The 69937-nt window shown below is 44.9% G+C and overlaps 4 protein-coding genes across 6 annotated transcripts; 2 read left to right on the forward strand and 2 right to left on the reverse strand.

The window, feature by feature from the left end:
* Window positions 1-2265: 2265 nt before the first annotated feature.
* Window positions 2266-35523, reverse strand: ADAM19 (ADAM metallopeptidase domain 19). The gene is made up of 23 exons (XM_068408824.1): window positions 35448-35523; window positions 35123-35208; window positions 32292-32362; window positions 22314-22392; window positions 21185-21261; window positions 19104-19296; window positions 18561-18626; window positions 17084-17155; window positions 16084-16250; window positions 14844-14928; window positions 14468-14607; window positions 12636-12813; window positions 11862-11951; window positions 10411-10606; window positions 10021-10129; window positions 9293-9497; window positions 8635-8715; window positions 7423-7531; window positions 7185-7320; window positions 6888-6954; window positions 6123-6332; window positions 3557-3703; window positions 2266-2755 (listed from the first exon to the last, which is right to left on the reverse strand). Exons 1-23 carry the CDS (start codon window positions 35506-35508, stop codon window positions 2696-2698), a joined length of 2685 nt encoding a protein of 894 aa, XP_068264925.1. The 5' UTR covers window positions 35509-35523; the 3' UTR covers window positions 2266-2695.
* A 6726-nt stretch (window positions 35524-42249) lies between these two features.
* On the reverse strand, window positions 42250-51466 carry SOX30 (SRY-box transcription factor 30). The gene is made up of 6 exons (XM_068409261.1): window positions 50452-51466; window positions 48967-49206; window positions 47436-47615; window positions 45381-45472; window positions 44644-45062; window positions 42250-42622 (listed from the first exon to the last, which is right to left on the reverse strand). The coding sequence occupies exons 1-6, from the start codon at window positions 51464-51466 to the stop codon at window positions 42250-42252; spliced, it is 2319 nt and encodes a 772-aa protein (XP_068265362.1).
* Window positions 51465-58423, forward strand: THG1L (tRNA-histidine guanylyltransferase 1 like). Of its 3 annotated transcripts, XM_068409023.1 has the most exons (6): window positions 51465-51655; window positions 52168-52344; window positions 52811-52980; window positions 53694-53782; window positions 54400-54507; window positions 55833-58423. In XM_068409023.1, the coding sequence occupies exons 1-6, from the start codon at window positions 51465-51467 to the stop codon at window positions 55992-55994; spliced, it is 897 nt and encodes a 298-aa protein (XP_068265124.1). In that variant the 3' UTR covers window positions 55995-58423. The 3 variants fall into 3 exon arrangements, with proteins under 3 accessions (XP_068265124.1, XP_068265126.1, XP_068265125.1); XM_068409025.1 differs by lacking the exon at window positions 51465-51655 and having other exon boundaries at window positions 52185-52344; window positions 52906-52980; XM_068409024.1 differs by lacking the exon at window positions 51465-51655 and having other exon boundaries at window positions 52275-52344; window positions 52815-52980.
* A 373-nt stretch (window positions 58424-58796) lies between these two features.
* Window positions 58797-69266, forward strand: LSM11 (LSM11, U7 small nuclear RNA associated). Its single transcript, XM_068409371.1, has 4 exons — window positions 58797-59227; window positions 63037-63176; window positions 63943-64026; window positions 65564-69266. The coding sequence occupies exons 1-4, from the start codon at window positions 58798-58800 to the stop codon at window positions 65966-65968; spliced, it is 1059 nt and encodes a 352-aa protein (XP_068265472.1). The 5' UTR covers window position 58797; the 3' UTR covers window positions 65969-69266.
* The last annotated feature ends 671 nt before the right edge of the window (window positions 69267-69937 follow it).

Here is a 69937-nt window from a genome sequence, read left to right on the forward strand (position 1 = left end):
ATCTGGGGCAGAGAGTAAAACAGCAGCGACCTCCTTTGGTAGCAGAAAATAATCCAGGTAATTCACTCGAGCTTTGTTTTTGGCATCCTTACTGGTATAATGCTTTATGCATTTTATTTTAGAAACAGATTGTAAACGGGACTTCTTGTTCTCACTGCCTGGAGCTGCATTTCATAAAAGCCATTCCTCCAGCTATGCTGCCATCTCAGGACAAATGCCACATAGAAAATGAAGATTTGAACCAAAATAGTACACAGTGATGGAATATTTGTTCATGACAACTGACCAATTTATTAAAACTAGGCAAAAGGCACAATGAATTGCATTCTTCAAGTATTTGCATAGATGCACAGAGAGCATTATTGTAAACCATTAATATGCGGACACGGGAGAAGGTGAGATGTATTTTGGTATATGTTCTCCCACGTAACATGATCTTTCAAAAGAATCACGTTTTACCATCTTTTACTCCTCCTGCAGTTCCCCTATTCTTATTCACTCAGCTTGCACCATACAAAAAATTAAAAGGACTTACTTAAAACTACCTTTTGGAGAATTTATGATATTCCAGCAGCTCAGTTTTCCATTAGGGTTTGGGCACGTCCAGTTGTTCTCTGAGCTTTTGTGTGTCCGGGGGAATTTTTTAAAAGCTTGATCCCATCTTCACATGAAATGCAATGAAAATATTCTTAGTGATTTGTGGTGGCCATTTGATAAAGATCAGGGGCTGTAGCAGAAGTATGCGTCTGTCTTCAGTGAGGGCTCAGATGTAAGATCAAGTTCTTGTGGTTGAACCTGTACTACTGCAGCGTGTGTACAGTATGTGCCCAGCCCACTGCTCCACCCGTGAGCAGTAAAACATGCCATTACATAGCCATGTTACCTGCACCCCAAGAAACAACAGATTTGGGGGTTGTTTGAGTATAGGTTATTAATATGTAATATAATCCAACTACAGAAAAAGACATACAAAGATTAGAAAACTGACATCTTTCACTTGCCATCCCTTATTTCAGAGAGAAGTCTTTTAAGTTGGTTTGTTTTCCAGGCATATAGAAGGTAAAAAAAGGCCCAAAATTATCAAGATAAGGAATAATCAACCAGAAATTCAAGACACACCCTGTGTACTGTTTCCTTGTGGAGAAAGAGGTAGTAAAGTTGCAAAAATTAGTGTGGTTTAAGTCATCCTACAGGTATACCGCTACCTATAACTACAAATTTAATGAATGCTCAGGGTTTATCTGGGTTTTTTTTTTCAATCAGTAGAGCTTAGGGAAAGAGAACTATCAGACAAGACATTTTTTTTTCTTTATGCCAATAATACAGTTTCTCACATGTGCAGCAGCAATCACACTGTTTGAGGATTTGTCCATAATAAATCAGACACAACAGAATTGTTGTTGTAACCATAGCTCCAGAATTCCCTGTGTTCTCCTAGGAAATAATTTCAAGGGAAAAAAAAAGAAAAAAATTTGGCATAACAAAAGGTCGTCATTTAAAATCCTGAGAAAAAACGTACAAAAGCTCAAACCATTAGGAGAAAAAACAAATTCATAAGGGAGGGTCCTTGGGGTCAGAACCATCAGCTGCTTAAAGTGCACATGGACAGCTCTCTCTATCCCCATTGTGGAGAAAAAACCTGAAGGAAATGAGCTGCCCTACAAAAGCACCACGTGTTGCATTAATATTTCTGCTGTTTTACCACCTGGGCAATTTTAAGGTAGGTTTCTCACTGGTCTGGGGAGCAGACAGCTCATGCTGAATTACTGCTCAGCACAGACCGAAGCCTGAGGAGACACGTGCAAAAGTGTCTATTGATTATCCACGGTACCGTACGCTGGAGAGAAGGTTTCAGCACTGGCTTTTGCTGGGCTTCCTCCTGGCCACTTCCTCTGTATCTTGGCCAGAGAGTTTCCCTGTCGTACCTTGACTGTGTCCCAATGACATGGATGAGAGTGCACAGGCCACGCTGGGGATGCCGTCGGGTCTTACAGCACTGAGGCAAGACAAGCGAGTGCTGGAGGACAGACAGGTTGCAACACTCTTGCTGAAGATGGTTATATGGGGAAAATAATTAATCTGCTCTATTAAAGCTAATCAAAATCCATGGTGACCCACAAATTATTTTAACCAGGAACATTTCCATGGTTTGCTCCCTGTTGTGGCCCCACTTGCCACCCACTGTAAACTGAGAATAAGCTGAAGAAAGTTATCAACGGCTGCCTTCTGCTCCCCCAGGAGGCAGCAGTTTCTGTATAGCACCAATGTACGCTCCTGCAGCTGCGTGGATGGGCTGAGGAAGCCAACAGGGCTGGGTCTCACATGAAAGCCCATCAGGGCCAGCACCTGCACTCACAGCTTGTTCTCCCTGGTAACACTTAAATAACTGATTAAAACCACGTGAAACCGCCATCACCCCATCCCTGCATTGTATATTGCACAATAATAATTAAATACCGTATAAACAAGTCATCCCTATATGGAAAAGGCTATCGGCAGAGAGGGTCAAGTTCAGCTTGGCATGTACCTGGGGGCACTCCTGCCAAGCCTGGCTGCAGCTTGGTGAGTCCCATAGGAAACAGATGAAGCTAGAGGAGAGGAACCGAGACACTTTCTGTGGCTGTGAATGTTTTTTTGGGTGATGAAGGCCATCCAGTCCCCTGTGGAGGTCAGAGCCAGCTGGGAACAGACTGCTTCATGAGTGCCCACGGGAGCCTGGCTGTCCCACTTCCAAGACATTCGCTGCTCCAGTATTCTGGGTGAGATGGAAAATGGGGAAAAGAGAGAGGGGTGAGCATTGATGAAAGAGCAAACGCTCCCCTCTCCCTCTCCCGGAGCTGATGTTACAGCCGGCCAGGGGAAGCCTGTCTTGGTTCACATGCATCCACACCCTAACGCATCACGCAGGAAACTCCTCCACCAGTACCACAATGAAGTTCATGCAGTTTTTTCCATTTTTTACAGCTGGCCTCAAGTATGTTGATGGCTGCAGGCAGCACCTGTGGTGTGTGGAGTGGAGGTGTTTTGTGTTAAGGGGCCCAGCTTGCAGGGAGCTAAGCTCAGCCACTCAAAGTCCCTTATTAACTGTCCTTATTAAGGACACTTCTGGGGAACACTCCCTGCAGAGAAAGCATCTCCTTAGCCATGGCTAGAGAAGATGTAGAGGGTTTCTCTTCCTTACTGGGATCCTTAAGTCTTGTGTGGACCTTCCTGTTTTGCTGCTCTTCACTAACCATTCTAGGTCACACACACACCTTGACCCCCATATCGCTCAGCCCTACTCACACAAATATTTTATCTGAGGAAGTGCTCAGGGATGCAGAGGGCTGAATTAACTGCTTTGCTTAACCTAGTAAATGCTTAACAAGGAACAGGTAAAAAGAATGGCCCGTGCAATAAATGCAACCAACCCAACTGCCTTTCCGTTTCCACCCATCAGGGCTGTGCATGAAGGTGTTTTGCCATATGATAGCAAGGTTACTCCCTTCAGAGTAGTTTTATTCGCCAGTGGTGAGGGGATGCTGCTCTGCTTCCCATCACCGCACTCAGTGCCTACCTCCAGCGCAGGCTGCAGTCGTCCTGGGGTCCTGGGGTGCGCAGGAGGCAGCGAGATGGCAGGGCTGTTCGCTGGCCAGGCTCTGGGTCTGGCTGGGACGGGATTAGCTGGCAAAGCTCTTTGGGGTGGCCGGGGCCTAGAAATATCCTACACAAGAAAGAAACAGTTTTGAATTCTCAGCCTGGAGAGATGCCTGGCCTGAAAACAGAGATAATATTTTACATTTTTTGTAAGTCTGAGACAGCAGATTGGGTATGCAGCTGCACCCCTCAATGTCTCTGGTTTGGAGTTAGCCCCAGGGATATTACAATCTAATGGCTGCATGATGAAAAACGAGAAACCTTACAGACTGGGCAGGAGTCCCCATCATGACTCAGCCTGCAGCATCCCCACCTGAGACAAAGGACTGAAGGGATACAGGTAAAACTGTGCTGGCAAAGACTTCTCCCTCTCTGAAGCAAGCAGGGAGCACAGGTGGCTGCTGCTGTTGCTTATTGTATTATGCAGGTGATTAGTGGTTTTCAACATGTATGAGTTTTTCACCTATCAAGTTTCATGAAGACCTTCCATGGCCTCAGGCTGCTGGGCAGCTGGCTTCAGACTGAGGACAACCCAACAGGGTAACCTTGCTCTGTCTCCCAAATGGAGCTGCACATCATACTCTGGCTACTAGAGGATCCAGAAGTTTTAAGCCTTGAATTTTGCAAGTAATAGGGAAGTTATGTTCCAGAGCCTTTTAGCCTCATTATTGATGCACTTAAGGTTGGAAGCAAGTTTCACTCACTATATGATTGCCCATATAATGCCTGTAAACCCTATATACATGTATATACGTGTGCCCACACAAACACACGCAGCCCTGCACCCACCTACAATCAGTTATTACTTTGTTTGTGCACACAGCTGTCCCTAATAGGATACTCAGAGCATTATATTTTCCATTCGTCTAATGACTTTGTGTAAAGCACGCCCCTGGGGAGAAGTTACCCACACAAGAACTAACCGCCTGCTGTTGCTTAGTCTCTGTGCTAAGTCGCTGACTTACAGGTGTTGATTTAATAAACACAGCTGCACTCACAACTTGGAGGGCACCCAAAAACCCTGCAGTCTCCTTAGACTGTGCATAAATGTAATGCTCAGCGGCTGCATCAGCCAGTGCTTGGGGATCTATTGCTCTCCAAGGACCTTGCCCTGTGACCGCAGGAAGGACAAGGCAGACTAAATCCCACCGACCGCCGGGTCCAAAGAGCTCCTATAGGAATAGCAAGAGAGCAAATCTGGCAGACACTGCAAACATCTAGGAAGGACACTGACACTAGCAAACAGTGAAATTAATGACTTCCCCTGTACCTTCTACATCTTGTGGCTCTCCTCCAACCCAGAAATGGCAAGGTTTCTTTTGGAAATCCTAGGAAAAGTGTTCCATCTAGTAGGTCTGACTGAGATAAAGAGACTGGATGCATTGGGGAGGGAACACAATGGAGATTGGGGGGAACTTGTCAACAACCAGCTGGGAAGGATACCTATTCCTTATTGACTACAGTCACCTTCCTGCTTTTGTTTAAGTTTTCTTTCCTGCTGATGTGCCAGCTGTTCACAGGAACAATGAAGCTAGAAACAAATCCCATTCACTAAAATATTCTGGGTTTGTTTTCCTCTATATCCTTCAGAGAGAGACTGCCTGGGAGCCAGCCTCCTTCTACTCCCTGTAACTGAGCCCGTTGCTTCTTTGCTGGCCCTAACCTAATAAAGCTATTAGGGAAATATTTTGGTTAAATGGGCTTAAGTCAATCTGAGTGATTTGCCATCTTTTCCATAAGAATATGGAATCTATATCGAGCTTAGAATAAAATTGCCAGCAAAAGAAGTAAATCAATACCCTTTCCTTATAACCCTCAAAATAACCTCATGGCTAGGATGCTCACATAAGACAGGGTAGGTCTGGGTTAAGTCTAATGTTTCCTATGCAACATGCTAAAGGTCCCATTTCTGCTCGACATCAAAATTTGTCTGAGGCTCCCAAGGCTTTAGTCCAGGAATGGCCAAATGAAAGATACCCAGGGGATCATCCCAAGGAATGGAGATCCTTGGGATCTCCAGTACTGAACCTCAGACTTACCACTGACTGGTAATCTCAGAAGGGCTTGTTTCCAGGAGATAAAATACATGCAAATGGTAAGACGAGCCATGCTAGGCTTGCTTACAGAAAAATCTATACAGTTCTTTTGTTCCTGACAAATTATCTGTTAGATTTGCAACTAAAAAATGTTGAGATTACCCTGGTAAAGCAAATGCTACTTTATGATCCAAGCTACCTGACTCCAGGTCCAGCTCAGAGGTATCAGGGGACCTGAATGAAGGGTAATTGTGCATGCTAGCATCCAGCACAGTCATTGTCAGCTACACTACAAAGCAAGGAGGACCCCTGGGAATTGTCCTGGGGTGAGACAGAGCACGCACCCGTGAGCACGGTAACTCCTACACCCCCACCAAGGGCTTCACCAGCCTCACTCAGAACAAACCTCCCATCAAACCGCATCTGCAGGACAGCGGCACAACTCCGTACCTGAGAGACGGGGGGTTTGGGAGCTGGAGGCGCTGGCCTGCTCGGGGGTGTCCGACGGGCAACGTTCTTCACAGGTGCCGGCCGCACTGGCCCGGTGGGCTGCCCCACACCATAGCCAGGGGAGAAGGCAGATGGCTGCTGTGTGTTTATTTGGAGCCCTGGAGCTTGCTGGGGAGGAGGTTTCGATGGGATTTCAGGGAAGCCAATCACCTGTGCAGAAGATCCACAAATTGCAGGAGTTAGGTACGTCCGCTTCAAACCACCTTTTTACTCTCTGCTACACTTTTGAGGATCTGCATGACATCTTTGAGCCACACAGTAGAAAATATTGCTTGCAATGCCGGTGTGTGTTGTGTATGTCTAGTAGGCGTTGATTAGTTAGACTGGGATGATTTGGGATGATGAGGCAGAAATGGGAATCAAGAGAACAGGGTAACTCAGGCATTATCATTATAAGCGACGCAAATAAATCCAGTGTTTGCAATTTCTACAGTTTTGAGAGGGGGATGTGACAGAAATGGATCTATCAGGAGAAAAAGCGGCCACACCGGCCTGGTCAAACCCCAGCTCCTGCCTTTGAGGAAATGGCTAGAGATAGATGCGACATTCATCTCCCACCGACTTTCGGCCATGGGGGATGTCTGTCTGTTTTTCCCACCCTTTGATAAATCCACTTCCTAATCGCAGTGTGAGAGGGAACCACATCCCACACCTCAGGGCAGCTGCTTCCCTCCCCGGGGAGGTGAAAGGTGACTTTGCCCCTACCTTTCTCTGCTCCTGTGGGGTTTTCAACTTGAAGGCAGGGTTTGCATGCCCAGTTCCAGAGGTGTCACTGACAACGAGAGAAAGAAAAGTGTGTTATTTCCTTTATAAGTTTTCTCCTTTTTCTTTGCTGTATTTTCCATTATATTTTAACTGAAGTAAAAAAAAATGAGAAGCAAATACTGACTATACTCAGAAACCAATTTAGTTATATTCCTCACAGCCTTTGCAATTTCTCTTCTGTCCTGACACTGAAAGGGGGTGGATGCAAGCAGACAAGACACAGCACTGACAATTTACCTGAACGGCGGGGTCTTCTTTAGAGAACAGATGGCAAATTTATTCCAGCATTTCAGATAATAGAATAAAAACATGATTCCAATGAGGAGGAGAATGGGAGCCAGGATTGCGAGAGTTATGACGACTGCTGAAGGGCCTGAAGGCAGGAAAGTAGAGTTAGTTAAATGGAAAACTCTCCGCTCCCCATCTAACTCAAGTCCTTCTGAAGTGCCACCACAGCAGAGTTGTTCCCACTCACCTTCAGGCATGGGGGGACCACTGTCCAAGCTTCCTCCCCTCCCCTGCTTGTTGCAAAACGGGGGGGCCCACCCCTGGTTGCAGTGGCAGTTCTTGTTGTTATTGCAGACCTGGAGCGGGAAGACTCAGAGATTTTAGTGCCGGCTCCTAAACAATCTGCAAGCTAAAAAATATTAAGCCCTTGCTGGATAAGACACTACAGAAGAAGCTCTTCTTGCATAGATAGGGAGTTAAGTGCCTGGAAACATTTTCTTTTCAGGGAGTGAAAGCGCCTTTTATTTCCTCAGAAATTCTCCCTTTCTCCAAAAGACAAGGGTTCTTCAGCTGAAGTGCCACTGACATGGATTCAGGAGAAGAGTAGCATTTAGAAACGCCTTTCTTTTGTTCTTATCTCCAGACTGAAGGACACGAGTCTTCCCTTCCATCCAGCGAAGATTTCTTATTGTTTAGGTTTATTGCTTGGCCCATTGCTATTTGTTTTATCATCAGGCAGCCCCAGGAGGGAGGGCCTGATCCCTCTGATTAGAGATGTCCTGTGCTAATTGTAGCGTTTAATTTGAGTCTGTGGAAGAGCTGACAATCAATTCCTACAGCTTCATGGATCGTAAGAAATGAAGCAGACTGGGAATGAAAGAGAGGGGTGAGTCCCTCTCCTTGTTCGGTACATCATGGGGCCTCCCAAGCTGCTCAGGAAGGCTCACGCTGCTGCACGCTGCTGTATTTATCACTCCTCTCCATTGCTTAACTGGACCATGGGGATGGAGAGATGCTGATGTTTTGTGCCAGATACATCAGCAAAAGCTTTAAAAAATTCTCATCAGCCTTTTTTTTTCCATCCCCTGCGGGCACAGCAGAGCACAGTTTGGGATAAACTGTTCTAAAGGTGACTTTTTGCTATGTTTTTCCCTCACCAAGTCTGATTTTTTTTTTAATTCAATCTAAACAAGGCCCACAAGATTCTTCTGTACGATTACCCTTTCTTGTTTTTCACTCATTGCAATTCCTTAGACCTCCTTAAATCCTATATCAAAGGGACACTCACAGACCAGAAAATGAATCAAACGTGAAAGGAATGTGCAAATTAATAACCAAGAAGCAGAAGTCCAGAGCGAACCTAAGCGTGGTATCAGAACTGAGCTGAATAACCATCCACAGATGAATGGCAGCCCATCCTGCTTCAGTCTGAAATGGAGATGAAAAGGAAGACACCTACTCCATGTCCATGGCACTTCTTGCTACAGCTTTCAGAATCAAAGATGATGGATGTGTTCTGGCAGCGTCCCTCAAAGCAAACCTGCAGAGAAAGGATCCAAAAACTCAGCCTTAGTTCTTGGGTTTATGTACCATATTAATGCCTTGTATTATTTTGTTACTTGCGGGGTCCCAGACACCTTGGCAACACAAGTAATACCCTGGGCAGAACAACAGGCCATGAAGTTAACCTGGTTCCCAAGCAAACATTTAATCACTACCCTAAATCCCAGCTAACACGCATCAGAGAGAGGAGTGGCAGCTCTGAAGTTGGCAGCTTGGCTATGCCCATGTGACAAGTCTCTGAAGGAGCTTGCAGGTGTCTTGATGTCTAATTGTGTGTTTCACCTCTAAGCAAGCCAACCTCAACCAACTAGCAAATCACAACTTTAGCACTGGTTCTGGACTTCATCTGGCAAAGACTTAAGGTATGGCCTTTGGTTTGTATTCTTCAACTGCTTCTCAGAAGCCTCTAATAAATTATTTTTCTAACAAACATAAAAATCCCCCAGAAAGGCATTAGACATAAATGAACAGCTTGATAAACACAAAGCACTTTCCAGATGGAAAAGTGATGCCCTGAACCTCCCCCAGGCCATTACAGGCAGGACTGTACCTACATGATGACTCCCACATTTTGTTCCCGTCAACACCAAGCCAGGATCCAGCATCTCCTTTTCTTCACTCTCAGATCTGTACACATGGGTCCCTCGGCACCTCAGCTGCGTCCTCTGTGTGCGAATAGTTGTGTCTATGGCCACCGCATTGGACTGCAGGGGTTTGGAAGCAGAGCTCTGGCACTGGATCTTCCCACATTTAGCATCTCTGATTTCAAAGGAAAGGCTAAAGTGATTATTTCTGGCTTGCTGGATGTTTTGCAGGCATCAGCTCTACATGTAAATTAAAGCAGCAGTGTTGAGTCATTGTTCAATGGCAAAAGAGCAAGCACTTCCCAAGAGCTAGCCCAAGGAACTGATGGGTACTGATGGTACCATTTCGCTGTCCCCATGGGTAGGCCAGCCTCAACAAAATCACAGATAAGACTAAGAAGTTTTTGTCTCAGTTAAAAAGCTACATTTAACTTACGGATTGGAAAATCCCCTCTTCTGTTGCATTGCAAAAAATATCAACTAGATGTTTTAAAATGCAAAAGGCAAGGAAAATGGTAAACTTAAAGCTTCAGTCGTAAGGGCTCTAAGTCTGACAAGGATGCAGCTGGTTTCCCAGGAGGCAGAAGGAGGGAGTGAAAGCAAAGCAGGGATCAGTTTTATCTACTGGCCCATAATTTTGTAATATATAAAAACATCATCTTCAAAGAGCAACTCTTGGCTGCCACTCTGCTTTCTACCTCATCTCACACTTCCTGTAGTTGCCATAAATGTCCTTCCCACAGTTCCCGTAGATGTCTCCAGCGGCATTAACCTTCTCAAAGCAGGCATCTGGTGCTGGCCTTGCTCCTGCATGGAAGAGACTCATGTGGCTGATTCCTGTGCAGCCTGGCAGCCCATCTCACCCCATGCCAGCCACTCAGTTGTTCTTTCTCTGGGATGGCTTGAGCATGGGAAACTTTTGCTGCCTCCTCCAAGCCAGCAAGGCAGGAGAAGAGGCTCCTCAGGCTTTGCCACTGATAACAGGTATGGAAGGTTCTATTGCGTTACACAGGGTGAATAATAGTAGGATGCCACATAATATTGCATGTTCAAAGGACAACGTATTTCATTGCAAGTAGTGTCCTTACCAGGCCCCCACAGCTGCAAGCACTGGTCTTTGTACGTGAGACACATGCCACTGTAGCAATAGGCCTTTCCTCCATCACAGGAAGCCCCATCAATTTGGTAAGAGTTGGGGGGACAAAACGGTGACTCGCCAGTGCAGTATTCTGGGAGGTCACAGAGTCCTGATCTTTCCCTGCAGAGCGTTCCTGGAGACACCAGCTAAAAAGATACAAAGGGAAAAAAACTGAATTGTTGCTTGGCTCCTTTGTGGTTTAATGTCTGCACAATGTCTCCCTGTAGATAAGAAAAAATCTTGCATGCATCTCCTCATCCACCTTATCTTAGGTTTTTTGAGGTCAGCAGTGATCCAAATGACTCTGTAACTTCATTAACTGGGTGAGCTGTGTAGAATCAAATTAATGACTGGATCCCTTCCCTAGGTAGCGATGAGATCATGCACAGAAAATAAGGCTGTCAGATCTCAAGGGGACACCGATCCATCTCTCTCTACCCTAGGGTAGGATCTGATTTACCTAAACCATTTCTGACAGATGTTTGTGTAATCTATCCTCAAAACCCTCCCTGCTTGGGGAGTTTCTTTCAGTGGTTGCCTGTCATTTCTGCTGGAGACATTTTCCTAACACGTAACTTAGGTCTCCCTTCCTTACGAGTTTACCCAGTTCATTCTTGTCCTGTCCACCATGGACATGGAGAACGGAAGGGCATAGAGAGTTACATCTAGGAGGTTTTTTCAAGTCTCTTGTGAAAGGAGTGAGTCCAGGTGGACTCCTGGAAAGTTATTTTCCACATGCTCAGGACAGGTCAGTAAGAGCACGCAGTCAACGTGCACACACAAAAATGAGCTTAAGAGAAATGTTTGCCTATGTTTATTTTTGAGTTAATTTGTTGTCAGTTTGAGGTCTTTGGCTCCAAAATCAGAAACACATTTTAACCAGCCTTTATAAGGAAATCTGAGATTTAAAATTATGATGGTCACACATATACAATCCTCTTTGCTAGCATTTCTTCAGCAAGCACCTGGGCTAAAGGAATTCAACTGCATCCCAGGAAAGAGGGTTCAGAGCAAAGATAGCATCCAGCCTAATCCCCAGAGGAAGTGTTTGCTCTAAGAGCTCTGTCTAGATTTCTTCTAGAGCCAAAGGAAATAAATATTCATTCTGATTCGTCCCGTCCCTATGTGTTTAAGAGGCAGTGTGACTTCATTCCAGCAGCATTCACAGCTCGGCTTAAGTTATCACAGGAGTCAACTAAATTAGTCAGCTAGAAGAAAGGTCCCCACTAGTCTGATTGCATTCGCAGCTGTTGTACCTAAAAATCAGACCATGTTTCTTGCAGGTGAGGAGCTGAACTCTGCGTTTGGCTGTGTTTGCACCCCTTTCCCCTCCATTTTTCGGCCTCACACTTCCACCACCATTAGCCCCTCTCCTCTCTTAGGAAAACCCAGAGATCCCACCTTGCACTGATGACAGCAGCTGCCGTGGGCACATTCAGCACCCAGCTTCAGGGAGCAGGTGCTGGCGTCGCAGCAGGGGTTATTGCACTCCTGGAAGACAGCGAGATGCAGCAAAGTTTACAAGGCAGATGTTCAAGACAAGAACGTGCCAGAGCATCAAAGTGTGAGGCTGATGCTAACCTGTTCTTGTACATGATGAATTACATGCAAAGTAACAGCCTTCCTTCCACAGTATGTTTACGATACCCAGCATGTGCTGAATTGCAGTACTGCATAATTGTATTCTCTGTTGGACTGACAAGATGCTATAGGTTGTGCTCGTTACATCTGATGAGTCTGGGCTGCTTATTCCAGCTCTTTTTTGTCTTATTAGTCAAAGTCTGAATTTGGAGAAGTGAGATGCAGTGCTAAGAGAAGCTCCATCCTTATCAAGAATGGAGCTGTAGGTAAAGTGAACTTATATATGAAACTGAAACATCTAAGATCACTTTCTTTTTTCTTTTTAAAGAAAGTTTTCATCACCTCTGTTCAACCATGGATTACACCATCCCTGAGTTCTGGGATGCATTGTACTACGCACTGTAAATTTAGTAAGACATGATACATTACAACCTTGATTTACATTGTGTATACATTTACATACAGGGAAGGTATGCGTATCATCTCCTACACCAAAAAAAAAAAGCTGTTCACATATCACCATACTTGCAAAATACATAATAAAATCATTGTGTCCCACTAAACCCAAAATGGTTGGATCTGAACAATTGTTACCTCCACCTCTCCACAGTCACACTCCTCTCCCTCTTCCAAGTAGCCATTTCCACATTTCTTCCCACCATACATGTTTTTGGTATCCGGCATATTGGAGAGACACATCCCTCCACCAGACTGCAGATACTTCTCCAGCTCTTTTCTATTGCACTGGTTGAACACCTTGGGGAATGGGTGCCTGAATATGGACAGTGTAGAAAAACATCATGACAGATCTGGGCAAAGGTTTAGAGAACCAAAAATGAGCACATGCAAATCCTGACAAGTGCCAAAGGGCACAGGTCTCTCTCTGAAGTCTATGAAATTGTGCCAAAGCAGATCCTGATTTTGTGTGCCTGTTCAAAATCAGATCAATCTGGATTACATTTGAAGATAAGGTGAGATTGCACTGTAAGACTGTCTAGTAATATAATGGTCTCAAAAAATAAACTTTATTGAAACAAAATATGTTGAGTTAGGTTTGCTTTGATAGCTGACAAGTATGGCCATCCTTACCTGCTCAATACTGAAGCTGTGGCTTATTCCTAACTCTGCTTGAACAAGCCTGAGAAACCAACTCTGAGAATCACTTGGACTGTGAATAACTGCTTGTGAATTTAACTGATAAAAACGATGTTTCCTTTTTCCTATCTACTGCCTCATTGCAAAGGATTTGAATATTTTCTCTTACATGAATTATTCATTTTTGCTGCTACAATGCCTGAACCTATGCACTCTATATGTGACAGTGCATGTGTGTGTACATGTTGTGTGTTGGATGTCCTACCTACATGTTAGTACGTTTTCACTTGTCATCTAAATGTTCTTCCTTATTTGGAGAAAATCACTCACATAAAAGAAGGTATCTAATAGAGACAATTTTTTTAAAACCTGCTAAACCCCAAGGAGGAAGGCTTGAGGAAACAGGGAATGTGGTTTTAACTGAATGGGTTTGGCTGATGTTTTTGCGTGACTAAAATATGGAAGCTATCATGGTTCCTCATCCAAAATGAGCTCTGGAATCCCTGTGGGTTTCCAGAGTCACTCTCAATTCTCTTTTCTCTCAAAGCCAGCTATTTCTTCCCTTTTAAACACAGGCTTTCTGTGGCTCACTGAAACCAAGCAGCATTCTTAAGACAACATGCAGTCGATCTGTTTTCATGTCTTCTGACTTAGAAATATAGCCCTGTCATTGTGCCTGTTTATAAAATCAGTTCTTCCCTGAAGCAATCCTTTTTCCTCTCATTACTACATTATAAGGCACATCATTTTTTGCACAAGATGCTTTAGAAACCCTATCAACTATCTGTCTATGCATCTCTTGTGCAACACAGACATGAAACCATGTAAACCTCTACATGCCAAAGTCATACATGTTCTGGTCACCTCTTGTTCCTCTGTACTTGCTGGCAACAGGCAATCTAGGTTTTGCAGAAGGATCTGTGTGTATACGCATTGAACTTGCTTTGGGGTGATGGATCATTTGGTAGGACACAGTGGGAAGCACAGACTCAGAGACGAGGGGTTAGAGGGTCCTGAGACAGTCTCTCAGGACAGAAGATAGGAAAATTTTCCTTTTTACCAGACAATTTATCGCTCCACTTCTAAATGCTGCCAGGTCCCTACATTACCTAAGGCCTATCTCAGGCAGGAATAAGTTCATTGGGAGTTTAGCAAATTGCTACTGATACATGAGCCAGTGTTTGCCCAGCAGTATTTTCTCTATAAACACACTGGCTCGAACAGGCAGCAACAGACCCACCTTCAGTCTGCATTTCTAGCTCTTACTCCACCAAGGCTCTTGAAATTAAGCCCTTTGCATTTCTCCGTGAGACCCTCCAAGATGAACTCACCCAGTTGCAGAAGCCATGATGCAGCCTCCATCTTCTGCAGGGGTAGTACAGCAGCCAGCTGAATCATGATTCATACCAAAATTGTGTCCCATCTCATGGGCAATGGTAGCAGCAACACCAATGGCATTATCAGAGTGATCCTGTGCAAAGTCAAAGAGACATGTCAGCATTTTACCTGTGCACCTCTGAGTCAATGGGTTAAGAGGCACTTCTCATTACTACATGTAGAAAACATCTACTGAAGGTATTCCTGTCTATGAGCAGGTGAGCTAGAGGCCTTCATGGGAAATATTTTCTTCTTGGGCTTTAGGAGGCATCTATCCTATGTATTCACTGCTGGCAAGAAACATCATGTTAGGTATTAGCAATTACTTACCATGTTTACTCCTCCTGACTGCAAGTCTGAGCACATGGACATCACGGGAGCCAAGCCTACTGTGGTACCTTGGAAGGGCACACCCCTAAAATCAACCCAGAAAGACCATGAAATGGCACCAAGGCACTTGAGAAGGCAAGGCAGAGAAATGCATCCTGCAGTCCACAGCTTTATACATATACACAGTGTCAGGTGAATACATTTTCTTTAGCAATATCTTCTAGTACAGGACATTATAGCAGAGCTACAAAGCCTGAAGACCTGTTTTTCTTGGACTGCTACTTTACTTTATGGGCCAGACAGCCAATCCTATTTTTTATAATGGTCTGGTGCCAAAAAATGCTCCCCCTGAGCTTTGCAACAAGCGCAGAAAAGACTATTTCTGGATCCTTAATTGGGTAGTGGTTTGCATACTTAATTTACCTTAAGCCTGCTATTTTCTGGCTTGGGATTCAGGGACTTGACAGAGTACTAGATAACACCTGTGAGGTGCAGCCATACTCGGCTCCTGGCGGGCTGGAATTCTGCACCGTCCCTGCCAGCATGTCTGAAATGGGAGCCTTGGAAATTGTTCTCAGGACGTGACTAGGTGAAGGTGAAACACAGTAATGTTAAAGGGAAAAAACAAACAAACAAATAAAACAAGGGAAAAGGCATTGCATCTCTGCATTTCAGTCCTACAGTTTTCTCTTCTGACCCACCACTATTTACTGGTGGATGAATTACCATGGGAGAGGTAAGGAGGTCTAAGAGTTGCTGCAAATTTTTCTTCCAGTGACATCTGCATTGCTGGCCATAGCTACTGGCCCTAATGAGATCAGTAGGATGAGTCACAGACCATCAGGTAGCTCCCAGCACCGCGTCCCCCGTGTCTCAGTGAGGTGAGTTAGGAACGAATGCCTTCCACGAAGGGCTTAGCTCCCCTTTACAGGTCTTGTTTATGGCTCAGATTTTCTTGAAATTGTACATGCAGCTGTGACAGATCACGTGCAGCTGCTTGTGATACGCACACGCAATAAAGCTGATGCACTTTGATGCACACATATTGAGACTGCTGCGTAGTCTGGGACCTCCACTTTTCTTAGTGTGGTTGTGCTCTGGGTGCCAGAGCTTAACGCTGGCTGAGTAGCCACTACATAAATCTACCCCTCTGAATCTTAGAGTATAATCTTACATACTGATTTCCCACCCACCCAAGCCACTTGTCAAAAACAGGTCATTTCAGGAGAAATAAACCTACGTGATTAGTTGGGCATTATCGTGTTTTCTGTGCACCCGCTCCTTGCTACTCCAGGCCAGAAAGGACTTCAGGGTGGAGTAAGGATTCTCAGTTACATCACATTTATTCCAGTTACTCCAGATCTCCAGTCCCACCAAGGCAATCCGGATATTCAGGGATCTGTAAAACTAAGTTACAGGAAGGAAAAAAGATGACAAAATGAGCACCACTGATTTATTTTCCTGTGTTTTTAATCTTGTGTACAAACTCTGCTAAATGCCACTACAGATACACATGTCCAGAGAAGATGCTCTCTCTGGAAACACTTTGCAACTTAGCACCGCAGCTCTGCAGAAAGAAATGTGCACTGCCCGCAGACCTGAACTCAAGTGAACTAGAGATGCTGAACTTGATTTTAAATCAATGACAGAGAGATAGTCTAGAAAAAAAGAGACTGGAAACTGAGATCATGTTTATCTTTAGATATGTCAAAATTCCTGAAAAGAGGAAGGAAATAATCTGCTACTCATGTCAAGTTCATTTGTACTTGGTAAGTCTTCATTGCCGGGGAGTGAAGGGAGAGTTGGAAGGAGTTTAAGGGGAGTATGAAGCGAGTAGATCTGAAAAGCTGTGACATTTACTTCAGCAGCACTGGGTACCATGTGCAGGGATGACCTCTGAAGGTTCCTTCCAGCCCTACTTGCCAAGATTTCTACTGAAGTGAATGCCTTAGTCCCTTGTCAAAAAGCAGTATTCGGGTAACACAGTTAATACAGACACGTATTAAAACACAGAGATGTTCATGCTGGTTCCAAGGTAAGGAATGGAGATTCCCCCACCCCGTCCCTGATGTCCAACAACAGAATTGTTTGTCAGATGCTCTACACTCCCCAAGTCACTAGGGAGAACTGTGGAAACATTATTTTCTCTCCCAAGAAGGCAGTCTTACTCTGTCACAATTAATTCTCATAATTCATTATTTGGACTTTGCTTTCCTCAGTTCATGCACACCTGATCTTACCTTATCTACGTAATTAGCAGCCTCCACTAATTTAAGCCTTGTTGCTTCGATGTTGAAGTGATGCTTCTGAAACTGAACAAAATGAACATGTCAGGCAGCACAAAGGCAACTAGAAAGAGCTGAAATGTGTTAAAACAAGCCACGTTACTCTGGGCATAAGAAGGTAACTGTCAGGTGAAGCCCAAAAGCCTCCTTTCACTGCACATCTGACTATAAGCCCATCCATACATGTATATTCAGAATTCATCCTCAGCATCCCACGGCAGCGACGTTACTCAAGCGGTGGTAGTAACTCAGTGGAGCAACCCAAAATTATCAGAGGCCCCAGAGCCAGGGGCTGACAAAGAACTGACAAATTTGCCAGGTAAAATATATGGTAACATGACTTCATGTCTGAGGTCAAGGCTGCCATAGTGCTCATCACATCTCATTCATCCAACGAACAGGGGATGCATCTCACTCATCCGACAAATTTGCCTATTTAAACCACCTGGCAATTAATGAGTTAACTTTAGCAAACTGTTTGAGTCACAGAATTAAAGTTGCAAAATGTTTAGATTTTTGTTTTAACAGACAACAAAACCTGGGACTTTTCTTCCAGCGAGGGAGACAGTAAAGTAAGGGCAGTTAATGACTACACTACAAGGGTGTCTACCCCAGGTGGTCTAATGAAATGGTGAACAACATATGGCAGTTCCTGGGTATAACGTGTTTTCTCATAGTTTCCCTGGTATCCCGCTGCCTAATAGAGAAACCAAAATAGGTTTTGCCTCTTTACTTTTGTTCAGAATAAATTACAGCCTGGAGCGCTATGTGGCTTTCCCTATTGGAGTTTCAAGTTGTAAATTATGAACAGGACCAGCCTGACTCCTGTCTGTGCTGGAGATTAAATGATCAGCAAAACACTGTGCGGTTTGCACTGTCAGTAAGTATGTCTGGCGTGCCGGCCAGGCTGGGGACAGGGGAGGGACTGCTGACTTCACTGGGTCTCTTCCAGCCCTATTCTATGATCTGGAGACTTGAAAATGTCTATTTATGTATCTGCTGCCGGCTCAGAGCAGAGGATAATCACAGTTATCTTCTCTAGAGATTAAGTGTACTGCAGAGTTATAAGCACGTCGTTCCTGGAAACCCTCAAGTCACCCTAGGCTGAAGACAGCCTCTCCCACCGATAACCAGGGCTGACCACTTGGGAGGCAAGAACTGACCCCCAGCCCAAGTCCTTCAACCAAATCGCAACCTCCATCTCTCCCCTGGCCAACAGCGACTGACAGTGGCAGCAGAGGAGTCATGGCTGCTAGGACAAAAGTGACCAAGACACAGGTCTCCCTGTCTGCTGGTGGGGGTAGGACCGTTGGGATGGCAAGAGGAAACCTGTTGAGCTCCACCTGCCCTTCCCGCCCCGGGAGATGATGCAGGTGGGATGCTCGCTCTGGGCCCGGTGCTCAATTGGTATAAACATGATCCCTTTTCTTACCTCTGCATAATCAGCCACAAGGAGAAGCTCCACGTACTTTGTAGCCTGCAGAGTCTCCCGTTTCACCTGTGGCAGCAGCAACACAGATTATTTCACCAATATCCCCCAAGAAGCTCTTCGCAAAACATACGTACAGGCCATTTTTCACAGTTTGTTTTTCGCTGGCCATGCACCCCAGCCCATCACATACAGGGACCTCCAGATGTGATTGACTTATAGCAACCAAGTATCACAAGTCAGTTTAGCTACAGCAAGTGCCCATGTGCCTGTCCTCAGCCCATCCGTTTGTTCATGTATGGGATGCACAAATCTGTGCACGAACAGCTACAGCTCAGATTCCTCACGCTACGCAATGGTCCCCCACACTCATTTATTTCCCTGCTGGAGCCACTATTTGGTAACCAGCTTGCTACAAACCCTCTTAAATATTCTCCTTTATTTCACTTTCTGAGCTATGCTCCCGGAAAACAGCAAGCTCCTCGGGCTTGGAACAGGTGGGAAATCTGGAGAGTCATGCATGGATCCGATTTGAGCCCTGCTTACCCTTTGGCGACGTGGTTTCATCCCAGTTGTGAAGTCCCTGAGCCAGTCTTCAGCTGTGTCCCCAGTGCCCTGGTAGCCACAGGCTCCTCTCTGCAGTCTCAGGTTGTCCAACCTGTAGATCAAGTGCTGGTTTGGGCTGTCGGAAACAGGCTCTAAGATATAGCTGGAATTGCTGCTCAATACAATCAGTCCTCTGTTGAAATGGGAAGCAATAAGAGGGGAAGTTAATTACTATCACAGCAAGCGGAGACAAACCCTTCTGCTGCTGCTGAGTTTCTGTCTGACCCTGGCAAGGCACTTATCCTTACTAGGCCATTCAGTTCATTAATAAAAAGGATGGGGGTATTTTGAGTTCAGAGCAGGATATCCCTGAGCTTGCATATATTAAAATCTATGCAATGGGCCTCAGACATTCAATTAAGGGGCTACTGGAGCATAGCCAGGAGAGCTGGAAATCTCCTGTGCTTGATGCCCACTGGAAGATGTGTGGTTTGATGGGCGGCATGCTGCCCTGCGAGGGCTCAGAGTGACAACAGCTATGTGTGCTCAGCTCCTGTGCCTTCCTGGCAATTAGAAAACAATGTCAGGGAGCTGCCAGCCCACTGCTGACAGCTCAGGGACACAGGAACGCTCCCACATAGAATCACAGAATCATTTTGGTTGGTAATGACCTTTAAGATCATCAAGTCCATCCATTAACCCAGCACTGCCAAGGCCACCACTAAACCATGTCCCCAAGCACCACATCTACTCATCTTTTAAATACCTCCAGGGATGGTGACTCCACCACTTTCCTGGGCAGCCCGTTCCAATGTTTGATAACCCTTTCGGTGAAGAAATTTTTCCTGATATCCAATCTAAACCTCCCCTGGCACAACTTGAGGCCATTTCCTCTCGTCCTATCATTTATTACATTTGACACCCACCTCCCTACACCCTCCTTTCAGGTAGTTGTAGAGAGCGATAAGGTCTCCCCTCAGCCTCCTTTTCTCCAGACTAAACAACCCCAGTTCCCTCAGACACTTGTCATAAGACTTGTGCTCCAGACCCTTCACCAGCTCCGTTTCCCTTCTCTGGACTCGCTTTGGACATGTGCACACCAAGGAGACATCTCTATCTCCTCTGCAGCTAGGAAGGCAGAGCCTAGGAAAATGCAGGCTGACAGACGCAAGGCACACCTGTGTCTGCTTTTGCTTTTGGATTATTTATTGCAAACCACAGGTGGCTGCACTGTCCTGTTTATCTCACTGGTCTCTTTGGCCTGTGCTACGTTCACTTAAGATGTCTCGGGTTTGCTTTGGCACGGGCTGTTTCCTGGCTGGAGCCGGTCCCACCAGCACAGCTTCCAATCAGCGCTCAAGAGCAGATGACCACTAATATCAATAAAGCCCATGTGGTGTTTCAGAAACAAACTCTGAGCTGGTGTAAATGAATGCAGCTCCTTGGTCGCAACGAGCTGTTTCATCTACTTCTGCTGAGGATACAGACTGTCTTTTTCTGCCAAAGACTCCATTAATACCAAAGTGAAGGTTTTAAATGTGTAACACACAACCCCAGCACCACCCAGGGAGAAAGCAGAGAGCGGGGCTGACACCCCAGGAGGAAGTTCAGACCTGAAGACATTGCCTCAAAATGCACACAAATACTCGCCAGTTGTGAGAGGCTGGGAGAAGGGGCTGGTTTCTGCTTTAGTGTAGAGTATTGGGCTGGGACATGGCGAGTCCTGCCCCTGTCTCTGTAAGGGATGCAGCCCTGAGTCACTAACAAGAGAGTCTTTTGCTCCAGTGGACTCTGGAGTTAAATTCATTTATTGCACAAGTCCCCATTGCCAGCACAAAGGAGGAAGAAGTCTTGGAGCTGGCTAGGAGGCCATGGTTACTAATGACACCCAAATTTCTGCATTTCCCCTGACACACTCCCTTGTATGCCCAAGACTCTTGACAGGGTGGCATTTGAGAACAGATCTATCTGCCCAGAAAGAAATAGGGCAACCAGGTTGCTGAGGAGCAGAGCTCGCGGGGCAGCACGCTGAGGAGTCGAGCAGAGGCGTTCCCGCAGCTCCGGCATCACCAGGCACTTACCGCAGCCCTCGGCACATGCTGAGCGTGACACTGGAGCGCTCCTGGCCCCTCACGACCCCGTGGTAAAAGCAGTGGTCCTGGAAGGCAGAGGGGAGCAGGGTTGGCAAGGGGGTTTCGGGATGGATGTGTGCTATATTTAGGCATCATCGAGTCCCATGTGAGTACTGCTGATACCCCAGTAATTGTTCTCTGTCCACTGCATTCAGCACTTGACTGTCATAACTCAGTCTCTGAGTCTGCATCGAAATTTGGCCTTTTGGCCGCCATGCGTGGCCTGCACGAGTGCATCAAACGGCTCCTTGTTGCCAGTAAAAATTAAGAGCTTTGAATCCCCAAGGAAGCAACTCAGATGGCTGCAGCATTAAGGCTGACCCAAAGCTTTCTGCCTGTAACGGGAGCTGCCTATCGATGGCAGCTGGCCCTGGGTCAGGCCCCACAGGACGTGCCTTCAGCCCCAGAGAGAGGGTGACGCCACGGACAGTGGGGAAGTTCCCGTCCGGGGGCTCCTGGCAAGACAAAGGCAGCCTCTGGCAGGGACAAGGAGGCTTTGGGGCAGAAACGCCAACTTATTCATCAATCCCTTCCCCTCGCCCCGGGGCAGTATCAGTAAAGATGATCTCATGGGGTTTTTATCTCTTATTTTTGCATCACAACCAATGCACATCTTTGTGCCACTGCAGCAGAGAGTCAGCCAAGGCCTGTGTGAGATCAGTAGTTCATGGGATTTTTACTGAACAGGAGCCAGATTACATGGGCTGGTTTTCCCAAAGGCTGGGAACGTCCCCAGCGTGGAGTACCCGGTGGCAAAACTAAAAGCAAGAGGACGAGCAACGGGAGGAATAAACGATTGCCCAGCACCCACAGAGAGGGGAGCGATGCTGGAGGCTGACCTGGGCTCTCATATCAGAGCTCGGGCAAAACAGTAAGATGTTTTTACCATTGCTGGGGGATGGAGACAATTTCTTGCTGGAACTCCCCAGGTCAGAAAGTCAGACTGCCCTCCCCTTCAGCTTAAAGCAGACCCATGGCCTCGAAGAAAGGCTCTGGAGAAAGAAGGTCACCTGCTTCTGCAGCCCCCTGTCTGGTCTCCCCTGCATGCTGCGGGAGGGAAAGCACTCTCTGCACTCACCGTGTGGGTCAGAGGGGTGGTCTGGGCTTGTCCAGTCTGGCTGTAATGAGTCTCAGTGTAGCTTGGTGCAAAGAGGTTTCTGCAGATACAGGAAAGGCGAAAGAGAAGAAAAAAAAATTTAAAAGAAGACAATAAGACCTTTCTTTAGACCTGAATTTCTGTTTCTTAGGCATGTTAGAAAATCGGATAGATGCAGCTCTTTCTGAAGTCAGTGTAAATATTCCTGTTGCTGTGAACCACTGCTGTGGACTTGGGGCGGTTGCTGTTTGCTACCTGCAGCGCAAAGCCAACTGCAATGCACAGCGGGCAGGCAGGAGATGGGTGTTTGGGGGACACCAGCAGAGAGCCATGCTGTGCCTCTGCACTCTGCTCTGGATCAGCACTTCCCGCCTGTGAGGCACTTGTTAACATGCTGTCCCCAGGGAGGCGGTGGCTAATGGCTTCTGGCTAATGGCTAAGTGGCACAGGAGCCATCTGAGCCACTGCAGGACTGGTGCCGCAGGCTGTGCTGCCCTGTGCAGGGCACGGTCTGATAGCAGAGGGTCAGAAGGTGGAAGTATATTTGACCTTGCTACATCCATCTACCTGCTGCCCTGGCAGGAGTGGAGCAGTTCTCATGGAGCACATCCGCTTCTGAAAGGACACAGTGAGCCATCTTCCTAAGTGCTCTTTCAAGCCATTTATTAAATTAAAATAATAAAGAAGAGCCTGTCCCTGAGTTCAAATCAGCACCGAGATCCACTTCCAGCAGCTGCAAGTGAACAATTCAATTTTTATGTGAGGACTTAAAAAAAACTTGGAAACTCAACATCATCATCCTCCCTTAACCGGTGCAAGTCTCTGAGCAGAGTTTCCTTTACTACTGCAAAGTCATGCCCCAGGTATACTGGGATTAGATTCAGTGCACCAAGTCCAGTGTACCAAGCACACCACAGGCCAGTCCAGGACACATCTGGGCACTGGAGCGAGTTCTCAGCTTAAATCCAGACTCTCTCCAGTGCCCCAATCTGACCACAATTACAAACCAATCTGCATTCCAACTTCTGCTCAGAAGCCAATTCGCATCTGCATCCTAGGAAAATGCTGATTCCCCAATCTGGATTTGTTCGTGTCATTCTCATATAGACAATATTCTCCCTGTCTTCAGCCCAGGATCAGACCAAAAGTCTATAAAAGGCACTCCTGTGCACTGAATAGTAAGCGTTTTGATTTGGTTCCAGAGGAAACAGCCTTCCCCTTCTTTTTAAACATCTGCATTTGCTAAACAGTGATGTAAAAAAGTACAGCAAGTCAAAATCTGGGCCAAACCAAGGTCATATCCTGTGTCCATCTCAGCAGCAGTAAAATGTACGTTTAAAACAGTTTTTTAAAACAATGGCCTCACTTCCAAAAATTTGGAGAAGGATCAGAGAACATGCCCCATCTATGAAACATGTTTCTGCAGAAACCCCCGGTGCTGTCAGGCCACCGAAGCACCACACTTGTCGCACCACGAGGATGCCACGTGCACCCCAGGCAGCGCGATGCCAGCAATGCTGCGGCTGCAGTTCAGTCCTCCTGCATCCCTGTTTAATGCATTTTATGCACCACATTTTTGAACTATGACCTGGAAGAAAGCAAGAAAGAAAAAGTTTTCTTCTTTTCTTTGCTTGATTTCTGTAGGCTGGATGAAGAAAACTGTATCAGAAGAAAAACCAAAGATTTTTCCACCTGTCTGGGTTTTTTGGTACATGGCAGTCAGGTCTAATCTACCTTGAAAGCCTCTGTTTGAATAAGAGATTGGGTGTTTGTGATATCTAATTAAATTAGGGCAGAGCAACAGGAAACGCAACCTTTTATCAGACTGTTTGAAAGTGCCTCCCCCATCCAGAGGCTCAGACACCTGAACAAGTACTGATGGCTTAGTGTCAGGCAAACCCATGTGTGCTGCTGTATTTGACAGCATTTGATGTCGGGAATACAACAGCTTTTATCTCTACATTCAAAGTTCACTGCAGCCCAGGAAAGCTCGTTTTGTTTCTTTCTGATGTGTTAATTCGCATCACTAGATCCTGTCAGCGATCAGAAGGCAAGATTGCTGCGTTCAGCTATCTCGGCTCTGTAAACTGAAGATAAGCACAGAAGCACCATCCTCTGGAAAATAACTCCCTTCATCTCCCTGACTGCAGTAGCTTGCTCAGCGTAAGGCTGCAAGAAACAAATGTTTAATCAACAGATTGCATTAACTTGCAGGAAATTGCCTTGAGCAATGTGCTCTGGCAGGTATCTGGTCTGTGTTAGAGACTGTCATGTCGAGAGCAGACAGTAAACCAGTGTGCGTCTGCCTAGTGCTACTAAAGCCAGAATTAGACACCAGCCCATGGATTTCCAGTAGCTGAGGCTTGCACAGCCTACTTGTTTCATTCCCAAACAAGCACGCTTATGTTTTCTTCCTGCTCCTTTATTCTTGGAAAGCATTCACTATGAATAGCTGTTTTATCTCTCCTCCAGCATCTACCATAAAACTCCTCAGTGCTTTGACTCCTGCCCAGCCCCACGGCACTGCTGCCCAGCGCCGATGCTGAGCCGGGCCATGCTAAGCACCAGAGCCTGGCACACCATGTTTCAGGGCACAGGATGATGCCACACAACAGAAGGGGTGTGCACATCTCTTCCTACCTGCAGGATCAGGCTCTAGCCCCTTCTAGCGTGCATCAAGGAGCTGAGAGGTCTGCCTGAATTTTTAGCAGCTGTGGAGCTAAAAGCAGGCATCATCTGGCTGAGCGGTGCCAAGTTACGACTTAGAAGCCTCTCTCCACCAGTTGACTCCTATCCTACATCGTAGGCTCCCTATGAATGGTCCAGCTTCTTATTCTGAGCTGAAACAGGTGGTTTTTTTTTTGAAGACCCTTCCCTGCCTTAACACAGGGGAGCCTTGGGGCTCTTGCAGCACTGGTGAGCAGGGCTAGCACAGCGCATTGCACAGTGTGCCATGTGGAGGGCAGTGAGGAAAGAGGAAAAACAACAGGACATCTTGCAACACCCTTGGGGTGCTATCTCACTTCGGAGCCTGTGAAAGCTCATTCCCAGCCCAGCTTACTTCCTCAGCTAGCATCAAGCTTTCCACCAAACCGTAAATAAATGGAAAAGAAACCTTCTTTCCATCTCCGAGTGCACCAAAGTTATCGGCCAGTCTTGACCCTCTTCTCCAGGTGTACTAGTTGCTGGATAAACAGGTGAGATTAGTGAGACACACATACCCCAAAACCTTAGCAGTGGACTTTATCTGCCATCATTTCAGGACAGCATCACTGCCAGGCTGAACGGCTGATTGCAGGGGAGCTCAGCCCTGCAGAGTGTTGATGGACCTGATTCCCTGTTTCCAGAGGAGCACAGAGCTCACCTCCTTGCTGGAGAAGGAATGCCTGGAGAAAACAGCACTATTTGATCCTTTCTTCTCTGTTATATTATATGTCTCAGTGACTACCTCTCCAGCAGCTCAAGATGAAGCTGCAAAAGTTTGGATGCAAAATAACATCATTTAAAGGCTTCTGAGACCCAGTCAGGCAGCTGGCAGATTGCTAGCACACATCATCTTTCTAAAAGGCAGCATGGAGTCTCTCATTAGAGGAGTTATCAGCATGAAGAATTGATGAAGTCAGAGGAAAAGCTGGTTTTGGATGAGAGCACTCTCCTTTGCTGAACCTTGATCACAGCAGCAGCCATGTGGGGCTGTTTAAGGCCAGGGTAAGCTACACAAGAGTACTCAAGATGTTCTAGAGAAGCCCTCACACCTTTCCAACAGCAACCAGCTTTCGGCAAGATCAGTCATTCCCCAAGATCCATCTCAGCATCCAGCTCAGGGTGGAATAGCCTGCTCTTGGCAGGATTTGTTCCCCAGAAAGCCTTGGGAGCCGGGTTAAACACAAGCGAGGAAGCCAAACGAAGGAAGAGTGGCTCAGTGCCATAATGTACAGATGGCTTGAGACTGTTTCTGTTGATGACCGATGTGAAGCGATCTTGGTCCTGCTCCAGCCTGTCAATGATATCATTGTTTGAAACAAAACCCTCCTCCTCCCCGTGCCGCGGTGCTACTCCCTGGAAGGGCCGTGCCATGCGGAGCTGACGTGATAGGGCAGCGTGGCTCCCTTTTGCCACATCGAGATGCCGTGGCAGGGAGGTTACGTACTTTGCACATGAGCCCATGGCATTCAATGCTGGCTGAGGGCATGGGGCAAAACCCAGCTTTCTCGGTGGGCAGCGGCCCCTGTGGCACTTGGGGACAGCGCAAGAGCGTGACCTCCAGCTCATCCAGCCACCGCAGAGGCGCAGAGAAACAGCTGTGGGGAGAGGGGCTGCACGGCACACCCAAACGCTCCCAAAAACAGCAGAAGGAAAGCTGAGGCCTTTCTCGCATGACCACGTTCACTTGAGGGAGTGCACATTTCCCAGCTGCTCTGGTGAACCTCACCCCTATTTTCCTGATAAATGGGAGCAGTTTTCTCTCACCTGTGAAACATCTCTTGTTAGCACAAGTCTCGGAGGGGCTCAGAGCCCCTCCATCCCAGGGGACCACTGTGAATGTGCTCAGCTCCACCAGCCAGAGATCACCCGTGGGCACTGGGAGGGCCCTGACAGCACACTAGTGCTCTTGCTAATTGGAGCAAGAAGGATTTTTTATAATTTGGTCCCATAAGCAACATTGTTTGGGTTCATTTTACAGAGGGGCTAGTCTGCATGAACAGCTGCCAATTTGAAAACACCCATGAGTATCTAGGAGACAGACGTTTTTTATTTCCTCCCAAAAAACAAAAGCTAAATGGTCCATGAAGCTCTCGTGAGAAACATCGACTCCATTTTTCAGTCGTGGGACCAAGAAAAGTGAAGCCTGTAACCTCTTACATCTCTTTCCCTGTCCCTTTCCTCAAATCACAATAAATCTGTCCAGTCAGGCTGCCAGCATCTGGGGCTGAAGGGAATTGACTCTCCCAAGGAAGTTTAGATATCAGATCTCCATCTACAATTTGTGGTCCCTCTCCGTTGCCTCTCAACAGGATCCAATTAGGGTAAAGAAGGGGAATTTGACCCTTTACCTCCCCAGTCACTTAAATGTTCCCTAAAGTCAGAATTTATTATCAAAACCTGAGGTGATCCCATCTTGAACACCACCAACACATGACCCATTACAACACGAGCTGGCAGGCCTGCTTTCCATATCCACCACTGGTGGGAAATGAGAGATATCACCTTTCTGGAATCCTCCAGCCAAAACCGGGCACTTCGTAAAATCAATGACATCCAAAATTTTTTTCTTGGTGAGTTTCAACCAGACAAAGCCTGGAGCTCTTAAGCTCCCTCCCTGAAGAGCCTTTGCTGATACATCTGAGAACATGTTTATTTTGTGAACAGCAGCAGTTTGGAAGGAAAAAGTAGCTTCCCTGCTATTGAGGTGGAACTAAACTAGCTATTTGTAACACGCGGGAAAATACCACAGGCTAAAGACTCTTCATCTCCTTTTGCCATCCGCATCATCAGTGACATTCACAGTGTAAATCATGTTACAGGACCCAAGCAAAATTTGTCATAGCCCCTTGGCTTACCAATGGGAACCATAAAAGTTGCCTGGAGAGGAAAAAGGAAATAAAATAAATGGGAAACTGGCTCACAATGAGTCAGGGAGCAAAACATTTAAAGGACTCCATTTCCTCATCTCTTCCTCCCTGCCCCACACAGAGAAATCACTGAATATCCCAAGGGAATCGGGAGGCTGAAAAGCAGCTATGGCTTTCCAGGTCCCAACCCTGTTTTTCTGATGACTCTGAGAGACAGTAAAGCAGGATAAACTCAATTTCCCTCCTTTACATAACCCTTACCCCCTCCCCATGCAGGAAGCCCATTAGACACCGATGATGTGTAGCCCATCAGTGGAATAATCTCATATATCCTTCCTGCTTGGCAGCGGGCAGCAACCTCCCCTCTTCCTCACTAAGTTGGTAGAAGAGGCCCTGGAAATGAGCAAAAGCAGGAAACAGTGAAATGCAAGTGACATACAAATCTCATATCTGAGAGCATCGAGCAGGGCAGGAGTGCTCGTTGCCTACCCAGGTGGGGCCAGAAGAGATTGGAAATGATACTGCTGCCTATCAGATCCAGTTGCCTAAAAATAATTATCTGGATCACTTCTGAGGCCAGACCAGATAAGCTTTGGACTTTCTTTGCAGCGTCCTCAGTCACTTGCTGTACATCTCCACCAGGGCTCTGCCACCAAGTGCCCCACGCCATCAGAGCTGCTGTGGGCAGGCAGCAGCCAAAAGATGCAGCTAAAACATGCAGCTGTGCCCCACGCTGCCCACGGGACTCACCCATGGGCAGGGACGTCCCCTGGAGAAGCCTCCACTACTCCTTGCAGCTGAGAGGGCCTTTCCCAAGTCTGCTCTCCCCATGAGAGACACAAAGAGGAAGAGAAGAGGGAAGAAAGTCTTGTTGATACTTTACCTGTACTCAGGTGAGAAGACAAATTCCGTGCAGGTTTCTGCTGTGCACACATGAGCTCTTCTGTTTACTAGAAAGAAAAGGCTCACACCAGGCAGCGCTGCCACACACATTCAGAGTGTCTCAGCATCCCCTCCCTGCTTGGCTCAAAGCTGCTTTTTATTAACAAATGCAAATGCCTTTTAAAAAAGTCACTTTTCATCCAAGGTTTGCAACTCAGATTCTTCCGTTCCTAAGCCCCAGCCAAATTTAAAGCTGCTTTATAGGCGTCTCTCCATATATTTATTGTTTGTGCAGCTTTGAGCTTTCCAATCCTGCAGCTGCAGGACATGGTTTTGAGTCATTTAAAAGAAGCCTGAGTCATTTGGGGGATATACTTCTGTGGTTACTCAGAAATGGTAACCAGTGTTGTGAAGTCTACTTGGAACTACAGTGTGGTTCTGCCTTCTTATCAAACTCCTGAACAGGAAATAATGCAATACGATGTTAACTGCTAATGCAATAATTGTATTCGTAGATATACGAAGCCTAAACTCAGATGTGTGCTGAGCTTATTACAAAATACAGTTGTGTACAGTTCTGAAGAAAGATAGGCAACAATTTCTGTGTTTCACCTCTGTGGATGAACACAATGTCCTTTTCACATGGAAAATGAAATCACAGGCTTCACGTGAACATTTCTTCCACATTTCTCTCAAAGCTAGTGCATCCCTACCAAAGCCATGCAGATTATGACTCTTTTTCCCCTCCCTTTCAAAGCAAGCTCATATTCTCATCAGCTTTGTCTCTCCATAAGGAGAGTGGTGAGTGTGTGATGACACTGCCTAATCCAACGAGAACATCACTTACAACAGTTTCACTACCTTGGCATATCTCCATTCTAGCTTTGGAAACCACTGAGTAAATCATATCCCACCTAGACGCGACTTACACCAATCATTTCATGCTTGCTTTGAGTGGTGGGAGTCTGGGATGTGGGTACGAGAGTAAAACGGGAGCTGGGCGGGTGCATTCGCACCCCTGCGCTGAGCCCGGGGACAGAGGGGGAGCAGAGCACCAACCTCGGCAGCAAAGCTGGTTTCTAGAGGCTCCTCTCAATGGGATCAATTAAATGACCCATAAAGCTGGGGCTTATTTTAATTTTAAAAGCCCCAAGTACCTTCCTTAAAGTTGCAGTTCTGTTATACCCACTTTCATGTGAACTTGAAACCAGGAGCAGACAGGTTTCAGACAGCTTTGAGGGGACACTTCCCACTTGTGGGATTTCACCTCCTTTCCCACTGTCTGGGTGCCCAACAAACCCTTCAGAGAAGAAGTCCCTGATGCTGCAACTACTCAGTACCCTAAAACTCATCTAGAACCTCAGGCTCCCCTATAAGATAAGCAATAGCAGTGGTGAGTTCCTGGGCGCTGGGAAGCAACTTCAGGCTGGGAACCTGAGGAGCCAGGCTGGACTTTGCCTTGCTGCACACTTTGACAAGGAGAAGCAGTTTGCCTCCACTTAGAAGTGCTCTGTGGATGCTGATAATTACAACATCCACAGGGCTCCCAGGGACTTCATGTTTTTGTTTGCCTCATCATTTCTTTTTTAATTTGAGTGTCTCTAAACTACTTCTGCACCTTCACAAGTCTCTGAAAAGTGGTGGCTCTCTAGAGCCTCTCATCTAATCAAGTTCAGACTTGCATTTTGGGATTGTACCATCACCTTTCTTGAACAAGGACTCAAGGCCTGGCACGACTCCCATGTGAAGCACTGCTATCTATGAATCACTTGCATTAGCCACAGAAAATAAAAATAAAAAACTCCAAACCATTTGCTGTATTTCATCAGTCCTAGTAATGCGATTCATCCCGCAGTGGAAGTGTGTGCGCACGCTTAAGCCTGTGTGTATACATCTCAATGAATGAAAATGCACTTCAGGAAATAAACACAATAGAAACCTTCTATTATTATAATTCTGTTTACTAACACCAGCAAGGAGTTTGTCTGCACTGGAAATAGCACAGCACCACTCGCGCAAGGCACCTGGAGGCTACGTCATCATGCTCGGAGCATAAATGGATTAATTCAGCAAGGATCCTTGCTCCTGCCAGCTTCTACTGTGCCAGAAATAAATTCACCTTTGCAGAGCAATTGCAGAATATGCAAGGCCTGACAGCCCTTCCACCAGGAAGGAGCTCCCCAGCAGCATTAGCAGTTAGTTGCTTCCAGGCTCAGTTCAGAGAGTGGCACTGCTGACCGCTGTCATCAGCAACAGCTATTTTTCCTGCCTTAGACAGGACTGAGTTAGCAGTGCTTATGGAGCCTGGTCTCTTCTACAGCTTCGTTATTTTCCCAGCTGAGAGAAGCCAAAACACACAGAATTTATAGCTGTTTCTGTTTAGTTCTACACAGGCCTGGGAAACGTGTCCAGCTTTTGCAGCACTGAAACTCCCATAGCTTATGTGGCCTATTACAGAAAACACCTCGTAGACGTACTCGCCTTTCATCAGCCGTCAGATTTCAGTTTTTACTGCAGACAGTGCCAAGAAAAATCTGGTTTTCCTCCAAAACACCCAGAATACCATTTACATTTATGCACTACCATCAGAAGGAATAAGATCTTCTGACACTTCACTCTTTCAGGAGGAAAGCTGAGCCCCCAAACTCTGTGGTTGGGATGTCCATACAATACATTCAAAATATAACCAGGGTCATTATTCCAAGGTTATTATTCCTACTGATTCTAGCAAACGTTTGGCTGTGTTTCCATAGATAAATCTTCAGACCCATTTAAAAATAAAACACCAACAGTGCAAGTGGATTGCTTAGCAAATACAAGATTCTTGCAGCTTAATTTCCAGCTGCTGTCCCAAAACATGGAAACTAGTGTACTCACAGGGCACAGAGCCTCTGGAGCAGCCTCCAGACCAGAATCCTTCTACCTACCTTAATCTCCTGCAGCTTCAGCTGAATTCAATACACATCACACCCTATGATATCTCACAGCATTGCTGTATCATGCCTGAGAGGAGGTTGTATTTCAGTTAATGCAAAAGCGTTTTTTTCAGACTACTTTCGCATGAAGGGCACTAATGGAATTGAAACTGTCAGATCGTTTCTCCTAGGAAACAGAGCAGGACCTCTTTGGATCACAGCAAATGAAATCCTCATTAGAGTCACACTGACTCTAAAGCATCAAGCCATTTGGTAAATAGTGCACTTCATATCAGCAACATTTTCTAGTTAATGTAGTAAGAATTATGATGCAAAAATAAGTTTACACACTGAGGGCCAGGTCACCGTCTGCTTTTTGCTGACAAAGCTCTGTTACAGCCAGCACTGTTTGGGTGATTAACATCAGTGAGGACTCAGAGCTGGAATAACCTTGAAATCCAGAGGAGGACTTCCTCATCCTGTCTTTATTAAAACCCTGTTGAAGTCAGTGGAGGTTTTCCTGTTGACTTCACTGTAATCCTCATTCATTATTTTAGTGAGACCACAATCTAAGGCACAAGCACACTTACCCATTTTTCTCCAGTTCCAAGATGAGCTCCTGGCCTTCTGCCTTTACCTTAACTTCAGCTCTGAACGGATGCTGCGTGCAAAAGAGACAGTGCCTGTTACTCGTACATCATCATAATTATGACCACATCCAGAAACACAAATTGTTCCCCTGAAAATTGCAGCTGACCTTAAACCACTCCTCGCCTTCTTCCTACCTTCAGACCTGGAGTGCTGGGGAAGGGATGGGCCATGGTGGCTCCCAGCTCCAGGCACACTGCTGCATCCCCGTGGCACAGCCATGCAGAGCTGGGAAGCAGCTGGTTGGATGCCGTATCTGAGCTAGTGACCTTGGTGCCTCAGGAGGAATAACGGGCTCAGAGAAGGCAACAAGTCTTGGTGCTGGAGTGCTCGGAGGTGCAGCTGGGTGGGAGGGGTGTGCTGCACCCCCTTCTCCTATACACTATGCTCAGGACATCCCAACTTGCCCCAGAGCTTTACAAGTCAAATACATGAGCTAGTTAAACAAAGCTTCCTTTGTTGTCACAGCAGAAAAAGACGTTTTTAGGAGCCTATTTCAGGACAGGAGGAATCACGCCTCTTCCAAAGATTTTCCCAGAGTTCCTTTACTTGCAGAAAGTGCCAATAAAAGGCATGCAACAGGGTCCCTAGACATCTTTAGTCTCTAGCTGTTGTTCCGACAGTATTTCACAGCTGCCTTTGTATTAGTCCCAGGCTGCCAAGGGACTGGAAACCATGACAGCAACTTTCTGGTGTGTTCAAGCACACAGGCACAGCCCTAGTTTGCAATCTGCCTACAGCTCCGAATGAGGACACAGGACAGCCGGCTCCCCAAGGCGTACTGGTGCTCACAGAAAGGACTCTAATTTCTTAGTCCAATGGCAAATGCATAACTAAAACCAACATTTAAAAAAAAGATTCAAGAGTGAAACTATAGAATATGCTTTCTAGAGGACCAACTAGAAGGGCCTCTGTAGGTCTCCAGTTTTACCTCCCTCAAAGCAGGACCACTAGCTAAGGTCAGCTGGGGATTTCTGAGTCTGAGTGCTTTCTCATAAAGGAAATGGATGAATAAACTCCCCAGAAGAGAAATAACCCATTTGATAAGAACAGACTTCTCTATTCAGCTGAAAGAAAAAAAAAAAAAAAAAAAAAAAAAAAATCACAAAAACTGGTGAGATGATTAACCCGTAGTATTTCCTATCAGTGTTGGAGGGGATTTTGCAGAACAGATCAACTGAAAGCACACTAAAGCAAGGCTGACTGCATAGGATGTTCTGATGAAAGATCTGTCAGTCCAGAGATACACTCGTGTCAGCCCAGAGATATGCTCGCTTGCCACTTCATCAATTCCAATCTCAGTTACAAACTTCTCCTTTCATCAGCTCCCTGCTCGTATTCTGGGTCTTGTTCATCTTTCCTTCAGTTTCCAGGACTTTGCACCAGGCCCACACAGATGATGCAAAACAAGTTAATACATTTAGTATATAAAACAACAGCTAATTCCAAGGGGCTGGGTTTGGTTTACTGAATCACAGGTGCTCAGGACATCCCAGGGCAGGGCTGCTGTTTTGCTAACTAAGATGTAAGCAATGGAGGTTGCCTTGCCCATGACTGGGGGGGTCTGAGGGTCTCCATCATCATAGAAGTCTCTTCACAAACGTTGTGCAAACATCATTATTACTAATAACGCTTTCCCTTCTCCTCCAATAATCCCACTACTTCAGAGTCCCTCTGTTGCTGTGTAACTGAAATATCCCAGCTGTACGTGAGCTTTGCTAACACTGGTTTTAGAGCCAACAGGAACTTGCCTGAAACAAACCAAGCACAACCCCTGAGACCCAGCAAATTTGTATACGGGGAAATGTTGTCCAGATGTATTTGTATCACTATCAATAATAGAACCAAAACTTCCAGGCAGCACTGCAAGGACATTTTAAAGAGAATTAAGATCATGAGAGAGTCACTGTAGCTTTTTTTTAATAAGACACAATAAAAAGTTTTAAAAAGTCTTATCATCTGGAGAGGACATAAACCCCAAAATAACACCACTTATGGTGAGATGACACGATTTTCCTTTGGTATCATGCTGTGGCTTCTGTCTTTCTGGTTCACAACATAAATAACACCATCTGGATTTTCCTCTTTCATTTGATTATGCAACTGATAACTTCTTGATTGTGGCAATGCAAATACTGGGAAGTTGAGCTGCGGTTTGTGGTCGATGTTTGAGTCTGGCACCCCAGCAGTTCTCAGAATGGCTGCAGATTACTGACACACTTCACCCATCCACGGAAGAGAAGCGGGGGTGAGATCTATATCGATACATGCGGTGTCTAAGACACAGTTAGACACACCTGAGCTGCTGGTTGGCTTTTCTTAGTGAAGCACCCTCACAGCTGGGATTCATCTCTTCCTAAAGCAGATGCCTCTATTCAGCTGTTCCCTAAATGCCACTGATTGCATTGCCTCACTCCCCTTTCACAGACATATAGATCAAGTAGACTTGAGCTAGAGACTAAGGCATGACAGAGGGCCAACGATGACAAGCCTTAGCCCCGGGTGAATGCCAGTGGCCCGGAGCAGCCTCACGCTCGGTGCCCGCGATGTGCCCGCCAGCTCCGCCAGCCCTGCTCGGGGTTTGGGGGAGCCGCAGCAGCTCCCCGTGCTGCACTGGGGCTTCCTGGCTCAGCCCCGCGGCTTGGCACCCAGCTCAGCTGAAAACAAAACGCACATCGCAGGGTCCTGTGCTAACCGCGACATCCTTCCTCCCCCTGGAAACGATACGGAGGCTGGAAAATAAAATATAAACGAAGCGCTGGGCGCGACCTACCTTCTCTCCGTCGGGGCTGCCCAGGGCTGCCCAGCGCGGCACCACCACCTCGGGCTGCAGCTCCGCGCCGCCGGCGATCGCTCCCGCTGGGGAGAGACGAGAGGAGCCGCTCAGCGCCCCGGCCCCGGCCGCACCCCCGGGGCTCAGGAACGCGGAGCCGGGGTGGGAGCGGAGAGCTCTGCGCTGGCTGCAGGAGAAGCAGGAGGGTCCCCCCACCAAACCACCCACCCACCCTGCCTCCCCGGGGGCTCGTGCAGCCAGAGGCACTCGTGCAGGGTGAGGGGCGGCCAGCGCAGCCCCCCCAGGCCGGACCCCTCGTACTCACGGGGCGGCGGCCGCAGCAGGAGCGAGAGGGCGATGCTGCACAGCAGCCCCCGGCCCCGCATGGCTCCGGGCAGGACACGGCGCTGCCGCCGCCCCGCCGTATAAACCCGCCCGGCGCGGCTTTCTCCTCCCACCGCCGGCCCGAAATCCGCCCCTGCAGCCCCCTGCCTGGGGGGTGCGGGTGTCTCCTCCTCTTCTTCCTCCACCCCGCCCCGGGCAGCACCTCCGGGATGCACCCCGGGTGCGGGGCTGGGCTGGGCTGTCCCCCCGGCACCTCGGCGCAGGGGGAAACCTCAGCACCTCCCAGGGGCTCCCCCTGCAAAACCTCGGCCCCCTCCCCAGCTCTTTTGCCAGCACGGAAATCCATTGTGCCTCAAAAGCTGGCAAAGAGGGGAGACCTGGTGACGGGCAGCAGCCAAATCTGTGTCGAGAGGCTTCTGTAGGAGCTCTGCTATGACTTTGTTTATTTCTTTATTATATGTCATCCTATCGCATTGTTCATGGCTGAATCTGTGTTTCCAGAGGCATCCTAAATCCCTCTGCTCCTGGGAAACGTATTGCCCCTGGACAGCTGAAGGGGTATAGAGTGAAATTTATTGTGCCCTTATAAATGGGCAGAAGCGAAAAGATGTTCACTGTCTCTCTCCCCTTAAGGCAGACAGAGGGGCGAACATCCACAGCTCATATGCCCTGTGCTGCCCTTCAGGGATAGCCACTCACTCCCCTGAGGCTCCCAAAGGAGCATCCCTGTCTTCTCCTGCATCCTTCAGGGCTAACCCATGGGTTGCGGTCCGTGCGTCATCTCTTTGCTAGTCCTCTGCCCTTTGAGGGGATGAGCACCCAGAGGACCACCAGACGCAGTGCCTCACTGCTGGGTTAGCCAGCGGGGTCAGTGTCACACCAGGAGAGGAGAGTCCGAGTTAGTGGGGCTGTGCTGAGGTTACCAGCTCCAAACGCCTGAGCTCCATGGTGCTGTAGATGCTCCATCCACACACTGAGCCTGTGAAAAGCAACTGCCTTCCCTTATGTCAGTGTATTTCTGCTGGGACTCCCAGCCAGCTCAACTGCAGCCACACTAGCAAGGCTGCGAGGCTGGGCTGACAGGCATTTTTATGGGGTTGGCTCAGAGTAGCGAGGAAAGGCATTACTCAGCCATTGATCCGCATTATCCTTACAACCCTTTCCATTCATCTCTATACTTAAAGTGCCTGCGTAGGTGAACCACCAGGAAACCAACGTAAGAAATGGGGAGAATTTGCACCTGGCTACATTTCTGAGTGTATCAGTAAATCAGGTTGATAGGAAATTAATACTCCATTTAGAATAAAGGTTTGCTAGATAATAGTGGTTTTGTCTCTTGTCTGGAGGTTTATTTATTATATTGAAGACATTGAGCTCTCTTTTACTGAACGTCTTTGCTGACTGCTGCCACTGTGCCCAAAGGAAATGTGACTGTTTCCATTTGCAGATGCCATTTTGGTTTATGACTTTCATATATGTCCCCTCTCACCCCCAGCACTTCACGCGCTGAACCTTTGTGATCTTGTGAAGGTCAGTTTATTCCTGATATCACCCTGGCAAAAGAAAGCTAGGCCATCTTGGGGATACCTAGAGGGAATCATCAGGGTGAACAGGCTATAAATGACATTGTAGCTGACCCACAGACAGGTCACAATTTTTCATCACACAACTAAGTCATGTTATTTCCCAGAGCAAAAATCCAGGGACCAGATTTCAGCTCTTTTCTAATCATATGGAGTATCTTGAAGGGAAACCTTGAATTTTTTGTAAGCTTCCCTATTTATTTATAGCTGCCTGTAATATAGAAGAAAACAATAGCACTATTGTTGATGCCTTTATTATAAATAAGTAAAAATGCAAGCCAAAGTTAGATACAAATTTAGCTATTCTGCTTTCATCCCTACATAAAGTTTCTGTCTACCCAAAGGAAAAAAAATACTTTGATGAGGAACATGTCTATTTGCACTGAAAGACAGTCACAAATTTTCTCAGTACAACAAATCTTCACAGGGACTGCTCCATCTATTTCTCTCAAAGAAGAACAGCTCAAAAAAAAAGCATCAAATGGATTAAAAGGAGCCTTATTTTAAGATTGTTAAAATACTTAGGCTAATAACTATCTGCTTGTGATTTTTGTCAGCATTCAAGTACCATAAAAATGAAATGCATGCAATATTTGCATTTGTTACATAGTGTTATTTTTATCTTTGGATCTTGGTAATTTGAGAATTGATATCTTAATTTATAATCACCAGAAACTCCCTCTATAAAAATACAACCACAGACTGTGCAGTTATATATAGTTTAATCTATATATATATATATCAATCACTTGCATTGCCGAGACGTTGTTTCATGGAAAGATTCAGCATATTCCAGCCTTATTAACAGAGCTCAGATGCTGTAGCGCTACCTGCCTCTGGCACAGGGTGAGTCAGATCCTGCCTGTACCCATCTCTTCAAAAAGCTCTTACCGAAGTCAACGGGACACTTGCCTGATTCACAGAACAAGGTCAGGCTTTCATTTATCTAGGAATTACACAGACTCAGACTCATTTCCTCCAGGATCCCAACTGCCCGATTAAAAGTATCAGCTGGGAATTTGGAAATCTGTGCTCTGTTCCCTTATCTATTGCATCCCCTGTGATCAAGGGATGGACATACCTATTAAGAGCAGCCTGCATACAGCACCCAGAGCAAGGGTCAGTGCATGCGGTCGTTCACTAGGTTTGAAAATTAGGTGTTTCAGTTTCCCCAGGGCAAAGGTGATGCGAATGCTTTGGCAGTGGGGTTTCTGCACTTACTCGACAGTTTGCAAGATGGTTTTAACACTATTGTTGTTAGCTGGAAAGCAAAAGATGATGATTCTCCCATTACGTTCATGGTAAATTAGGAATTAGCCACCTAGAAGAAAATAGACGGGCAGAGGAGAATGCCTGTTAAAGAAACAGACTTATGTGGAGAACAACTTGGACATGTATCAGACTAAAAGCTCAGTAATATTTCACTGGAACTTTCTCTTCAGAAATGGGAAAGGTTGTTGAATGAACTGCTCTGAAAAGACTCCTGCTGACAATGGAGAAAACGTTACCAAGAATCAAAGTCTTAGAAGGAGAAGATAGAAGACTTTTTGTCCTCCCTAACCTCTGCATTTCAGACACTCGCACTGATGAAAGAAATTGTGTGTCTTTGGCTGACCTGAGTGGAATGTGAAATCTTCCATTTTTCAGAACATTTTTCTCCTTCAGATCACTTGAAGTGATCAAAGGAGGAAGGCTGTGAAACCGTGAAGAGAACTGGCGATTTAACAGCGAACTTCATTATTTTGAGTCTTAACTGTTAAGAACAGCTTCAGCTGATCCAGAATCTTCTGTCTAGCTTTGGTTTTCCACCACCCATGTAGGACAGCAGGAATACTTGGAAGAGCCCTAGAGCAGCTGTCCTGCCAAAGAGGGAGAAGTGCTGTAAGATGATCAGGTACTAGACAAGGGCTTGTCCCGATGTGCTGTTAGTGAAATAATATCAAAGCACTCTCGATGCTTTTTTTAAAGGGTGGGTCACTGCTGCTACTTTTGCTTCGTTCGTACGTGCAAGTGAACTTAATGGTGGAAGACTGTGTATGCAAACTCGTTGCATCTTTTTAACTGTATTTGTACATGTAAAGCACCATAGTCCTCTCCGTGCTGCCTGCAAACTTCTCCAACACTATAGTGATTATACTGAAATAGTTTATTCTTGTAAGAGAAGAGGAACAAGTATAACAGCACAAGGGTTTTAATAACATCCAGTCCATAAAACTGCCCAGTAACTTTGGAGAAGAAACTCATCGCTGCAAAAGTATAGTCACAGGCAGTGATGCAGCAGGAAGCACTATAGACACTTACAGCAGCAGGAGGAAAACAAACTTTGTTTGGAAAATTGGCACCTGATTTGTTTTTCAAGCTGAGAAGCATGCAAGGTGATTTTTAGTTTCGATTAAGGCAAACAGCAGAGAAAAAAGGAAAAAAAAATCTTATAAGAGAGTAGAATACGTCTCTCATGTCTCAAGTACCCTCTGCCCTGCCATGAAGCAGGAGGGCACACACTTGCCATGGGACTGGCCCTGCCCATACCCACTTCACACATTTCAAGAGGAGAAATAAGGGCATAGATACTTGTCGCTTCAGGAATCTGCATTTAGGAGATAAGTTTGAAGGTGGGCTGAAAATGACCTAGAAATGGGAGCTAAAAACCTCCTCTATCACAAGGGAATTTTCCCATGGGGGGCTGCCAGAGCGTGCTGAGGAACGATTCAGAGGAAGCCAGGTTTGGATGGTGTATTCCTATCATTTTCCCTCCTATTGTAGACAAGACACAATAGTTTTCAAAAGAGCTCAGCTGAGGGCTGGGTCCAATGCCTTAGACCTGCAGACACACATCCCATATGACTGATTAAAGGACTTCAGGTCTAGCTGGAAGGGAAGGAGGCACCAGCCCTACATTTTGTTTCACGTTGATATATCCAGGATGTGTTAAACCTCAGTCTTTTCTTCTGGCCTTCGTGGTATTAAACACAGCAGATTTCCACTGAGGGTATAATACTGTGTTTTCCTAAACGAACAGCAAAGGTCCCATTAGCAGATGGATGCTGTGCAGCAGATGCCAAATCCCTCAACCCGCTGAAGCTCACTCAGAGCTGGGATCACTCAGCACTGGGATCACAACAAGCACAGGGCACAAGCGAGCAGCTCTGATGCACCTCCCTTCAAACAGTGCTGGACACCCCCATATAGGAGGAAGTAAATTTGTATTATCCATGGCAAGCAACCACTCTAGATTCCGGTGCACTGCAATATGGCTTATACTCTACTCCACAGTGTATAAAAAGAAAAATGGGAGAAGAGGATCTAGAGAATAATCCCACAAACAGCTGTTTTATACCCCGAAACATACTTGTGTAGGAATTAGTACATTTGCCCACATGCATTCCTGCAGGCCAGATCAGCTTTCAGTGAGAAGATAATTTAGAAACGAACAGGCATTTTCTACTATTTTTAAGACTTTCCTCTTAATGACTCATCTGCATTGCAGATGCAGTGGGAGTAGGGGGCTGCTTACAACACAGTTGCAATGTGTAGGGTAGACAGGATTTACTCATGCTTTTGTGTTCTTTCACTACAAAATGCAGCAGCTCTCAAATGAGAGGTTTTGATCTTGGACTTGGAAAATGGAGTTATGAGCCCACAGAAGCAGAAAAGCATAAAAATGATGATATAAGAATGAAAACTTAAAATGCAAAAAACCTAGAGTATATCTACTCCATCCTGATTTAGGACTAACTTTTGAGGCATATGGAAATTTCATTCGTACCTGTCTTTATCAATAAGGTTGTTTCAATGACAATAGGGGGCCTAAGCCTCAGGTTTGACAGGACACTCAGGGTCCAACAGATCCAGTGTGATAACCCATAAAATACAGGCTATGCTATATGAGATGGTCAACCAGCTTCCCCTGAATCATTCCTTAGCATCCTCTGGCAGCCCAGCATGGATGGACTTCTCCATCCATGGCTTTCAGCTCTTCCCATATTTTTCTGGTAGCTGGATTTATGTAATTATAAATATAAATACACACACATACACACTAGTATTAGCAGCCCAAATTGTCTGAAAAAGTTACTTCCGCTCATCATTCTAGGCACGTGCATCTTAGCTGCACAGTAAGTCTGTGTGTTACATGAATTACGATTTACCTGTCCCCACTCAGTTCAATGTCCGTGGCTTAAAATGGAGCACCAGGGATACCTTGTTCAGGTGAGTTTATTAAAATACAATAACAGCAAAACAACAGGATTCCCAGAAGAAAATGACCCTCTATTCCACAAAACAGGGGAGAAAAAAGAAGTTAGTAACATAAATTACAAATTTTGGCCAAAAAATTTTGAATGTCATTACTCTCTGAGTTCAGCACACATACTCTCCCTGTTAAAAGCCTTTGATATTCTTCAGAGAACTTGGTATTGTCTGGAGAATTCTTTACAGTGCTAACTACGCTCAGGGATCGAGTCACAGCCCACTAGTGTAAGTCACAGGGCCAGATCCCATCCGTTTTCCTCTCTCTGGGTGCTACCATGACTCACCATATCTTCTGGACAATCCCATTTTCATTAATGGAACTGGTTGCAGACCAAGGTATTACTGAAACTGGTGTAAATTTTCAGCGCGTTATATAGCGGTTGTACCACAAATACAGAATACAGTTAAAAATTAACCAAATAAAGCTTAAAACTGTCTCATCAAAGGAAAAATACAAAGCAGAATCATTCTTGACTTCACTCTCCAGGCCTTATAGTATTTTATTGCAGCAAGAATTACATTACAGTCATAAACCAGAAATATTGAACTTGCTCAAACTGCTAAAGTAATACCTACAAAATTATGGCAAATACAATCAAAATGCTTATTTTGGCATTAAAAGGATGTGCTTAAACACACCTCTACTCAGGAAAGCACATTGTCACATGCTTAGAGCTGAATTCCTGTGCAAGTGCTTTCCTGAGCCAGAGCCCAAGCAATGCCCTGATAAAGCAGGTGAAACTCCAGAGGTTTTTGACCTTCCCGGATCTGTATGTGACCTCTCAAAATATAAACAGGTCATCAGACTCTTCAAAATGACCTGTACAGCTTCAAGCTACATGGGTTTTCCATTGAACACATTGAACACTGACTGAAAAGACAGTGTTGAGGAAAACATTTAATTCCCATTCTATAATATTTCTCTGGATTATAATTTTTTTTAAAAAATTACAATTGTCGCAACAACTTTACTTCCCCCTCATCATCAATGTCAGTTACATTGATTAGTTGGATGTTGGAGGGAGTAGATGGGGTGGCTGACAAAACCTCCTCCAAAGATCCAACATCCAGCTGTGGTAGGGGGCTTAAATACCGCTCCTCGTTGCCACTGTCGTGACAGGACACTACTTCAAGGATCTCACAGCTGCGGTGGTCCTCACGTATACTTTCTGCTGGGTATTCCTTGAAAGGATAGTCTCCATGCAAAGCTGAAAACGTCACTTCCTGTCTTGGGTACCTGTCTTCGTAAAAGCCAAGGCATTCACGCACTGAGCTGGAGAAATTCCCACAGCCAAATGGAGGTTGGCTGAACGGGAATGTGCTGCAATGAGAGAGATTGAAAGTTGGCTTTCAGAAATGCAGATTGCCTGGACTTCCATTCAGCTATGAAAAACGGAATGACACTCCTGTTCTATGCTAGTCAGCTTATCCTGTTGAAATATTCAAAATGTGTGTACTTTAAAACCATGCCTAATTTAAACACTGGGGCCATAACAAGTTGTGCACAGATTCCATATCTGTGCATATGCACCTCTTCATGCTAGATACACATATGACATTGCCTTGAAAACAAATACAAACCCCATTGTATTTATCAATGAAATAATACAGATAAACCAGCATCTGATAAGCCTGCAGTATGTTAACCGGCATACTCAGAAGAGTAAAACAAAGCATCAAAAGTCAGTTTGTGCTATTTCTGTATGCCAAAATTTGTGACAGAGCTGGGGTAAAACGCTCTTATTGATTCTTTGAGTGAACTCTTGAATCGTTACGTTGTTATTAAACAGGAGGCCTGAGAGAGAATCCTTGTGCCCAATATGCGGTTGTCAATATTGCTATTTAACGAATGTACCGTGATAAATTTTTAAAAAGCAACCACATAGTAGATTGCAGGAAGTTACTGTGTCAAATGTAACTGTATTCCTCTGGTGTCAGAGGTCTGAATTTTTATTCTGATCCAGAATGACACGCGTGTTGTAATTTACACAGTGTTACAGAAATTCACTACATTGTTAAAAAAAAATAAGTATGTGAATAGAGATCTACAGTGCAGACATTATAAAGACATTGATACAATGTCTGTTGAGGTTTCAAGGGGACTATTCATCTTTCCAATCTAACATTTAAATTTTTAGTGCATAAATCTGCATACATGCCTTTGCACTGTCAATGCTACTCGGAAATTAGGATTCTGCTATGCAAGACATTAATTTATAGGAATGTGAATTTATAAATCATTGTATTAGAAAGATCCTGGCATTAGCAAAGCTGGCAGCCTTCAGAAGCCCATTAATGTGTTAACTCCGAACAGTCTTCTATGGTACAAGAACACTCCTCTCCCTCAGAGGCCTCACAAAACTGTCTAATTTCTGAGATCATGGGCCAAGCAAAGTTTGTCTTTAGCAATTTTGGGAATATATGCCCTGTGTTTCTTTAAAGGACCTCAAACCCAGAAATATCTTGTATTGCAGTTATCAGCTCGTTAAGTTCTTTCGAGTTTGATGGGTCATCGTCAACCCTAATTTGTAACCAGGTAGTCTTATTGCTGTAGGAGCATACTGGTTGTTGCTATTAGTAGGAATGAGCAGTGTATAAACTGGCAGAATTTAAGTCTAATAGTGATAATAATTTGTTATGTTTAATTTTGCACGGTCCTGAAAGAAAATTGATGCCTTACAAAGAATAAGCATATCCATGGGTTTGTGAAATGAGAGCACATCAGTAGGCCATCAGACTTCTTGCATCTGAGCAGCACCTCTGCTGCTGGGAGGGCACTGGTCCTTTCTGTGCATGCTTAGCTTAGGAAATGTCCATGTAAATTCTTTGTAAGTTCTTTGATTAGGTGATCTTTTCTGATTGACTACCCAGAGACTGTGAGAGCAAAACTACGAGTTACTACTTACATAAGAATTCTGAAGACATTACCCACCAGGCTGGATTTCAGAAATACTGGTAGTTATGACAGCTGCAATCGTAGTACCCAGGAGATATCTCACACACTTACTTTAATTCCATCCAATAATTTTCAAAATATATTTACTCTATCTCTACCTAATGCTTTTCTGTAGAAATCAAGTGCACTTAAGTACAAGAAGTGGAGAGAAGATACTTCTATTTACTGTGAGCTTGAGTGCCAATTACTGCAGTAGTACTATGGAGCTTTCAATAACTGGGCATATATTATGAGCAGCCTCAGGCCAGCAGGTCCCACCACACAGGAGCTACAGGAAGGTAAGAGCACCTTTCCTTCTGAGTGCTCCATCTGCTTTCTGTAAGTCAAAAGACTCTCTGCCTTTTAGCATTTGTTCTTACTGGTATTGAAATGAAGGGTTTCATTACCTTGAGGGGAAATAGCGAGGTCCAGGTACAAAGTAAGGGTCATGTAGTGATAACTGGGGAGTTGCTCCAAACAGACGGACTGGCTGACCAATGGGAGGAGGCTCGTAGAGATTTGAGTGAAGAAAAGGGATAGGCTGGGGAAGAGGTATGCCTCTAGGAAAAACAGAAAACCCTGGGTACTCCCTTAAGGGCTCACTATTAGAGACAGAAAATCTGCTATTAGTGGTGATTATGTTACTTGGGTTTCTGCTGAAGCTCTCAATGAAAACTGGTATAGGTGCCTTCAGAGAGCAACTGAGCCCAGTTGATATATCAAGAGCTTCTGTCTGAGCAGGTTCAGCAAAGTGCTGTAGTGAAATTACAGGACGCAGGGGCAGGGCTGGAGCTGGAACAGCCACTGCTGCGGTGTTTGCACTGGTCTGGAAAAGAGTAATTGGACCAGGAGGTTCAGCAAAGTGTTGTGGTGAAATTACAGGGCCCAGGGGCAGGGCTGGAGCTGGAACAGCCACTGCTGTGGTGCTTGCACCAGTAGTCTGGAAAAGAGTAATTGGACCAGGAGGTTCAGCAAAGTGCTGTGGTAAAATTACAGGGCCCACGGGCAGGGCTGGAGCTGGAACAGCCACTGCTGTGGTGCTTGCACCAGTAGTCTGGAAAAGAGTAATTGGACCAGGAGGTTCAGCAAAGTGCTGTGGTGGAATTACAGGGCCCAGGGGCAGGGCTGGAGCTGGAACAGCCACTGCTGCGGTGTTTGCACTAGTCTGGAAAAGAGTAATTGGCCCAGCACGTTGAATGGAAGAAGCCGTCAGACGGATGGCAGAAGGAGGCTCACCTTTAGGAAACAGAACAGTTATTTATCAGACATGAATAGAGGAAGAGATTTCATAAACAGCAGCATAGCAAACCACAGTCAGAGCCAGAACCATTTCCCCAAAAACACCTTCTAGCATTACTTCCCTGCAACTCACAGTCATACACCACTTGGCCTACATGTGTTCTGACAGATGGATTTGGAGCCCATGTATTCAAGCTTCCTTCTACAGAAACACAAGGGTGAAAGAAGAAAGAATTGGCTAGTCAGTGTTGAGGCTGTGAGGCTGGTGAGGACTGTGTCGTGTCCTAATATGGCCACAGAACAGGGATGGAGTGTGTATTTCGTGCCTGAATCTCAGAAGACCTCCCAAGTCTACTAGCTGAGTTGGAGTAAGCCAAACTCTTAACAAATCTGTGTGGTGCCAAAGCAGCAGTGAGGAGCAGAAGCAACGGTTAAAACACCCTACTCTTCAATATGTTTTCTTATTTGTTTCACCAATGAATGTACACACCAGCCAATTTCACTTTGAAACATTTTGCAGAACATACACTTCAATGTACACTTTCAAATCACACATCATGTCAACAGGGCTGCCTTTATACAGAAAGATTTCAAAACAGATTGCATAAGTATTTTCAAACCCCACTACCTAGTCTAAGAGTTTAAATTCTGAGTCAACAGGACTTAAATGCGTCTAGATTTTTACAGTTTGTATTTAAGAATCATTTCAACCACAATAGGATAGTAAACTCTGGAATGAAACATAGTAGCATCTGAGGACAACATAACATCATAAAATATGCTAGGGTAAGAAAACAAAAAATACGTTATTCAGTCAAATTTACAGAAGGATTTGAGAAAGGATCACATCACTAACTTGAACTTCATCAGAACAAAGCTGAGTGCTCTCTTTTACATCTCTGAATATTACCACACAGCATAACCAGGCACTTAATTTTCCTGCCTCATTAGAAAGAGAGCAGCCCTTGTCAGTGTGCTTAAAGAGAAAAATGCCATTGCCTGGATCTAAGCTATTTGTTGTTGACATCCACTACCCGTGCACTGACAGAGCTCTTTCAACACAAAATATGCAGGTCAACTATGATAGTTGCCTGTGGGCTCTCATGCTACAACCTATTTCACTGCCCATATTGACTTCCTATGAAAAGGAGGATCCTTCCAGATTAGATGCAACTTTTTAATGCATTCCTTCTGTAACTATATTTTTGTTTGTATAAAAGCAGAGCTATGTATGCTCAAACAGTGGGCATGTGCCAGTTCAGAACAACTACATATAGAACTATTCCAGTTATGCATAGGTACCTAAGTAACCATTCATGGAAAACATGCAAATAAAAAATTTCTTTTTCACATTTAGTGACTATTTTAATATTGCAGCACACACTTACTAACACCCTACTAACTTCCCTTCTGATAACCTTGTTGACAATTCTGTCTGCTGTCTCTTGTGAGCAGTCTAAGTTGCTGAGCATTTGCTCTAGAGCAATGGTGCCCTCACTACCAAGGAAAACTAACATCAGAGTGGAGGTGCCATGGACTAAGCTAACGAGCTTTTTCAGGCTTAGTAGAGGGGGGCTGAGAACTAATGCTGTTAGATCCGGTGAGGTAAGATATGTGTGGAGACAGAACAAGAAAAAGAAACAGCTGTGGCTCAACAGAAAGCACATGTTGAGTAACAGAGGTCCAAAAAGACCAAGAGGTAGGAGGAGGGAACCAGGAGCTACAAAGGCAATAGCAGGGATTTGTGGGCAATGAAGAAAGCAGAAGAATTTAAGAGGCTGAGGAAACAGTAGGTAGAGACTAGGAGGCAGAGGAGCAGTGCAGAGGAGGACTGTTAGAAACAGTGGTGTCAAGAAAGACTGAGAAATTGTTTTAACTATATCTACACTACTGTATGTATAACTTTTACTGCAATAGGTAAATTCCAAATTTTTAAAATCATTCACTAGTGAAAACTCACAGACTGGATGTCCAATACCGTTCCTAACATTGGGGATGACAACAGAGTAAGCAGGTGACTGGAGGGGACAAATGCCAGCTGGATTTGTAGTGATGATACTCTCAGAAGTGCTGGAAAATACATCAGAGACAGGCAGTGGAAAACGCTTCTTTTTGCCTTGTCGTGGTTGATAAATCCAACCTGTCAGAGATGAAAAAAGATGCAGACATCCAATTTTTGGGATGGTCTTATTCATTATGTAAAGCTATGATATCTGTAATTCTGAAGTATTTAAAAAAATGAGTCTAAAACCTGCTCCTATAGTCAATGGCAAAACTCCTTTTGTTTCAGTGAGCTAGCAAATGGGGCATTTATCAGAGGTGGAAATAAAATAGACATATTTGGGCATTGTTTTTATGTTACTAAATCATAACTGTTTGTGAGACAAAGAAATACAGAACAGTGGGTAGTGATATGGCATAGCTGAGGAAACCATGTTAAGGAGAACATGACACTGCACTACGGGCTTTCAGTGTGGAAGAAAACCATGACTGTTCAAAATGTGGATCTTTCCTGATTGTCTCTTAACCCCTTTAAGTCTCACATATACCTACAAGTTACAAGAGACAATGGAAAATATGACCCACGAGGAATCCTGGATAGATTTTGGAGCAGTATGTTTGTCTTTGACTGACAACATTAACCAAACACTAACAGATATATAAATATATTATGAATTTACACTGAGCAGCTCAGTTTCTCACACAGGCTCACTCTTAACGCTACTTTAAAGAAGCCCTTTAAAGGGTGCAAGGAGAGAGGGAGGGAGAGTGCTGCTCTTATCTTTTGCTTGCTTACGACAGATTAGTCAGATCTTGTCTACCAGGATTAGCCATAATCATGAACTAGCAGGATTATGACAAGAGAGAGAAAGGATCACGACACCTGGTATCTCAACAGCTTTTAAAAAAAGTATTCAAAGTACTTATGCTCTGTTTTACTGAACCGCAGTGTTATGGAGAAATGAATTTGTCAAAGGTACAAATTTTTAACCCTTTTGACAAAAGGCTGCGAAACAACATCTTCCACACCGTTATTTGGGAATCCCAAGTCCACATGTTGAAGAATCCCACAGAACACAATGCTGTTTGTGCTTCCCATGGCATTTCCCTTTCCTGCTTTTAAGGAACAGGTGCATGTGTCACCACAGGCCACCTGGGCAGCTCTTTCTGGAGCATGTAAAATGGCAGTGGGCCATGTTCACAATAAACTCAGTATCTGGCTGTTAGACTACTAAGGCATTCAGAAAAGCTGCTGTAGCTGTGGAGGTCTAAGACCATAAAAAACGTTAGAGGCTATGAAGGATGAAACATCATTTTGGAGGCTTTAAAAAATTAATATGCTCTCAGGCACTAGAAAACTGACAGAAGGACTGTGTGCTTGAAATGTTTGTAATTTTTTTCTAACTCTATTACTTGCTCTAATGAAAGAGATCCTTTTTTCAAAAAATCTAGCACTTCTAAAGCATTCAGGTGAATAAATACATGTTTACCAGGAAATTCCTCTTCGTGCCTTTGTTTTATTTTCAGAGCTTCATCATAATAGGGCTGCTTCTGTTCTTCGGTCAGTTTGCTCCATTCCAATCCAAGCTGAACACTGATGTCTGTATTAGTGGCAGCTGGGTTAGCTTTTGCTAGAGCGGGCCGATGAATCCTAGCCCACACCATAAACGCGTTCATTGGACGCTTTACACGGCCACTTTTGTCCTTGCTAAATGGAGTATCTGCCATACCTATGCAACAAAACGAGGAAAGATGATCATCTTCCAGGCAATATATGCAGTACAGGTTACATTCAATAGTACATCAAGAGGATATTTGGCAACAGTCAAAAGAATCGCTGGAGCTTTGGAAAACATGAAACTCAATGCACATTTGGAGAGCAGTTCCTAGAAAAATAACTACGGCTAAGGGAGTATCCTCCACTAACCTTCGCTGAACCACTGCATAAGGAATCATTTACCTGGCTTTTGTTACATATTATGTAAAAAAAAAAAAGAGAGAGAAACATACAGGATTGCTAACGCACTGCTTTGGATTTCATTTGGCTAGATTGTTTTCTTATTAATTTATAAACTTACGAATTTATAAACTAAACATTGTATAGCATAGACCGTATCACTGTAAATTTGTCATCACCACCAGCACTAAGTATCCAAAGCCCTAACAATGCAGGGATCAGATCTAATGATGGTATGGTAGTTTAGCCCCACACTTGTGCAGTCCCCGGCTTCTCAGATGAGGTTGTTGCTTTTCTGGGTTTCTGGTTGGGTTTTTTTTTCCCTTTCTCACTCTTTTCTCAGATTTGGACACTCATTTTGCTGGAGGAACCTGTGTTACCAATGGACTGTTACATGACACTCAGCCTTGGCTCTTTGTAAACACAGACTGCATTTAAATTGAGCTGGTGACATGATGAACTCCCAGACCCCCCACAACTGACTCCTGAGCAATCAATTTCCTCTCTGAAAAAGGCTTAGAAATTAACTCTTTCACATTATCAATAAAGGGCGAAAGGTCTTCTAGTCTTTAAGACCTCACTGTAAGTCATTAATTTTGAAAGCCTAGATATCTTCCAAAAAGAGTAAGCTTCTAATCCAGATGTTTCAAAATGTTCCTCATTTAACATGTCCAAATTTTCTCAGAGAGGTTTGTGAAAGCTTCATAGCTTTAAAGATCAAGCAGATTCCTGCCCTTAAACTTGCAATCACAACTCAGTGCAATTCTGAACACTGTTATTAGGGGTTTAATGTAGTCAGGGAGCAAGTGGACAAGACTGCACTGATTTTAACAAACCACTAGAGAACTCTGTGCTCCTGTGTGTTTATATCTCATGCTGAAGAAGAGAGTTGTACAAACTCCAGTCTATCCAAAGGGATGGTTCTCTAATACGACCTTTCCACTTGTGTTCTCCAACCTGATAACCTGTTAGCTGTGGGCCACTTACTGAACCCTTACAAGCTCTATTAACATAATACCTGAATTGGAGGGCAGGACTGTGAAGGGGACATTTTTAGTCTCAATCTTTACTGAAGGCTCCAGTAAGGACTGCATTTTAAGCGGCACGGGTTTCACTGGCACTTGGGTCATATGGATCAGCTCTGACGGCAGAGAGCCCTGGATCTGTGTGCGGGTCCCAGGAGGTAAGGGGTGAAACACAGCTGGGGTCTTCTGATCTTCAGGGAGCATCCCAAACCCCTCACCCGGCTGCACCTTGCGGTCATCGGTGCTGGCATGAGCAGGCTCACACAGGGAGCCAGCCAGGGCATCGTCCTTTTCCACCTTCACCCTGCAGGCCTCAAAGGCCACGTCAGGCGGCTCCACTTTGACAGCATCTCCTGCCCAGGGCTCCTTCCCACTCCCCCTTTTCTCCAGCACCTTCACCTCCTTCTGGCTGTCACCGCTGCCCCTTTCATGGTCCCTTTCTCTCTTGGTGGCGCCGCGGGCCTCCTCTTTACACCCCCACGGAGCCAGGGAGCACCAGTACTTGCCCCCTGACTCCCTGCTGTCCCTGAGGCAGCCCGGGGGATCTCCCTCCTCCGGTTCGGGCTCCTCCACCTTGATGTGCAGCACCCTGCGAGGGCCCTTGGCCTCCCCCTGCGGAGGGGGCGGAGGGGGCGGCGGGGGGCGGCGGCGGCGCCGGGGCGGCTCCGGGGGAGCCCCGGGCCGGAGCAGGAGCTCCCTGTCCCTCCACTCCATCCCGCCGCGGCCGTTCGCCGCCTGCGCTCGTTGCCCCAACGCTCGCCGCGCCCTCACGCCGCCGCCGCCGCCCGCCAACGGACGCGCATTGTGCCCTGCGCCCGCCCCGCCCGCGCAGCGCGGCCGCCATGGAAACCGCCGCGCTTCGAGCCCCGGCCGTTCGCCCCTCGCCACGCTCCGCCCACCCGCCGCCGGCGCCCGCTGAAACCATAGAGAGGTCCGCCAAGACGCCCAGAAGGGCTCGCCGCCGTGCCCTCGGAGGGCACCCGCCGCTTCCGCTTCCGCTCTGGCCATGCTGGGGTGCTGGCGGGCCGCATCGGCCATCGCTGCGGGGAGCGGGCGGTGGGCGGGCTGCCTGCGCGGGCGCCGCCGCCTCTACATGGCGAAAAGCAAGTTCGAGTATGTGCGGGACTTCGAGACGGACGACACGTGTCTGCCCAACTGCTGGATAGTGGTCCGGCTGGACGGCCGCAACTTCCACAGGTGAAGGCGAGGCGGGCAGCCAATGGCCGGGGCGCTTATAGTGGTGTGGTCGCTATGGCGACGCCTCAGCGAGCGGGAGGACGGGGGCTGGGGTACGGCGGGGCGCGGGCGGGAGCTTCCTCGGCCTGAGGGCGCTGGGGGAGCGGGCTGAGTGCTGAGCCGAGAGGAGGGATCCTGACGGGGGCCTGCGGTTGGCCTTGGCTGTTCCCTGCCCGACCTGTGTGAATTCTGCAGGAGCAGGGGCTACAAATCCTCCTGTCCCCCCTAACCCCTATGAACCCTTCGCTCGGCCTATCCAGGGCACGGAATTACTACTGGTGTTTTGTCTTCGAGGGCCATAAAAAGGGCCATGTATAAAAAGAAGGGTTTTGTTATTGTTTTTCATACCCTGAGGGAATTACGCGTCAGTATTGACAGGATACTGAAAATCAATATTCACAGAAAGCAAACATGATGAAAATGAATGGGTTACCTCTTTAAGGGATTCTTATTCAACCATTTTTGCTTTGAAGGTTTTCTGAGCAGCACGAATTCAAAAAGCCAAATGATGACCGTGCTCTTCAGCTGATGACCAAGTGTGCCCAGACAGTGATGCAAGAATTGGAGGATATTGCTATTGCTTATGGTCAGAGTGATGAATATAGTTTTGTTTTCAAAAAGAAGAGTAGATGGTTTAAAAGAAGAGCAAGGTAACAGCTGCTTTGATACTGAAGTGAACTTGTTTTTAACATCTCTCTCTAAACGTGTAATTCTTTAGATTTGCCTTTACACGCAGAGGTTCAGAGTGGGGTTGTGTTTGGGTGCATACACTACAGTTAGTTCAGGTTCCTTATGTGAACTCTCTGCATGTGATCTTTCAGGAAAATAAGTTCAGTGATGCAGAGTTTTTTAAAAAAAGTTTAGATAAAACAAACATTAGAAAGAAAAATTGTTAGAACAAACGTTCTAACAAAATGTTACCTTTTCCAAACCCTTTTACTTGAATCTCAGTAATTCCTGTTCTTCAAAAGACTCTGCCATTGCTGATCTGTTGGGCCATTATTTAAGAAATGCTGCTATCCACCAGAATTATCGCTACTGATACCTCAGATAATCACAGATACATAATCATATTGATGTATTTCTTTCTTTTTCCTTTTGCTTTGTGTTTGCAAGTAAGTTCATGACTCATGTGGTCTCCCAGTTTGCCTCAAGTTACGTTTTCTATTGGAAGGATTACTTTAAGGACCGGCAGCTTCTGTACCCACCAGGATTTGATGGACGAATTGTGTTGTATCCCAGCAACCAAAATCTAAAGGACTACCTCAGCTGGAGACAAGCAGATTGTAAGTGTTTCTAGAAGACGGAGATTTGTGCAGTTGAGTTCTTTTCCTCTCTGAGTAGAAATGCCTTTATTGCCAGTGTATTTGTATACGTAGGTATCAGTGAAAAAATAGCAGGTAGGGTGGTAGTTTTAAATAAACAATATTAGAATTGTTTTGGGCTTTGTATGGCTACAGAAATACTGGCTGAAATTCTGAGTCTTCAGGCTACAACTATATTTATTGCATCCTGGGAGTGAGTTCAGCATAGGAAACATTAGAATTATTAATAGAATTAATTTATTATTTTTTCTGTTCCAGGTTTGTTTAGCCAAGGTAATAGTCTGTAATGAAAAGATGTGAATGTTCAAATTCACACCATGTAGCAATCAGAAGTGCTGTATGTTCCATGCTAGAACAGACCATTGGATTTACTTTCTAGGCTTTCATTAGTACCTAGTCCCTGTTGCTAAGATGAAGATAATTTATGTTACACATAAACACTCTTCACCCTCTGCCTTCCCTTTTCAGAATTACAATGAAATCTATCTTCTAGTCATTCTTATGATATGCAGTACTTTAAAAATGGATCAGAAAGATTGTATCATCTCTAGCAACTGACATTATTAATTCCCCTTTATTCTTGGCTGTTTCTTGGGTACGACTTTGGAAATAAAGCTGTTTTTTCTGAGTAGTCACTCAGATTTGTTAAATCCTCTTTTCTCTTTTTTCTGTAGGCCATATTAATAACCTTTATAATACAGTGTTTTGGATGCTTGTACAGCGAAGTGGTTTGACACCTGTGCAAGCACAGGAGAGACTCCAGGTAAGAGTCTCCTGAGGTCATGTTTCTTTCCAGCTACAAGGAAAATCATAAGATTTGCAAAGCTGTGTCTTGCCTACCCAGCTGCCCTGGCTGGCTTGTCTGTTCTTACTGTAATAATTTTGTGGGTGCAGATTCAACAACTTCTTGAATTGTACAGATATTAATGTGAATAGCAAAGAATGTATTTTTGGTCAGATATTAGCAGGATTTTAATTTTTTAATTAGCAAGTTCAGAAATATTAGAAATGTCATATAAATGTCCAGTATCCATATGCATGAAGTACAATGGCAGGATTCAGGTACTACTGATTCCCAGTCCCTTCTGGAGTATTTTGTCTCATTGTGCAGACTTCAGCAGATTATTTCTGTTTTCTCCTGGAGTCTGCTCACTTTCTTCTATTTGTCTTGAAAATGTTATAAAAAACCTCTCTGTTTTAATATCCTCATTTGGCAGTTGGAAATAATTCCTCTGTTGGGAGAGGTAATTAAACCTTGTAATTTAAAGGTGAAAAACCTGTATAAATGTCAGTTTTACTTCCTTTATTCACCCGTCTTCTACCCTAGAGATTCAGTTTGTTTGTTTGTTTTCTGTAAGAGTACTTTTAATTTCCTCTCAGGGAACTTTGGCTGGAGATAAGAATGAAATTTTATTTTCTGAATTCAACATCAACTACAACAACGAACCTTTGATGTATAGAAAAGGAACTGTCTTAATATGGCAGAAGGTAAAAAGCTATATTACCACTTGCTTCATGTTTATGTTTTTAATAGGTACACTGTGGCAGACAAGCTACACAAAGATGACCAGATGTATCCCAAATGTATATCTATGTATAAATATATTTTAAAACTAACCATATTTGCCATGTAATGATGTGTAAGATGACTAATTGTTTTGGAGATGTTTTTGAGATATCTGTAACTATGAGCATAGTATAAAAACTAGTCTCTGAAGTCTGGCTTAGGTACAAATTATGACCGTTGAGATAAAACGTGCATCAACAGATGACAATGTATATGTAGAATTTCACAAGGCTGATGTATTTGCTAGATAAATCTCCCTTGTTTAATGAATCATACAGTTGGATTCTTAGTGTTACCAGCTTTGAAAATTCAGGAAGTATTCTGCTTCCTGAAAAATTACACTTTAATGACTGTTGTCAGTTTGATATGGTAATCACTGGGGCCTGTGCCAGGCCCTTCACAGGATTAGATCCCAAGTGTTCCCACTGCAAAGGATTGGGAGCTTTCGCTCAGTAAGGGAGCTCAGCCCGTGGTATGCTTAGTCCTTTTCTACTTCTGTAGAGGAGCATAGTGAGGAGTGCAGCTCTTAATGGGGAATTCCTTTTAATGATAACTTGGAAATGTTCAGCATTCTAGGATTACATCATTGATCCAGAATTAGTGTAAGAAATTCCTGTCCTGTGTTTTGTATGAGATGAGACCCCAGAAAATCATAAATGTTTATGGCTTTAGTGTCCTTCTGTACTAGGAGGTCTTAACTAGAAATACGTATGTTTCGTGTGATCAGGACCCCATCTGTCTATGTTAAGAGTTCTCCATAACTTGCTCAGCCGTTTGACTTCTATACATAAAAAAAATTATAATCCTTTCTTTTCTTTTTTATTTAAATTTTGGCCAGCAATTTCTATTACTTCATTTGAACTAATTAGAACAGATGGAGGCCCCCACCTGGAAATATATTCCACTTGTTCCTTATGCATATTTTTTCTTGGTACTTGCAGACATTTGCCAGGTTTCCCATTTGCTTTATATAGCTCCAAATTAAATATTGTACTTCATTCAAGAATACTTGCAATCAGTTATGTGAATTGCAGGTAATTTCTTTAAGCCACGTGATGATGACATGCACTTTTGACTGCTCATGTCTTTGAATTGAGAATAGACTCTCTTTCAAAAGATGCAGTGTTCAGATTCTGTGGTATGCTGTAGGGTTGATAGTTGCTTTTGTTGTAGCTTTGTTTCTTGCCCATTTGTGAATCCCCTCTGGAGTCTTGTATGTCTGATAATGTGTCAACTGTATTTTCAGACAAATGAAGTCATGACTAAGAAAATAAAACTGCCAAAGGAAGCAAAAGAAAAGGAAGTTGAAGTGACCCGGACTAGGACTAAAGTTGTTCCACTGCACTGTGACATTATTGGGGACCAGTTCTGGGAGGAATATCCTGAGATTCTGGCTGAGGATGGTTGATGTCTCTGATGAGTATAACTGGTAGTTTACGTTTTGCTCTGCTTGGGTTGTTGGCAAGTGAGGAGTGTGAATGGTGGCTGGCAGAGTTTAACCTGTAACCCTCTTCAACAACTGCATTGGTTTTAGCACCATTGTTGCCTGAAAAAAAGTGGTATGTTGTCTGACGTATAAGGATATGCCCATATGGAAAACGTACAATCATACTGTATTTTGAATGTGAAGAACTCATCATAAATTAAGATGCTCCTTCCTTGTACGTGCATATTTGTAGAAAAAGTGCATGGAAATGTCATGCATTTCTATAGCAGTTAAACCATGAGGTATTTTACTGAACTGCGGAACTATAGAAAAGCTTGCATATTTGAACTGTTAAAAGCAGAGGAGAAAATAATTCTTTTCATTTTTGTTTCAACTGAGATGGACCAGAATACTTCAATTGGCATTTAGTATTAGATTTCAAGGCCAGCGTGTTCAGTCAGATCAGTGACAAACTGTTCAACTGCCTGATGTCTCTGATTCTTACAGAAAGGAAACGGAGTAGCCCAGCAGTTTCCTATGATTGATTTTAAAAGCTTTTGTTAAATGTACAGGAATTTTTATACTTTTTAAAAATAAAAAAAAATAGTAATTTCTTCCCTGCTGTGTTTATTACTTGGCCTTTCTCATTCCTGGGACTTTTGGTAGTAATTGGTGAAAGTTCCAAACAGGGAAGTTAGTAATAAAGATACTGTACAGACTCAAATTCTGTTAGGACGTGGGTAGACATTGTGCTCTCATCTTCCGTGGCCTGGGAAGTCATCTATCTCCTGTGCAGTAGAGTGACAGGTACCAACACAGGGGAACATCCTTGGTGCCTGCAAAGAGGGTGCTAACAAGAACTTGTATTGCTGTTCTGTGATTTTCCTGGGGATGACACAGATGGAGGCAGCCCTGACAGTACATGTTAGAGGGAAGGGGCGGTCATGTGTTGCCTGGTCTATGCACAGTTTTGTTCTGGTTTAACTGTCAGTTAAGACCCCTTGTCAAAACAGTTAAATCATACAACCTCTCAGAGCAGAAATACTTCTGCTAATATAAAGGGTCTTGTCCCAGTGTAACTGGAATTTGAGGGGAAATAACCTATTTCAGTATAGAAATACAACTATAATGATATAATAGGTATTTATAAGGATATTGTTACTGCTTTTAACCATACTGGTTTCAAAAACATGGTGCTAGAACAGCAAGTTCTTGCTAAAGGAGAGATAGTCAGCAGTTAGAACTGGCCATAAAAATGGAAAGAAAGGACCAAATGTGACTGAAGAAGGTCAGTACTGAGTTTCCTATGAAGTCTCATAGCGGCCTACTCTATGCGCTTCTAGTAGCACAGGGCTTCCCCTCTGCTGCTGTGTGCTAATAGCGAGCAGTTCAGTACATGCAGTGAGAGAATGCGTATCATTTTTAGTTTGTAGAATGAGCTGTATAATTCCCAGGAAGAGGATGTGAGGGACTGTGAGATGATGCTTCTGAATGAATCATTGCACCAGTAATTTACCGCTAAGAACTTCCTATCTGTCTGTCTGGTTTTTTTTGTCTTGTAACACAAATGTAATTTACTTTACTTTGATATGCCATATGTTACTGTCTGCTGCCTGACTTTGGACATTACATATAAAGCAACTGTTCCAGAGGTGGTAACATTTGGGTTTTGCAGTTTGAGTAAAGATGAAAAAAAATTTTGGCAATCCTGATTCATGCTTGGAAAGTATTATGTAGGTTTTTTATTATATATATTATGACTACCTGATACCTAAATAGATACCTTGTAGAATGTATGTACATTGTGTGTGTGTATAAAAAATGTGTCTGTATTAGGCCTTATCCTCAGAGCGTTTTCTAATTAACTCATCCTTACAATAATACGTAATAAGTAAACATACCTGTTTACATATGGATGCAGACTTTGGAACCAAGCTGTGGATTGTCTGTACAGCCACGGCCTTTAATTAGTATTAATATAAATGCTAGAGAAAGAAACTCCCTGTGGTATCTTCATGCATAAAGTCATATGTATGACTTTGTAGCTGCAGGGGAAAATAAATCTTCCCAAGGTTCAAGTAGACTGGCATTAGTGGCACACACAGCTCAACCTGTCTCCTACGCCTGTGCTTACAGGTATTTCTATAGCAGCGTAAGTCCCGTACTGTGACCCAGTGAAAAAATAGATGTTCCCTCTGAAGTTGGTCCTCAGCCCCTGGCTGATGCTGTATTGCCGTAACAGGAAGCATTAAACTTACAGGAACCAGTTATGAAAGATTGATGGTGGGTGGTGGAATCCATTACAGTAAAACCACTCTGCAGCATTAACACACGTTGCCTTGGCTTTTTTTCAGAGGAATGTTTCTGCACTGTATAGCCTTTTACGGATTAAAATGCAAATTATACCGCAACCACCTTTTGTCCAGGTGCCATTTCATTGCCTGGGGCTCGGGGCAGGTGGAGCGAGGTCCCTGCTCGGGGGAGCACCCCCAGAACAGCCGGGGGGCTCCGGGGTGGGCTGCAGAGGGAGGCCCCAGGACCGGCCCCAGCGGTGGGGCTGCACCGGGGAGTTAACTGAGGATGCAGCGAGGAGGGAGACCGTAGTAACACCGGAGTACCGGTAACCCTGGGGCAGCTCCGCCCCTGCGCGGCCCGGCCCGGCCCGGGCGGAGCTCCGCGGTGCCCCCTCCCCTCCCCGGCGGAGCTCGTGCGCCCGCGGGGCTGGCCGGGCGGCGCGGCAGCGGCCCCTGGCGGCGGCGGGCTGTGCCGCTGCCCGCAGCCCGGCATGGAGGAGGCCGAGGGGGCTGCGGGAGGCGCGGAGCAGCGGCGCCCCCGCCGCCGGACCGGGCCCGAGCGCTCCCCCAGCCCCAGCCGCCTGGACGTGAGCTCCAGCCGCTTCGACCCGCTGCTGGCGCTGTACTCCGCCAGCACGCCGCTGCCCTTCCCCGCCGCGCCCTGCTTCAACAACCTCGCCGAGTACGAGAGCTTCCAGCGCGGCCTGCTCCGCCCGCGCGGCCGCCGCTCCGCTCCCTCCCGCCGCGGCCCGTCCGCCACCGCCCGCTCCGCCCGCCGCGGACCCCCCGCCGCCGACCCCGAGCGCATCCAGCGCCTCCGCAGCCTCATGGTCAACGCGGGCCCCGAGCAGGAGGCGGCCGAGGGCGGCGCGGCGGCCCGGCGCCGGCGGGCGCCCCGCAACGTCCTCACCAGGATGCCCCGTAAGGGCGCGGGCGGGCGGGCGGCCTGAGGGAGCGCGGCCCGGCGGAGGCTGAGGGGGAAGGCCGGGGCCGGGGCGGGCGGGAGGTGGAGTGAGGCGGCAAGTTGAGGGGTGCTGGGGTGGGGAAGGGGAGTGAGGTGGGAGGCTGGAGTGAGGGCTGTGGTAGGGAGGTGGCGGGGGGTGTGAGGGCGCGGACGGGGCCTGCGCTGGGGCGCGGGGTGTTGGAGCCAGAGGCTGTGGGGGTGCGGGGGGTCGGGGGGTGCGGGCTGGGCCCGGGTGTGGCCGGCGGCGGGGAGCTGGGACGGAGTTCGGGGGAATCGGAGGTTTGAAGAGAGCGGCGGCTGCAGGCAGTGGTTGGGTGACAGCGGGTGTGGGTGGGTCGGGGCGGGGGGGACGTGGTGGAGTTCGGTGGGAAATGGCACAAGTGCTGGGTGAGGAGCGGGGAGAACTGTGTGCCGAAAGGAGGAACGGCGCCTTGCACAGAACTGCTTACTCAGAGGTGACGCTGATTTTGTTATGGTGACGTCCTCCTCTGTTACTTGGTTAATTACGTTCATCCTCTTGATTTTGAGGAAAAAAAGGATGAGAAACTGCCGTGCTTTCAAAAGTACTATTTTTAAACCAGGAGTCTGATTTGACCCTGTGCAGCTCATAGTTAAATCATAACCGCAGCATGAGTCTGTAACGCACTGCTGTACCTTGGTTACTGACTGCACATCCTGGGGGCATGCAGACAGCGCTGGCGTTTCTAGTGGCATGATGATAGAACAGTGGGTTGAGGTGGGAGGCAGCTGTGATGTTGCTGCATTCATCACCTGTGATGATGATACAAGTTTCTTGTCTAAATTTATGCATGCAGTCAGGGTAGTAGCCCCTAAACATTAAAGGGTGCAACTTCTGCACCTACACCAAGAACCAAATGACACTGCTATCAAATGAGATGTCATTTCAGTGCCATAATTAAAAATACTGACTGTTTATTGGAATATTAGAAGTATCTCTTCTAATCACCAGCATCACCTTAATGTTCTTTTTAGAAAAAGGCAAAGCCCAAAATGTTCAATTCTGAATGCCCAAAGCAGAAAAGAAACCTCTGTAAAAATTAACTTTAGTGGTGGTCTAGCAAATAACTTATATGCTTCCATTAAAAGCATGTATTTAATATCCACACATCTAAGGCTGGACAGCGTGGACTTTGAAGAAGACTGGCACAACTGACACACAAAGTGCTATTCAGCAGTCTGGAGAGTTTTAAGAATAATTTATAGCCACAATTGTGTGCTTCCCTGTAAGTCGGGGGCCTGTCTGCACAGCAGGTGAGTCAGCGTTTCACGCTTGGATTCTAGGGCGGTAGCTACCTCTGAAAGTAAGTAAGTGTGATACGTGGTTTACTGCAGCCCGCAGTTGTGATGCTGTGCTCCCAGGTAGCTGTGACGAGGTATGACGTGTTCCTTAAATTCAGTGTGTCAGAAATGTAAAACGGAGCCAAGTTTTTGCTTGTCATGAGGGGTGATTTCAGTAGCCATAAAAGTAAAAAGGAAGCTACTTTAGCAGTGCCTGTTTTGGATCAGTTCAGGAGAAGCTATTTCTAATTACTGTGTATTTACCAGGGGGCAGAGAACTCATGTGCAAGCAGTTACTGCAGAGTGGTTATAAAGGCGTTTGATAGTGTTCTGAGTTATTTCAACTGTTCTGACTTGCTTTGCTCTTTTTTTTTTTTTTTTTTTTTAAATCTTTCCTCTTAATAAAGTCTACCCTGAGGACAGGGACTTGAACTTAACCAGAGTTTAGATCTTTATTTTCTCCTTCCTGGGGTACTTGCTCTCTGGCTTACAGTAGTTTTCCAGTCATCTTCAGAATCCTGGTATTAAGCATGTGCTTATTTTATACAAATAGGGACTGGATTTTGAGTACAAAACCAACTAGGTAACTCTTTTCCCTACGGATTGAAAAATTATTAATACTGGTACTTAACAGCATCAGAAGCCAGAGGCTAATGTAGCTGCATGCAGGGCCTGGGCATTACAGGCTTTGATGCTTGCAGCAGAGGTATGTTGCAAAAATAAATTCCTCGCATTGCTGGTTTTGTTTTTTCCTAGAAGTGGATATCAGATTGTTGAAAGGTTTTTGGATTATGTGTTCTGCCCTTTTGATCAGGTGAAGTTGGAGGTTTGCCCTGGTGAAGCAGGAACCTTATGCAGCAAAGAAAAGTAGGAAGAACATGTATCGTCTGGATTTGGTGGAGCTGTGAAGTAGTGTTTTCCACCAGGCCTAACGGGGTGCCGACAAGCAAAGGCGTAGCTGGAAATAAAGATTGCACTTGGATTCTTATGAGAAGTTGTAGATAAAGTTCCTATGTAAAAGGAACATAAGAATCTAAAATCTAAATCTAAAATAATCCTGTAAATTCTCAGAGTTGGTTAGAAAAAATACTGTTACCTGATGATGGTGTCATCTGTGGTTCCCATGATGGACCTGTGAATTCAGAACGTAAGTTCGCCATCAGTTAGGCTGAAGGAAGCACAGAGACTCATGAAAAGACCCCATAAGCAAAGCTGGGAGGTACTGAGACAGCTTATGCTCTGTGTGAAAGCGATTTTCTCCAGCTGGAGAAGGCTGGCAAGAAGACAGTGGATCTCAAAAAATAAATGTGATTAGGTTAATGCGGAGGAAACTGCTTTAGATTTCTCTGCTGTGCCTAAGCATTACCATGCAGCCAAATACTGCAGGTCAGCTGTCATACGGTAACGTTTTACACTCACAGGATGCATTTTGTAGCGTGTAGATCAAACCTTGAGTATGTAGTCCCTAAAGCGCAAGGTGGGAGGTCATCTCTGACTCAGCTATTTTTATTAATATGAAGAACTGTGAGATTTTAGACCAGTACTTTTCCCTGACTCTCAGTAGGATTTGTACAGCAATCCTGTGCCTGTGTTTGCACGAGCGAACAGGTAGCTGTAATTTATCACTGGAATGGCTTCACCATGGCGTGGGTGGAAGTTGTAAAGGAAATAATATTTATCCCTCTAGATAATTTACACTTGCAAAGATTTCTAGTGTGCAGATAAGGCTTGTGTTTGTATGTTTTACTGAATGCCTTTGGGTTTACCCTGACTAAAAGCATTATTGTTCTGCGGTTTAGCATGGTTTCATTGGTGGCTGCTGCTTATAGTAATTTTATTTCTTTGCCAAAGACTTGCATATCTTTGAAGGGTGAAGACTTGTACATCTTTGAAGGATGTTCAGCTGGCTGCTGAAAGTTTTAACTGAAACAATGAATTTTCATCAATTTAAACTGATCCAATTTAGTTAGTTGAAGAACTTTGAGTTATCTGTTGCTTGAGAAATCTTGTAAAGAAAAGGGACACATCTGATACAATACTTAATTAACATTGTAACTAATCTGAGGTAGCCTTAACTAGGCATTTATCTTTTCTGCAAAACTATCTTTGTGAGCTTCTGTGAGCTTTCTGTTCCCTCTGAATCACTTTTATTTAAGAGTAGCATTACTTAGTATGTTTTTGAAATGTAGCAAAAAGATATTCAGCTAAGGCTGATTTTGCTGTGGGTTACATCAAGCAAAACCTTCATATTTTCTAAAGTCTTTACTGTCTCCACTGTAAGGAGAGTTTTGGTAGTCTAGTAATTACGACCGCAGTGCATTACAGTGCTCTGGGGCTTCTCATTTCTTTTGCTGTGAAGACAAGTGTTGTAGCAAGATCTGCTGTACTTCTACATAGAGTAGATTTCTACTTTTTTTTTCATATATATATTTTATTGAAGACCAGTGATATTCTCTTTCTGTTTTAGTCCATGAAGGCAGCCCGCTGGGGGAGCTTCATCGCTGTGTCCGAGATGGTGTAAGAATCAATGTCCATATCCGCACTTTCAAAGGGCTTCGTGGAGTCTGCACGGGGTTTTTGGTTGCATTTGACAAGTTCTGGAATATGGTAATTATTGTTCCAGCCCTTGATTTATAACTGCTATATTAAAAACTTGAAATTTGCAATAGGTTTAAGCAAACTACATTATGAGAAGATTAATGTGGTATTGTGGTTCATAAAGCTAATTTGCTCTGGCACTGAGTGCTGGGTTTCAGACTTAAGTAGTGCTTGGTGTTGGATTGGTACATCTGAGAGGTGCCTAGCCATCTTAGAGAAGGTTTTAGGTGAGAGAGAAGCTTTGGAGCATTCCCAATGTCTTCAAAGGTTTTCTGTAAGAACCCAGGAAGGTGGAATATGAGGAACATCAGAAGCTTCCAAAGCTTTCTTTGCAAAACACAGTCTTCTTACAGTGGTAGCCACTTCTCTGTTTTCTTTCACTAGCACATCGCTGGGATGTCAGTGGCAAAAGCTTTTCCCTGTGCTCTACCTCATGAAGATCTTAGACAGTGGATGGAAAAGCAGCTAGTAAATATTTGTAAGCCTGGGGCTGTGAAGAGTTTCGAAATAGAGGGGGAAGTGGGACAGATTTTGCAGGCAAGGCTCACAAAGATTTTGCAAGGAATGCAGAAGGGATGCTAGGCTTTGCTGTTGCTTTTATACCGCAGTAAAACTTAGAAGACTAAGAAGCCAGCTCCAAAGCACAGCTTGTTCCCTGGATGGATTTCCTCTCAGATAGAGCATAATTTCGTAATAACATGACACAAAGCTGGTTCAAAGCTTCTTCATGTTTTCTTTTAATTTTGGCCTTTCCGTTTCTTTTGTCACCTTCTAGGCCCTGACTGACGTGGATGAGACATACAGGAAACCAGTAACAGGCAAAGCTTTCTACGCAGAACCTCAGCTCTCACTAACTCGGGTACGTAACCATCTCTAGTTTTCATTGGTTTTTAGTATCTCCTTTTTCAAAGCAGTAAAAGAGGAGGACTGATTGGAAAACTATATTTACATTTGAAATATTTTACCTCCTTTTGTTACAGATGACTCTAAAATAACTTGAACTGGGGGGAAAAACCCCAGTTTTCTGACCTTTTTGAAAGTACTTTGGCCATAGTTCAGTTTTACAGAAGTTCCACTTTAGAGTTCCTAATACCAGATCACAGTTGCTGCCACTGCCTAGTGCAATGTGTTGACCTTCTATAAGTTCACTGTGTGTTTTTTTTATTTATTTATTCTGTGCATTTTTTGCACCCATGACTGATCCGGTCCACATCTGTCCTGCCAGGTGATTTGGCAGTGCCCTAACTCTGATATTAATGTTCATGGAATGACAGTCTTGGTCTCCAGCCAACCAAACGTCTGTTTGGTGACTTGAACTTCTAGTCTAGGTACCATGATGCCCAAGATTCTGTATGTTGCTCCAAAGCAAGACACTCTCTAGGATCCAGCTGCAAAAAAAGATGTTTATGAAGTTGAGAACTGAAGAGATGATAGATGACCTTCTGAACAATGAAGGAAAAATATGTGGCAGGGCTGTGCCTGTTGAATGGGATAGCTCTGGGCCTTTTGAACATCAGAGAAGCATCACAAAAACTTTTAAACAGTTTCATTGTGATGAATTTGCTTTCAAATTCCAGCCATTTAAATCTGTTTTCTGATAGATCCCACCCTTCCTTTGTTAAAGATTAGTTAAAAATAATCAGCTTGTCATTGTTCCTTTACCCCACTCTCACAGGGACTGGCGTTCCATCCTGTTGCTGGGAAGAGACAGGCTAACTGAGAATCCTTTTCACTCATCAGTATTTCATAAAAGCTTGCCTGGTGCCAGAGTAAAAGCAGTTTCTTTTCCAGTTTCAGCACCATGTGTTCTTAGATTAATGAGTTCATACAGTGCTTTGGATCTGCTGCTCTAGCTTTTATTATTTTTCCATTGTTTTTGGTCTGCTCACCTCCCAGAATACCCGCACAGCATCTTTTAGTTTGTTTTGGGGAACACGAAGGGTCCATCATTTTTTCAGTATACACTCTTTGCTGATTGCGGCCCCGTAGCTTAGGGATGCATGTCCTGCCTGAGGACACAGGGGTGGAGATCTCTCTAATGCTCTCTGACAACATTACAAGAGCATTGGGGAAAGTGAGCTAATGGAGCAACTCGGTAGCTTTCTGTTGTTCCTGACCAAAGTTAAATGCTGCTGCACATCGGTATTGCTCCCCAAATTAAATTCCTCGGTGCTCACGTAAAGACGCTCACGCGCACGCAAGAGATCCATTCGCTTGATGTCATGGTTTGACTTTGGCAAGAAAACATGGTATTTATTGCTGGTAAAGATTCTTCATTAATTATGTATTGTGAGCTCTTATTTGGGATGATATATGCAAATACCATGTAGAAATGCTGAACAAGCGACCTCTCTTGTTTTCTGAATGTGGTCATACACACAAATGTTCTTTTACAGCTGTTCGACAGACTCAAACTGCAGGAGTCCTCAGTAAAGAAGGGAGCTGACTCAAAGACTGTCTCAGAGGAAGCAGCCCTGACAAATGACTCTCAGACGCTGGGATTGAAAGTTGGATCAGGACGAGGGAAAGCAGAAGATGAGCGTGAGAGGCAGAAACGCTTGGGCAGAGCTGGAGAAAAGAAGATACCAGGTGACAGTTTGCATCTGTCTGCCAGAGGTGAAGCTGATGTGGGTAGCGGGACTGCCCACACAGAGGGTGCCAGTGCTGGTGGTACCCGTGCAAGGAGCCAGTCACGGAGAAAAAGGCGGCCCAAAGTGGATTATCAACAGGTGTTCACACGTCACATAAACCAGATTTTTATTCGAGGAGAGAATGTCTTGCTTGTCCATTTAGCGCATTGACTTGGCTGAGCCTTCGTCAGTGTATTTGATAGCATGAATTGCCGCTGCAGCTCTCGTCGCTATTTAGCGTTCTCATTAAGTATCATGGTACTGTGACTGGTTTCCCATTACCATAATGGAAGTAATTCTAGCTGGAGCATCCTGAGCTTGGTGCCAAAGCAGCCTCCTTAGAGCTCTGTTGGGGGTCTCAGGACAAGGTCAGCAATACAGTTGTTTCTGAGATGAGGGAGGTAAGCACAGATCCCACTGCTCCTTAAAAAGAAGCTAAATGAAGAGGGTTGAAAGAGAATTTTGGTGTACTCAGTTATGGGAGCTAATTGTGGCACACATTTAAGGATCTTAAGATTAGATCTCCACCTGAAATGAATCACAAATGCTATTTTTCACATTCTGAGTAACCTCAAGAGAAGATTGCTAATGAAATCAACAGTTTATCTGCTGTTGTTACATGGATGTCTTCTTTTCCAGCCATAATACTGACAGTCATTTTGAAATATTTTATAAAAAGGTGCAGTGACATACTACTGATGGCTGTTAGCCTCTTCTTCATAGTTAGCTCTGTAATGCTCTGTGTGATAAAAAGAGCAGTTTTCAATGAAGAGGTTTTCTCTGTGAATGATGGCAGGACTTTAGTTTGTTTTCAATGTCAAAGCTGAGGCTTCTATTTGTAATGCTGTGCTTTAGCCCTGTGTCCCCAGCAAGCAAATGTAGCTGATCCAAGGACCTCCATATTTGGAGTTTATCTGTGAATGCTGGGGATGCAGATGGAAAATTGTACTTTTACATTTCACCCATTCGCTACTTAGTGTAATAGTGAAGTTTGCAAAAATGTTGTTTTTCTTCTCAGATTTAAGTGTTTGTGCTGAGCACAATTGTACTGTATCTAAGCGCCTTCCAAGTTCCCTGTGTTGAAAATAGAGGTGCTGTGTCTCCAGGGGTTCTCTTGGAGCAGAAGTCTTCATGGGTCTTTCCTGTCTGTATGAATGATGCACCATCTAATTCCAGTTGAACTGAGCTTTGGAGGTGTGCCTGAAAATGTTTTGAAGTATAAAAGTCAAACTAAGCTCATCAGTGGTTTTATTTTAGCAAGGTTCTTAAGCTACTGTAGATCAGGCCAGGCTTCTGCAGGTATAAACTGCTTTCCAAGAGCTACATGCAGAAGTTTGAGAGTAAATGAAGCTGTTATATTATCTAGTCTGTTCCCCTAGTTGTCAAAGGACAGTAGATTTCACACTGCTATTCCTGTATTTATCTCAACTACCTTATGCTTTGCAGCAGCTCCACGTGTGTAAGATGAAGTTGGGAAATTGCCAGGAGAATGGTTAGAACTGACAATGGGTAGAACAACTTTTTAGTGCTTTATAGCAGGTCTTATATTGCATATAGAGGTCCTAAGTCCTCAAACTGCGTGACTGTACTCTCAATGACATGTATTTCTGTTGCTGCACATGCCGCATACTGCTTGCTTGTCGTTAGGGATGTGTCTGGTGCTTGGGTGAATTACAGAAATCATTTAGCAGGAGTTCCTGGACACACAAAGCAGCTGTATGCCTCTGGGGGAGCCTGAAACTTTTATGTCAACATTTCAGATGACATGGGGCTTGGATGGCTGATCAGCTCAGCCACTGAGCTGCAAACCCAAGTTCAGCCTGGGACAGAAGTGCCTCAGAGTAAAAAGTACTGTTGACGAAAATCAGTTTCATCAAGAGCGGGGAAAAAAAGGAAAAAAAAAAAGGAAATAATCTCTACAGTTTCTTATTATGCACAGCTTTATTGCTGTAATCCCTTCCTACTATGAGCTGAGACTAGGCACTGAAAAGATTCTTCTCCTTTTGTGCTGTTCTTGTTTCTTCTCCTTTTGTGCTGTTCTTGTTTGTGTTCATGTGGTCTGCAGTTCTTCCTTTTTTTTTTTCTGTCTCCTGTCAGTACTTTGTCTCCTCACAATGTTCTAAACTCTGATTTAGGAAGACTGTTCTTGTATTCACCCCTAGTTGTCCTGGCTTTCTGAACCTTTCCTGGCTGGCTTTCCATGTGGTTGCCAGCTGACCAGAACCCTCACAAATTATTAGAAACATGTAAAGCTAGAAACAAGGGGCTTATTTCTGCTCCTGACCTCTCAGCAGCTTTTATTGCAAGTGAGTATTTTTCTTCAGTATGTTTTTGGTTGTGGGTTGTTTTTTCTCCTCTGCTTTCTGACTGGTTTGCTTTTAGTTCAGTTGCTTGGGATAACTGTCTCTGCCTCTTCCATTCATGCCAAAGGCTACCGGTTTTGACACCTCTCCTCTTTCCTTCATACTTGACCGAAGGGTGTCAAATCTCCACTCAGGCCTGTGTACTATGACATCTAATTGAATTGTTGCTTTTCTTTACCTCATATTCTTAATTCCCTTTGTCTGCCTAGTTTATACTGCCTTGTGCATTAAATAAGATACAACTACCATGAATGTTCTTGTAGCTGTACTGCCCTCTTTCCTTGTCAGTTGACACTTCACCAAATTCTCAGTTGCTACTAGAAGTGTCGGTGTTCCCTTTCATCAGAAGTTCTCTGAAACCTTGCAGGTGTTTGTTGCCGCACATCTACAAGTTTATTTTTTTATTTTTTATGAAAAATGCTGGTGCTTAGACTTGCATTTGTGCCTTAATTTTTATATCATCACTGACCTGTTCTTCCAAAATCATCACCTCAGTCAACAAACCTGGTTAAGAACTATACAGTTTGTCTACTTTTTTGCTCTACCTCATTATTAAGCTGTTCCTCCTCTATTCTCATTGTTGTCTCGGTTGGTTAAAATTCTCTTTTCCAGTTTAGATTTAATGGCTTATTTGGTGGTTCTTCCTTCATTTCCTACTTTCCTATCCACCTCTCTCATTATTTCCAAGCTGCTTCCTCAATACAGCCTCTTCTACAACTTCAGATCTTCTAAAATGTTGTCCTTCTCCCTACTTTTTCTGACATTGTGTCTTTTTAAAGCCCATTATCAAAATGCTGGTTTATGAATTTTGTCTCTTTCAAGCATAGCATTTGTGATTTTGTCTCTTTCAAGCATCATGATTGTGACTAAGCAAGTGATCCTGTGTGTGTGTTGTCACTTGCATGTTTAATACTTCAGATAAAGTTGCTTTTTAAATAAAATTGAATGTGGTGTTCTGAAATGAAGTCTTCTACCTCACTTAAGTATTCATGTAAATCTGTTTAAAAAAAAAAAGAAAACAACCCTTGGAAACAAATCAGCTTTAGGTTTTTTTTATTGTTTCAGGTTTTTTCTTTCCTTGTTTTTCCTTTCCCAAACAGCATAAAATCCAGGATCTTTGTTCAAAAAGCTGTCTGCTCCTAGATATTCCTCTGTCGCTGTGGTGTCACAAAGAGCATAGTGTCTATGTGAGCATAGACACCTGAAGTCACTATGCTAAAGAATGAAGAGTAGGAGCAGGAGGCAGTCTTAAGAAACAGAGAGCTGTGTGAGAGTGAAAAAGCTTTGGGCCAAATATAAAGAACTCTCTGGAAACGATCCACATGCAGGTTGCAACCTGTCCAGTATTTCTAGGACGTTGTTCATCCTGGTGCTCAGCAGTGATTCCTAAAGCGTGTTAATGGTGAGGTGCCAAATTACTGCGAGGAGCAAAGTTTTCTGAATTACCTTTGAAGAAGGGTTGTGATAATTTGAGAATTTTTTAGAATCATTTCTGAAATATCAGGCAAATGTGAAATTTGTGAAATGTTATGATGCCAGCTGTGGAGGTGATGTAATGCAATAAATAGTCTTGGAATGTGATGTCACAGATATATCTCATGGTGTCAGCATAGATCTTTTTATTGCCAGCACAGTTCAGTAGGGAGCCAGATCTCACAGTTACTTTAGGAGTGGTAATTTTGTTTGTACGGTGATAACAATTCTAGAGACCTTTGCAGCTAGTCTGAATGGGGTTTTCATGGAACCAGAGCATAAAACCTTGCTATGCTGTGGGGAT

This window comes from Nyctibius grandis, chromosome 10, assembly GCF_013368605.1.
Source record: "Nyctibius grandis isolate bNycGra1 chromosome 10, bNycGra1.pri, whole genome shotgun sequence".
In the NCBI taxonomy this organism is placed as follows: domain Eukaryota; kingdom Metazoa; phylum Chordata; class Aves; order Nyctibiiformes; family Nyctibiidae; genus Nyctibius; species Nyctibius grandis.

Bases quoted from the DNA above. Each gene is read 5' to 3' on its own strand.
- LSM11 (XM_068409371.1), top strand. From the start codon at position 58,798: ATGGAGGAGGCCGAGGGGGCTGCGGGAGGCGCGGAGCAGCGGCGCCCC. The intron at 59,228-63,036 runs GTAAGGGCGCGG...TTTCTGTTTTAG, and splicing joins CGTCCTCACCAGGATGCCCC to TCCATGAAGGCAGCCCGCTG. The intron at 63,177-63,942 runs GTAATTATTGTT...GTCACCTTCTAG, and splicing joins TTGACAAGTTCTGGAATATG to GCCCTGACTGACGTGGATGA.
- ADAM19 (XM_068408824.1), bottom strand. From the start codon at position 35,508: ATGCGGGGCCGGGGGCTGCTGTGCAGCATCGCCCTCTCGCTCCTGCTG. The intron at 21,262-22,313 runs GTGAGTGCAGAG...TCTGCCTTCCAG, and splicing joins CCACCCCTCTGACCCACACG to GACCACTGCTTTTACCACGG. The intron at 14,929-16,083 runs GTAGGTTTATTT...GGTTGATTTTAG, and splicing joins GATAATGCCCAACTAATCAC to GGGTGTGCCCTTCCAAGGTA.
- SOX30 (XM_068409261.1), bottom strand. From the start codon at position 51,466: ATGGCCAGAGCGGAAGCGGAAGCGGCGGGTGCCCTCCGAGGGCACGGC. The intron at 47,616-48,966 runs GTAAACATGTAT...CATCTCTGACAG, and splicing joins GCACGAAGAGGAATTTCCTG to GTTGGATTTATCAACCACGA. The intron at 45,473-47,435 runs GTGAGTTTTCAC...TGTTTCCTAAAG, and splicing joins CGGTATTGGACATCCAGTCT to GTGAGCCTCCTTCTGCCATC.
- THG1L (XM_068409023.1), top strand. From the start codon at position 51,465: ATGCTGGGGTGCTGGCGGGCCGCATCGGCCATCGCTGCGGGGAGCGGG. The intron at 52,981-53,693 runs GTAAGTGTTTCT...TTTTTTCTGTAG, and splicing joins CAGCTGGAGACAAGCAGATT to GCCATATTAATAACCTTTAT. The intron at 54,508-55,832 runs GTAAAAAGCTAT...CTGTATTTTCAG, and splicing joins CTGTCTTAATATGGCAGAAG to ACAAATGAAGTCATGACTAA.